The sequence below is a fragment of the Hydra vulgaris genome, chromosome 07 (assembly GCF_038396675.1).
Source record: "Hydra vulgaris chromosome 07, alternate assembly HydraT2T_AEP".
Taxonomy (NCBI): domain Eukaryota; kingdom Metazoa; phylum Cnidaria; class Hydrozoa; order Anthoathecata; family Hydridae; genus Hydra; species Hydra vulgaris.
Window position 1 is genome coordinate 10,420,038 of NC_088926.1, and position 72,089 is coordinate 10,492,126.

The following is a 72,089-nucleotide window of genomic DNA, read 5'->3' on the forward strand; positions in this document are numbered from 1 at the left end:
CTAATTGCTATTTTTGTTTTTTTATTAATGGTTTGACTTAATAATTTTTTTGTAACAATGTTTATGTGACATAAACTATGATAAATATTTCATGGCACTCATTAATACTATTATTTCCGAACAGACCTTTCCAATCAATTTCATTGAAAGTATTGTTTATGACTGTGTAAATACGAAGTTTATAGTTAAAAAAAGATTTCCCATATTTTGATATTGAGTTTATTGTTTTTGACAATTCCAGCTTAGCATTTGGTGTCCGCTTCTGGTATTGCCTAAAGACTGTTATTATGGATTTCATTTATGCGTTCTGGAGTTTCGGCTAAAATTAAATCTAAAACATTGCTAATTTTAAATAAATCTGTATTATATGTTGGTGATATAACTGTTCGATATAAGTAAATGTCATTTATATATTCAACAAGTTTAATTGAATGTTTATAACATTTTTGTTCGTGGTTTTTCAACATTATTTTTTGTATAATATTTGGGTAGTTAAAATTTCCTGAAATTAGAAAACCAAAATTTTGATCAATTTTATTAACTGCTTTAATTATTTTACAGATTTAGTTAGTTGTTTCTTTCGGTCCATCAAGTGGCTGATAAATACAGCCGAGTAAAATTTTTTCATCTTTTATACTTAATATACAAGTATGTTTTATGCAATGGTCTTCAGTAAAAATATCAGCAGGTGAATGTACTACAAAGCTTTCTTTTATATAGTTAGCAACATCACCTCCATGTGTTTTAAAAGTACTTAAAAATTAAATAAGCTTGGATGTTCGCTGCAACATTCGTTACATAATTTTTGTAATTGAAAAAAATATCAAATATTTTTTTATAACATAACTTCCCTTCACACAAAGAAAAAATGTATAAAAAAGTTTTTTTCTAACTCCGTCCAGTTAAAAAAAAAATTGTCAGCCGTAATACCATCACTGTTATGCCTTTGTTAAATAATTATACGTACCTATTTTACTTGTTATCATTTTTGAAATTTGTGATTTTTTTTTGATAAATAAAATTATTTTAGAGACAATGAAAACAATTACTTTTTAATCTGCAATCGTTAGATTGGGATCGACTTATAATATCGTTAAGGGCAATAATACACACACACACACACACACTAGATGTCTATCTTGCGTGATTTTATTGCACGAAAAGTGAAGCTTTTTTGTTTACAAATTTAATCCATGTCTAAAAAGGCAAAACACTATGTAGCTTTGTTTCGGAAGCCATTTCTAATTTCATAATTTCTAATTGATTTGACTTTTCGAATCGAAGTCAGACATCCAGTATAAATAAAATATCATTGGTTTAGGGTTTTAAATATTTAAATAAAAAAATAAAAACACATTAAGTTTTTCACAATTTTTTTATTTATTTTAATTTTAATTAAACAAAAAATGGTCATTTTAAAATTTACAAAAATGAAGAGAGTAAAAACATAATGCATACGCCATATCGAATAAAATATAAAAATGTTGAGTAAGTGGCTGGTAAATATTTTATGTAGTTGTTTCCCTATGGTATTTTTAAATTCTTACGATACATTTTTGGAGCTCAGAACTATAAAGAAATACATGAGCAAAACGGGAGAGATATATATAAAAAAATAAGTTAATGTCTAAAAACAAGGATTATAAAAATAGTTTATATTTACATCAAATCGAAATATACATAAATAAGTTACAGCAAACAAGAAGCTTTATTTAAGAAGCTTTATTTAACATATATAAGTTACAACACGCAGTTTTTTTTTCTAGCACAAAGTATATTCAGTTAAAAAGAAGTTCTAATATAAATAAATAAAGTTTAAAGCTATCTTTGTTTTAAAAATGTTAGATATAAAAAACAAAAACAATTTACATTTGAGACTCATTTAACAATCCTTTAGATTCCTCCTTATCATCTGGATTTTGTGCAGTTAGAAAAGAGCTTAGGCTATGTAAAGAAGCAGCAGCACTCATCATGCCTTTATTAAAAAACAGCTGTGACTTAGGTCGTGACAGTTGCTCTCTTGAGTCTTCTCTCAAAAGAGGTTGAGAAGGTGACTTTTTTATTCGTTCATCTTTGTAACTATTCATTTCTTTTGACGAATTACTTACAATAGTTACCGGAAACGTATCATAATCTAAATGATTAGTACTGGTTTGAGAGAAAGATCTACGTAAAGGAAATCCTTCTTTTAAATTGTTATAATCAGTAGCATCGAAGCAAGGCAAAGAAAACTTGCGAGGTTGAAATAGTTGATCACTAAATGTTACCGTACTATTTCCAGGAGAGCCTTCTAAAGGCTTGACGTCTTTCAAAAAGTTACGAATGACACTTTTTTCTGCAGCATTACGAAAACTTTGACGACTGTTCAAATTCGGATGAAATAAAATTATAATAACTTTGGTCCAGTACAAAATAAGCAGTGAGTTAAACGAAACAGCTAAATTTATGCAAACAAATGCAATGTGTCTCTCGTTGGGTCCAAGACTGACATAAAGCGGTATGTAAGTAAGCCACAAAATAAATACAGTAAACATTGCATAAGCAATACGTTGAGCTTCATTAAAATTTTCCGGAAGTTTGCGTGCTTGAAAAGCCATGTAACCATTTACAATAACAAAAATAAAGATATACATAAAAATTCCCCAAAATGCTTCGTGGCCACACGCACGACAAAACTTTAGTTCTTTAGGGTAAGTAGTAATGATAATTTTTTCTGGAAAATAGATATACCACAAAAACGAAGCTAAGCTTTGTAATAAAACTATCAAGAAGGAAAATATAATCTGATACTTGTTTTCTAAAAATCGAGATACCTTAGTAAACCTACCATTAAAAACACGAAGTAAGCGATAAGTTTTGAGACAAACTAAGGCCACAACTGTGGTAAAGAAAAAACCAAAATACATTGTTCTAATCATGCAGAGTCTAGGAGTTAGTTCAAAGTAAAAAAAGAAAGACAAACAAAACAATGCAATAATGGACATAAGTTGGATTGCAGACATTTCTCTGTTGGAAGATTTTACAAGAGGGGTATCCCAATAAACAATAAATAAAATCAACACAAATATCGAACAAATTACACCAAAGGCTGATCCAATCGAAATTAGTAAACCTAAAGAATTTTTGATATGCAATCGTATTTCCAAAAGATCAATACATCTGGTTCGATTTTTATTCATAATGGATGTTGCAGAGCATTGTACACATGAATACTGATTTACACCACTAGAGACAGTATTTATTGGACATATTTCGCATATCCAACAACATCTTGAGGAATTAATTCTGTATTTACCGGGCTGGCAGTCAATTCCACAAACAGCTTGTGGGATACGATTGTAAGACCAGTCAATCAGATGATTGTCAATACTTGTCAAATTAACATTCCAGCTTCCGAATTTCTTAAAAGAATTGTTTACGACTTTCGCAAACTCATAGACTGGTGATACAATTTCACCAAATTCATTAAATTCTATAGAAAAATTGCTTTTTGGCACATTAAACTTTGTTTTTAAAACTTGGTTGTATAAAGCTTCATAATCTAATTTAGCAGGCTTTTCTAAACATTCAGTATTCGTGCAATTCAAATAAAAATGAAGGCCATGAGCTACTGCGTACACTGCTGCAACAACTTGAGCCTGCTTTTTATTAGGTAATTTCTTAACAACACTACCTGAATATTGACAGTCAATTATTGAATTTGAAGACAAAAATTCATGATACCATGGATTTTGACAGTTAATATCACTTGATTTTTTTTCATTCCATATATCTTCCTCTAGATTATATATAGTTTCGTGTTGGAGTCGAAGCAAAAATATGCTATGAGATAACTTGTTATTTGACAATTGAATAATTTCAGAACTTGATGCCCACTGTTCAGTACCTAAAATTTAAAAATAATAACATGCATGTATAATATCGGAACTTGATGCCCACTGCTCAGTACCTAAAATTTTAAAAATAGCAACATGGATGTATGAGTGTATGCAATTTTAATGTATGTGTATGTATATCATTTTAAAAAATAAACATTTTATTGAAGTTAGTTCTGCATCCGAATCAAATGAATTATTTGTTTCCAAAAACCAGTCTTAAAATATTCATCATCATCCAAATTTAGTCCTGCGTGAGCAAGTTTTTTGGTGTTATATTTCTTCTTGGGATTATAAGATTTCTTAATCTTTGGGATTATAAGATTTCTTAATCTTTGAGATTATAAGATTTCTTAATCTTTGATTTATTCAACTTTAAAATCTTAATCTTTTTATACTTTAAAATTTGAGACAAAACTTTAGCATTCAGCAAATATTTCCTTGATAAAATTTTTTGTGGTTTGATATACCAGAATTATTTTATTTTTTTGTCATGAGTCCGCTTTTAGTGTTGTAAAAATTGAGCAGACATTTAAAAACTTACAGTTTGTAATTTTTTTCAGATTTTCTGCAACTATACGTTAGTTTATGGATACCTGGTTTGCTGAAACTCGGCACAATGAATTTATTTTTACTTGCTTATACTATTTTTAAATTACAATTAGATTTAAAATCAAAATTAGACTCTGACATAGAAAATAGTTTATCTGAAAGAAAAATTACTTAATTCCAGGTAATTTAAAAACCAAAAAATGCATGTTTGTTTAAAATTTACAACAAAAATGTACCAAAACATATTTAAATGTTTGCGGGTATTCCCTATAAAAAAAGAATTCATTTGACAACATACCGTTTAAGTAATCAAATTATTATTATGATTATTATTCAAAAAAAATCTGGAAACCACATTCACTAAAATGTCATCAAAACACTTGCCAATCAAAAAAAATGCTTTGATTGTACAAAAAAAACTTTTTACAATCAGTGCCAGGTCCCATTATACAAACACTGTTTCTCACTATATTATTTGTAACTTTTTTTTATATAAATTTTTGAGAAAAAGTACAAAAAAACAACATAATACTTCAAAATTATTTTTTTTTTTTTTGGTTTTAACTTATTTTTATATCAGACAGCATTATTGGTACACATATGTACCACCTTGTAATACAAATGGTACAAGAGGGTACTGACTTTTATATAAATACGAAACTTCCATTGGAAAATGGATAATTTAGATTCGTTAAAGAGCATGATGCAATAAGACATCCTCTCCGGCCCCTTATTGCCAAGCGAGATCCTAAAACTTCTAAATATTTTCTTAACAATTAAGAAACACTTATCATTAATAAAAAAAAGATATATTGAGATCTCTGTTGGCAATATTCCTAAATGACAATCTGTAAATCACCCCTCTTTATTATTATAATTTATACGTTTTTGTCAATGTATACTTACATTAAAGAGTAAAAACAACAATAAGTTAAGAATTATGCTGAATTTTTTTTACAATTCTTTATTTGAAAAATATCTAAAAAGTTATGAAAAATGATATCTTTTTTGATACTTCAAAACCAATTCAATTCAATGTAATTCTCTACATTTTTAATTACTCAAAAAGTAAAAGCTTTTGTTTACCGAGTGGTGAGGTATAGCCAAGTCATGTTGAGTTGGATTAAGACCATCGATTATGTATTGATTATGTATTGACCACGATTAAGACCATGATTATGTATAACATATATATTGAGTTTAGCTGGAAAATTGATCAAAAGTGATTATAGTTACAAAATGTACCGCACAATAAACTATAGGTTGTTCTGTTTTCTAGAAATAGCTCGTCAGGGAGGTCATCAACTGTAAAAGTTGATTGCTGGGCTGTTTCTACGAATAAAAAAAGAGGTTTCTCAAAAAAGCAATTTTTAATAGTCATAATGCTGCCACAATCCGAGCATTGTCTTTTCTTTTGCATGTTCAGAACAACACTGCTAATATCCCATTCAAAAAAAATGTCCTTTATTAGTCTCTTCTCAGTAGTTTTACAGTCTTTGCATTCAGTCGTGGCTTCATAAGATTGTAAATCAGCTAAATACTTAATGAAAAACTCATATTCAGATCCAAAATAATCTATTAGATAGCTTCCATCCATATATAGTTAGAAAAATTCTACAGATTTTACCTACCCAATTAGTTTTTGTTTCACCCCATTCAGCTTTATCTATCAGCTGAACTATATCATATAAAGATTTTTTAAAAGGACTACTTTGCAAAAAGTTCATCAAGTTTGGTGTGAGTTGAACTGACATCCAAAGAGATAAAAGAAAATAATCTGTTGTACAAATATCATTAATAACCGGAGCTGTTGAATTAGACTTTATTGTACACTTAGATCCCTATTTAGGGATCTAAGTGTACTTGAGAAGTGTATTTTGATTAGGTGATTGAAATCTAAGTGTATTTGAGAAGAACCATTTTTATTAGGTGATTGAGTGGTTTTTAATTTTTTTGGTGATGACAGTATTTTTGTTTACTTGTTCATCATCATTCTCATCATCACTTGTCTCCAATACAGTCAACTCTGAAAAAATAGACAACATGGAACCAGCTGGACTTTTGAATTCTTTGATTCTTTTTTTGTTGCTTGAAAGAAATAAAATAACCCTTGTGATGTGACTACATCAACCAACGGTACGCATTCCTGTTTTACAGGTACAATACCAAGAACCGATGCCAAATTGATCATTGATGTTGGGTAAATACTTAATGCATACCATGTATTTAGTGATTTTGCTGTGCCTAGACTAAACATCTATGTTTATTATTTTAGAACATTGGGTTGAATTGATTACTTCATTAAATCTTAACTCATATTTTCCATTGTTAAAATGCTCCGATACATAACTCAAGCTTTGCCTAACCTGATAGGAACATATAGTTATAGGTTCTTATCAGCTTTAGGTTATAAGGTTTGCATTGTGCTTTGATCAAGTACCGAAAAATTTTTAATATCTTGGGATTTCAATTTAGTATAGGCACTTTTAACGTAAAGCTTCTTTTCTTTAACTAATTTTCCGAGTAAGTTTTTTTAAAGCTTTTTTTGTTTTTATTAGTTAAAGCTCTCTTTCATAATTCTTATGATTTCCACTTTGTTATCAAAGAATAATCTTCTAAAATATTTATTAATCAATGTGGTAGCAATCCGGTAATCATCTAGCATATGAACGAGGCTTATGTTGCAAATCTTATCCTAGACTCGAAAAGATTGCTTAGTATAGCTATTAATAACTTCGATAACCCATTGAGTCTTTGTAACAAAGTGTGATTGATTCACTTCAAAAGTTGTTAACTGTTTCTGGTCTATTCTAAGACAAGCTGGCATTTTTGGATCAAGTTTATAATCTTACTTAAGCTCTTCAATACAATCAGGGAATCCTCAATCCAATATGTTGTTTGGTTAAAAATTAAAAATTAAAGAAAATAAGCTTGATTAGTCCTTGATTAGAATCTCACTTAATATAGTTGTGTCATTTTTGTTTCAAAAAGCCCACAAGCATCTAAGATATCCGTTAGAAGTATATATCACTAATGGTTTTACCGAGTGTTTCTTTTTTTTGGACACTGCTTTTGCTGAAAAATGTTATTGCTACTTATTTGATAATAGGATTAACTTCAGTTGATAATCACTTGTTTAAAAAATCTCTTTGGCAATTAGGTGATTGTTTTTTAGTAATTCAGTTCTTTGAATGTGGTTCTCACTTAGATTATTTGGAACAAAATCAATAGTTAGTGATTCTCTAACTTGTTGAAGTAACCAATTTATATCAAATTGAGAATTTAAATTAAAAAACATTGATATAGTCAATAAAAATCTACAAATATTGATTCATCATCAGGATTGCAATTTTTGTCAGTTGCTTCTTTTAAAACAACTTGTGAATTTTAAACTCTAGAATTATATTTGTTGTCTATTACACTTTCAGCTGAAAATACTGATAAATCGCTTACTGAAAATAAAAATGAGTTATCAGGATTCCCGGTATTAATTGAATTATCGTTTGTAGATTCTTCATTATTATCTTTTTATTTATTTTTTTATAAATATGTCAAGCAAGATACCTAAGGCAACAAAAAGAAAAGTTGGCAAAATACTGCTATATTGTTTTAGGTGATTTTGCAGAAAACTACACATTTATGATTCAAGATAAAATCTAAAGTTAGCATTGGTGCCAAAGTCAATGCAAGTTACACCGATTGCCCTCTATTTATTAAACAAAAATAACTGGCTTAAAGAAAAATCATTTTGCTTTATGTCAAAAGATAATGAGCATGACATTTTGTATATGAAGTTCAGACACAAATAGTTAATTATGTAAAAGAAAATTATCCTAATATTTCAAAGACTTTATTTTTCAGATGGCTGTACTGCACAGAATAAAAACCACAAGAACTTTTACAGTATCTGTTTCCATAAAGATAATTTTGACATTGAAATTTTGCTCATGGTAAGTCACTATGTGATGGTATTGGTGGCACTGTAAAACTATTAATTGCAACTATTATCTACAAAGGCCCATAAATGATCAGATATTAAATTGAAGAGATGATTAAAAAGTAATTCCACAGGTTTGGTTGGGAATGGCTTGTGATTGTATGCTATTCCTGACCACGCATATAATGCTTTGTTGCGACAACTTAACCATAGCTTTTTTAGATTTTTGAGATCATTTAAAAAATGAGCAAAAAAAGTTTAATTTGAGAATTACAAAAAAAACTTTACTAAAAGTAGAAATAAATGTTAAAGAAAAAAAAAATTAAAAAAATTAAACTCAATTCTAAATGTAATGATAAATTATGCTTAGAATTAATAACTTTAAAACTTCAATCTTTAGTAATGCTTTGATAAAATTAAGCGACACTTTTTTATATAAAGTAACAACTTTTAATGATTGTTTAATAAGGAAACAAATGTTATTCAATTTATTAAATGCGTGTGCAGATTTCCAGATCCCTGATCAGTGGTCTATAATGATCCATTTCCAAACTATAGACTAAGTATACATTTATTAAATTTAAATTTTAATAAATTCTATTGGCTTAATACACTATAATATATGAGAACTGAACTTTCAAAAGGTGATAAGTCTGAGTAAATTGATTTTGAAAAATTTTTGACTGAAAATTGATTTTGAAAAATTGTTGATTTTGAAAAATTGAAAACTGGACTACTTAAAGGCGCACAACAACAAAAACTAATATTTTCTTTGCCTATACCAAGAATCTATTATTAGATCTAATATTTAAATAAACAATAGATTTCAGAATTTAAAATTTATTTTTGAAACTTAAAACTTTTGAAAACCCGCTCAGCATATATTATAAATTAATATATAAGCAGCATATTACATTTTAAGTGAATTATAATTCTATTTTTTATTTTGCAAACTAAAAGCAAGTTTAATTGCATCAAAATATTTAAAAGCGAATTTTTATGGTTAAACAAAGAAAGTAAAAATAAAGAGGAAGCAGAACGGCTTCATAATACTGCTGATATTGCTTAGTGAGTGGGTTTTTTAATCTTAATTCTGTCCTAGCTAACCTCTGGCATGGTGCTAGTTTACCCATAAGTCAGTATGTACTTGTGTATGTTTGCATTCAGTTTGAAACTCTGGTATGGTACTCAATCGCCCGTAAGTTCCTATGTGTATTTAATAAAATTTATTATATATAATAAACTTTACAAAACTTTGATAACTTAAAAAAAAAATTTATTTTTATTTTTGTAAACAATTTTTATTTTTGTAAACAAACAATTTTTATTTTTCCTAACAAAGTAAATTATTGCTTTGTTTAAAAGCTCTTCCCTAATATTTAAATATTAAATTTTATTATAAAAGCGTTTGATTAGGAAAGTTTACAAAATCCTTTCAGGATATATTTGAAAATAATTTTTATTGGGACATACATGGTAACATACATAAACTTGATTATCATCTTAACATCTAATATAAGTGTGATTAGGCTTAGAGTGCAATCGCACGCCATTTCTGACCAAGCTTGAAATTCCATCAGCTCATTTGTCTACTGTAGAGCAAATGCTACAACATTTACGTGTAAGCTAGAACTTCTACTATTAAGGTGTTACAGGGTTTCATGTTAAAACTAGAAACCTCATAACACCTTAATAGAAGAAAGTTATTAATTATAATTAGGGATGTATCGCAAGGGGCAAATTAACTTAAATTTGCTAGACCGCAAAACTTTTTGCAGAAAAATTAACAAATTTATTGAAAACAAAAATAGCAAAGTTCTTACATAAGACTCTCACAACTATTATGCTTTAAATATTATTTGTATAAAACAGATATTTATCCAGATAATACAAATACAAGATAAAAATACCTATTGTTATATGCCAAAATTTAAAAAAATTGAAATCAGGTAAATAAAAGCTTGTTACTACTTTAATCAACTTCAAAAACGTATACAATTGAATGAACTAAAATGGCAAGCATTTCTTGGTGATATTTGAGATCCAAAAAGTACAAGCACTAATTTTAAAATCAGTTTCGTCCAATTTGATGAATAAATAACTGAAAGAAATATTCTTCTGACCAGGTTAATTTGAATCAGAGGTTTAAAATAAGATTTCCAACTCACATGCTGTGAACAACTTTTAATAAATGTTTTAGTTTTTTTAACTTTTTTTTATATATTTCAATAGAATGTTATAACTATTGATTTGAAATTATTGATGGAGAAAATCAATAGAAATTTTTGACCTTTTGGAGCAGGAGTTAGAGCTCTGTAATATCTTTAGTATATATGTTCTTTGCCAGATAATGATTCTTTTGTTAAAACCTAAACTTTAAATCTGTTACACCTCTGATACACTTCGGCTACATCTCTAATTATAATAAGAAGGCTAGAGAAGCATTAAAAAATACAATGCTGATGCCCTATCATCAATATTGTATTTTTTTAACTCAATCATGTTCGAAATGGCAAACTCAATAATGTTCAGTTTTGTTTGAAACTTATTGAGCTTCTGATTGAGGAATAAGGCCAGAGCAATAAGTTTGTATTGGTCACCCGACATCTTTCATAGGTGATCCTTTGTGAATTACTGCCAGACACTTTCCAAGTTATATAGGATTATGTCTTCCCCTACCGAGAGGAAGCTTTCTTCCCTTTTTCTTAGCAGGGGAAGACATGATCAAAAAGGTTTTTGAAAAAATAAGTAAATTTAAAAAAATATATATATATATTTATATATATTTTTATTGTTTTATACAAAACTAACTAATTTTAGTAATGATATATTTTTAAAAAGACTTATTTTTATAGTTTTGAGATGTTTTTTATCCGCGAATGAATTTTTGTTGCTTTCTTAATAAAATCTTTTACAGTCAAAAAAAGTAAATCTATTTTTTTTATGACTAAAAATTAATTTTTTTTTGCTAAAAGCGTAAAATAGTTGTAAAAGCATTGAATATTTTAAATTTTATCAAAAATAGTAGTAATTTTTGTACAACATTGTTTGATCCTTGACACGGTAGGTGATTACAAAAATTATATTAGTTAGCACTCACGGTTTATGGAAACATTTTTTTGGACGTGTTTTATTTTGTTTATTTTTTCTCTGAAAAACCATTTAGGTTAATCAAAGTTAAGAAGTAAAAGTAACTTAACCCAAGGGAACATTCATTTGATATGCTTTTTATAATTTATTTATGATATGAAATGAATTATAATAATATGATTTAAGATTTGAAAAAAAAAAAAAAAAAATATTTGGAAAAAGTTATAAAAGTTAAGCTAATATATTCTGATGAACAAATGCAGGAGCAATTAGAGCTATAAATTACGGAGAATTAAATGACAAAAATTTTTGCAGAGAATTTTAATAAAACTAAAAAACCAATGTTTCTTTTATTTGGTAATCAAATTAAATTTATGCATTTTTTTTCTGAAGGTAAATAAATAAAATTAAAATCAAAATATACAATTTTTTCATTTATGGTAGGTGAAGGTGAATCAATTACAGTAGGTGGTTCATCATCACATTACGATAGGTGAAGAAACGTACTAGATCTTACAAAAAATTAAAAATAACATTGAAAAAAATAATTTCACTCAATTTTGAATAATATGAATTAGTTAATAATTGAGTATAAATTATTAATACGAAAACCCTAAATTTAAATCTGTTACGGTTTTGGAGTTACGAAGTTTTAAATTTAAAAGTTTACTTAAAGTCACATGACCTTACCTGCCACAGAAAGAAAGTAAATGCTTAATGAGTTTGTGTTGTTTCTTATGCACATAAAATTTGCAAAGATGTATATATTCAGTGTGCTGACTGTGATGTTGGTTTGTGTGCAGTACCTTGCTTTCAAATCTACCACACTACTTGAAATTTCAAATGTAAAAATGTAAAACTGAAGTTGCACTATGCCTCAGACAAGTGATAAGATGGCAAAAAATTCCTTAAGTGAAAAATTTTTTTTTAATTTTTTTTACACTTTCAGATTTTAGTCTATATATTACAATTTTATTATAATTCTAAGTTTTAAATTACGGTTTAAATAAGTTTTAAATACATAAAGGGTTAAATAAATTAAGAGTTAAATAAAGCTTTTTTTGAGTATAATAGTAGAAATGATAGAAAGGGCGCAAAATGAGTTAAATTTTAAAAAACTTGACCAAAACACAAAAAATCAGTGAAAGATAAGAGTTCAATAATGTCAAATCTAAAATGACGGCAATTTAAAAAAATTTGAATTGAATATTTAAAAAATATCCTAATGGATTACTAAGAGTTTAAAATAATCCTCCAAAATTAATCAAAAACATTAAATTTGAAATACATTAAAATGTACAACAATCGCTATCAGAAACGAGCAATTCACATAATTAACTTTGCTGATCATTTTTCTCACTGTAAACCTTATTTTATTGAAATGAAATTTTAAACATATTTGAACTCATTTATGAAAAACTTAATTTCTATGCCTGAAAATTTATTTTTTAATCATGTTCTTTAAACAAACAAAAAAATTACTAATGTTTAAAAAAAAAAAAAGGGTTAATAAATAGTAGGGTGTCCCAAAAAACAACATTTTTGAAAAATATATACTGCCTACCCCGTAATCTGTTCTATATGATTAAAAAAAAATGAATTTAAAAAATTTTTTAAATGACAATTATTAAATATATATATATATATATATATATATATATATATATATATATATATATATATATATATATATATATATATATATATATATGTATAAATATATATATGTATAAATATATATATATAAATATATATATATATACATACATATATATACATACATATATATATATATATATATATATATATATATATATATATATATATATATATATATATATATATATATATATATATATATATATATATATATATATATATATATATATAATTATGTTGAGCTGAAATATGCAGTCTAGTAATAGAGATAGTCAAGAGTTTTAATAATTACTTTAACTGAGGTAAAGCAGTATCAACTTAAGAAGATGTATTTGAGCGAAAAAGAACATTAAAAAAAATTGAACTATTTTTAACCTTTTTACATATATTTTTTCAGTAATTCACCCGACCCCCCGAACCTCAACAAACAAGGCCGCTGCGCGGAGAAACAAGTTGAGCGTGGTGCTACCAGGGATGTGGTGGGAATCAAACTCGGAACCTCTCACTTATGAAGTGAGCGCTCTACCACTACACAACTACCGGATATTTCTTTTGTAAACTACTGTCTTAGTAACTAATGCCTCTACATTCAAAATAATTTTCTCAGTAACATAATACAAATTTTCACACAAAAATTTTTTCACGTTTCTGTATAAATTTCTAAATAATTTGACATACCTATCCAAGTAATATTTTCCAGCCCATGCTTCATTGTTTTGTTAATAATTTTTATAGCGTCGTCAACACTACACCACAAGATCACAACCTTGTCTACTTCATTTAGCTGCTTTAGTAGCTCCACAACTCTTTTAAGTTCAATTTTACCAATATCTTCTTCAAAAATTTCATCTACTGAAAAACATATATTTTTTTCTTTTGCAATTTTTTTAATCTCTTGTTTCCCAAAATAACCATATCCATCGCTAGATGCAAGCAATGATACATAAGTCCATCCAAAATGTTTTAACAAATCAACAATTGCTAATGCTTGAAACGCATCAGTTGGAGCAGTGCGTAAAAAATTACGGTATTTAAAACGTACAGATAAATCTGTGCTAGTTGATGAATAAGATACTACTGGAATAAAATCAGGAAGAAATATTGCACTCACTGCTGCACTAAGAGAACTTGATGCAGGACCAACCACACCTAATAGTGTTGAATTCCAGGATTTGTCCAACAAAAAATCTAATGAATGCGCTTCAGAACAGTGTACTATATTATTTGAGTCCCGTATGTCGTAGCCTAATTATAAACAATAAAGTAAAATATATATATATTTTTAGATACCAACAACAACAAAAATAGTAAAAACTGGTTATTATTAAATTCATAAAACTTGTGTACAGTATATTCATTGCAAGTTTGCTCAGATAACATTCTATATTTTTAGGCTTTAGAATTGAATTGTATTGAGAGCCTTAATACTTAAAAATATATGCCAATTTTGTTAACAACTAATTCCTAACTGTTTTTAATTAAATTGCAGCTATTAGCTGAACTTTAAAAATCTAGCTAAAGCTGCTAGAAGTATAGCTCTAATGTCTATTTCTATTATTATTATTTATTTATTACCAATATTTTGCATTTGTCATCACATAAAGGACTAACTGCATTCAAAAGAATCCTATTTTGTTTTCCAAGTACATTTCTTTTTGGGTATATAATATTTTATTATGATAAGATTAATAAAAGAATTATGTAGACATAGAAGCTGAAGATGGTCAAAATCTAGATGAAAATAACTGTTATTGCAATAACTGTTATTACTTAGAAAATTAAAGTCATTTTTAAATTTCTAAATATTAACATAAATTGAAATTAGATAATAAAAATATATATATATATATGTCAAAGACTCACTCAGTAAAACATTCAATGTCTAGTAAAAACATGAAAAACATTTTGTTTTTAGTACATTTTTAGTACAATGTCTAGTAAAAACATGAAAAACATTTGTTTTTAGTACATAAAATTATCACTAATAAAATCTCTAAAAAAAAAATGTTAAGATATTGGTGCAATATAAACAGTAGATATATTATAAATTTTAAATCAATTAGCCTGGGGTTCTAAATGATGAACTTTTGCCTATAAATCACAGAAATGACATTGATTTCACCATACCTTGAAAAAACTTCCCGCACCTAAGACAGTTTCATATTTAACCATACAACACATAGCGGCCCAAAGGCTATTAATTATAATATGTCAGCTTTATATACAATACACATGAGAAATACATGAGAATGAGTACCTACACTGTCCTACAGCATTTGTGATGTTAATAATCTTTCAGATTTGTGTATTAGTATTAATAAATTTACAGTTAAGATATTTGTTTGTTCTGCAAGAAGAACGAATGTCCTCCATCAACTTTACAGCTCTCTCGGCTACTAGTTGGATCGAGGCACATCAAGCACTGATGGTTCCTTCTTCCAGTGGGTAGAGAAGCATTTCACAGCTTTGGAACACTTAAGTTGGGATATTGCTGACAGCAGGTCTTCATAAGCCGCCTCTGCATAGTGTAGTTGCAACGAAATCGCAAGTTATCCTCAGCTGTTCTCGCCAGTTTGGAAGAATGAAAAATGCAATAAGCGCAAAAATCCCTCTTGAGTTCCACCTGGCACTGTGTAGTGATGGCAGCTTGTGCCATTTGATACGAGGCCATTTTTCCTCATTTTTGTAAAACTTGTATGCTTCACAAAGCTGAAAAAGAAATTTAAAGTCATCTCTCTCATACTCTGCTATCACTGCTGTGCCCTTGTAGGCATTTCTTAAATCATCATAATGCTCCATAATCTCATCAATAAATTTGTAGTTAATGTTAGGCGACTGTGACTGTATAGGAAAAAAGAAATCCAACACATATCGTAGAACAAGATCAAGAATGTGGTGTTGGCAGCCGATGTATTGAGGTTCATCGAATCCCTTGTCTCAAAATGTTTTCTGAAATTTGGTTACAACTCCATTCTTACCACCAGTATTTACAGCTGTTGTGTCGGAAATGATCATCCGAATACTGTTCCATGCATTGTAATCATCAAGTAGGTCCTGTAGGGCTTTATATTCGTTTGCAGAGGATCCACTGTCACAAACCAAAATGCCAAGTTTTAATGTTCTTTTGTCATTTTTCAAGCACACAACTTGGTACTCAGTCTTGTCAATTTTCTTACCATCAAAATGCAAAGAAAATTTCTCTTCAGAGATCAGTTCCATGAGGCGGTTCTTAACTTGTTCTGCATCTCTGATTGTTCGACGCCAGACTCCAGACTGTGATGGTGTTGGGACACAAACTCCATCCTCAGCCAGACTTTGAAGCTCCCGTGATGTTTTTCTGGTTGACAAAGAGTGACTAGACACTAGTTTGGCAGCAGACTTAATTGACTGGCGTGTTGCACGCTTTGTGGGAGATTCTCCTGGAACTGCCTTCAAGTCACCACTGCTGCTTTCTTCCTCAGAATCCTCACTATCGCAGGAAAGTGGTACAGAGATAACTGCTTGGTTTGTCGAGGGTTCTGATGTGCTTTTGGCCCTTTTTGATGGATGGATTGTTGACATAGGAGCCACTTTCTGTATATCCCACCCTGCCATCTGATTGAATTTGTACTTTGTACAGTTGTTTGTCCTCACTACAAAGCCAATTTCCATCTGGTTTTGTTATATCGAACAGATGAGCAAGATTTTCTTTAAATACTGCATTTGGTCGCTTTCTGTGTTTCTCAAATGATGTGATAAGTTTGTCAACATTAGTAGACACTTGTTGTTAGGAAAACACAGGAAAATTAAACTTCTGCCAAAGATTCAACAATTCCTCGGATATTTTTGTTAGTCAATCGTGTCATCCTTTCAATTCATCAAAGAGTCCCAAGAATCTTCCAACGATATCTCTGTTGGAAGGCATTTTACACAATTTGTTGCTCATATCCTGTTTTACCTGTGGTATATTAGGACGACGCTTCGTGCTTGATTTCAAATTTTGTGTCCACATTTCACCAGCTGCTTCCACTGCTAATTTTTACTTTTTACTTTTAAAGGACATATTTTCAAAAAGAAGCACTAAACAGCAGATCTTGCAAATTAATGCTACAAATAAACAAAAATTGTTTGAATGATATAAACAACTATACAATATACAATATTATATATTTACAGCTTTAAAAATCAAAGTCAAGCATAAGGAAGTAAGAACTGGGACCACTTTTAAATTTTTCACTTTTTTCACTTGATTTTGTAATCAAGTGAAAAATGGAAAAATTTAAAAGTGGTGAGGTGCTAGGTGCGGGAGGATTTTTTGTGATCCAATGAAATAAACCTCAAAACAGTGATCTATAAGTTAAAGTTCATCAAATGCAACATCAGGAAAATTAAAATTTTGAAAAAAGTTTCTTTGTCATATACCTAATAAACAGGTCTGTATCCATGGTGAAAATTGATATTGCTTGTAACATTATATACTAGCTCACACTGATTAGCTGTTGCTGAACCTTGTTCAAGCTTTCCCAGGAAACACGTGCGGTTTTTCGTCTTGTATAACCACACATGAGTATTTTATTTTAGACAACTTGGTCACAGCCATTTGCAAGTTTTATTATATGATTTATTTATAAAAAACTAAGTTTAAAAAAAAAAAAAAAAAAACGCAAAACTAACAAAATAGGAAATTAAAATGAATTTAAATATAAACAAATAAAAAGAAATTAACAATTTAAATAATTTGTGTACTTCTTTTTATTTTCAGCAACAAATTTAGATAAGACAGTGTGTACTTTAGTACAAATTTAGATAAGACAGACTGGTACTTATTTTCAGCAACAAATTTAGATAAGACAAAGCAAAAAAAAACAAAAACAAACAAAAAAAAAAACAGTTTTAAGTCGGCATTAAAAAGAATGATATTCCTATATTTTATCTATTATTCATAAAGAGGAAAGCGAAAACATAAATTACCATCTGTTTGTAAAATACATTTGTATAATTTTAATGTAACAAGTATATTGTCCCTGTATAAAAACGCCTATGTAATACATGTGTATACTTTTATGTTAGTAAGTGGCTTAAAATGAGACTTTTTGCAAACCTGGCCCTGGCAAATTATAAGATTTAGCAGGGGTTAATAGCCAAGGCTAGAAAAAAATTTATAATATTTAATATATTATAATTTTATGCTTACATTTAATATTTATTAAATACTGGCATACATTTTTATATTTTTAAACTCTAATTTACTTCAAACAAGATTGCAAGCAACCACTATTAAGTTATGAGTTACTGTAAAATAGAGAATCAGTTACAATACTAGGAAATGTATAACTGAAGATTTAAAGAGATTGTAAGTTGTATAAAAAAGGAAAAACATGCAGATGGGTAAGAGTCATAAGGTTTTTTTGATGTTCAAGGAAAAAAACTGGATTAATTATCATGCTATAAAAAGTTTTTATAGCATGATAGGACAACTACAGTAAAAGGATGCAAAAAAATAGCCAAGCAAGAATGAGTTTTGGTTTAATCATTATAGAGATGATAACTCGTTTGAGCGTTGACCATGATTGTATTTGTAGAAAAAAGAAAGAAATGCAACCTTACACCAGTGGGAGAGTGGCTCAAGCTTGGCAGACAAAGCAGGTCTAATTACATTTACAATTTGCTTCTAGACTTTGTCTAAGAGTAAGAGGGTTGTTATTCGTCAATAAAGGAATGCCAACAATATTGCAATATTTTTTTACAGTAAATAAATCAGTTTTGTTGTCTAATAAAAATTGCGGATTATAAGTCCAGAATTCAAATCCATAAGCCACTGCAAGCCTTAGGCTGACTTTAAATTGAAGAGAAGTAATAAAAGCTTCCAAACTTTTATTCCAGAAGAAATAAAAGCTTTCAAGCTTTCATTGTTATATAAACTTTTGTATTTACATGGTGTAGTATTTGCCGAAAGTGAAGGTGATGTTTGGTGTTTTTTGACGGATGTTTGGTATGATTCTAGCAAGACAAGAAAAGGAGTCATAATTTTAGACAGATTAGAAAAAATGTTGTATCGAACAGCGTTTGTTAGAAAAGATTAAAGTAATTTAGGTACCAGCATGTAGAGAGATAGCAGTTTCAGTTGAAAATGGTAGCAGTAGAAGTAAGAAAATTTGAAAAGAGTGCCATACATATTGTATGAATAAGCTTTAGTTAGGAAAAAAATGCTCTAAATTGTTTATATTAGAAAAACAACTTAAAAGAGTAAGGCTAAAGCCTATTGATGATGATGATGATGATGATGATGATGATGATAATGATGATGATGATGATGATGATGATCATCATCAGGCTTTAGTCTTCCTCTTTTATGCTGTTGATGATGATCATAATCATGATCATGATAATGATGATCATGTTGATCATAATGATGTTTATATATGCATATATATACAAAATATAACATGAATTTTGAATAAAAAATATACTTTTGGATGTATAAATGTTTATGCAGCCCAGGTCACAAACCTGGCCAAGGCCCTGGCTATATTTTATCAAACCTGGCCCCGGTCAAATATCAACCCCAGTCACTTACTATTTTATGTATAACTTTTGTATTATATAATTATATTTATCTTTTTGTATGTATATGAATGCTTAGCTTATTTGGATAAGGCGTTTACTTCATAAACAGAATGTCCGTGGTTAGAAAACCACCACATACATTTTCACATGCACAGAGCCGGCAATAAAATTTTTGCATGTTATTTTGAAAAACTTGCAAATGGTCATGACAAAGTTGTCTTAAGTAAAATACTCATGTGTGGTCATACAAGACGAAAAACCCTATGCATTTCCTGGGAAGGCCTGTTGTTGGGAGACTGGTTTTGTAAAGAATTTTTTTTTTAAACTTTGGTTTAGTTCATCTTCAACATGTTCCAAGTAGTTAAGAGTGTAAAGGATTTTTGAATTACTCTGAGATTTTGATTACTATTTGATGGACAGACAAAAAAAAAAAAAAAAACTATAATGTTGTAAAGAAATCAGTAATAACTAATGGTTTGAATCAAAAAATCTTCATACTGCTTGTTTAACAAATAGTATTAAGAGTAAGGTTTGCATAGGAAATGTTAGAATATTGCTTGAAGTATCAAAATATTTTAATATATTTGGGCTTCAAATGTTCTTTTAAACAAATTTTTGTGTACAAATGATGATGTAGATGTAGATCAATGTTTATAATAAATATAATTTACTGAAAAATGATTCCCTTGTAATATCAAATAAAAACCAAGCAAGCCCAAATGACATCTTATTTTTCAAGAAGATGAAGATATATGGGAAGATTATGTTTGAGAAAACAAATTATTTGCATAAATTTAAAATACAAATCTAAAAAACATTAAAAAAAAATTTTTCATTAAGAGGCATAAATATCAGTTGTAAAAAAGTGTGAAATAAAAAAAATTTGACATGATAAAACTGTCTTGGTGAATTTGATCTATGATTAACATTGTACATTGTGAAAGTTACTACTTACATTCTGCCACGAAAAAAAACACGAAAAGAATATTATCATTTTTTAAATTGCAGAATCTAATAATTTAAATAAACTTGAAAAAAAAAAGAATAATTGACTCAATATTTGAGAATATCGGTAAAGGCAATTAAAAGCCAATTAAAATAATATGATTAGAGAAAAAAAGACTTAAAAACTCCTCCACCCATTATTGCTGTACTTCTTGAAAAATGCAAAATGATTTACTTGCAGCAAGGAAATTATACAACAACAACTATAAAAATATTTTCAGAAACCCATGTATGACACCAAAAGGTCGATTGAATCTAAACTTAAAAAAGAAAAACTGACAACATCAGGAAAGTGAAATAAATACACACTTTCAATGGTGCATAAGGTGAAATAAAGTCATCAAACTTAATTATAAAAAAGTGGATTAACTTACAAACTATTGAAAAAATACCAAAATTAAATCAGTAAAAGCTATCAACACAAACATCGACTTCCTATTAAATAAAGGCTATGAGCTCAAACAAGTTGTAGAAAATTTAAAAACAGAAATTCTACCTGAAAATAATAAGTTGAATTTTACTATATACAAACCAATAACTCATGCAAGCATTAACTCATGCCATAAAGGTTTAGTAATATTTATATACAAACCACACCAATAACTCATGTCATAGAGGTTTAGTTATATTTATATACAAAACACAGCAATAACTCATGTCATAGAGGTTCAGTAATATTTATATATAACACTCTTAAATCATCTTTAATAAAGCTAAAAGGCAAATTAAGTGATTGGGAATCGCAATATCTGGAAATGCTTTTGGTCTTTAAATTACTATTTTTTTTAAAAACCGTAAACTCAAAACAAAACTCAACAGGTTTTATTCAATAAAAATCATTTATGCATTGATCTTGAAGTTATAAACCTCATTATAAACCATATTATTATTATTGTTATTATTTTTAAAAACTCTGATTTGAATCTTAATACCTTTATTCATTTGATGAATTGTCAGATAAAACTAGAAAATTAAACAATACGATGCATTATTAATGAAAAAACTGCAAATCACAACAGTCTCAACCAGTGATCAAAGATTTTTAAAAAAAGAAATGGAAATTACTTCTATATCCAATTTAAATCTTATTCAATATCTACTTTTGAATCAAATATAACCATCATTTAAATGCTTGTAATTGTGCACATATTGTATAAAATTAAACACAACGGTGTTTAACTACACCCAAAAATTTAAACCACTTATAGTTATTTTAAAATATAACAAAAGAATTTTAATAAGATTTTAAAAAATATATTTCTTTGATTGTTTTTATTATTAATAATTAACATCAAATTTAAAATATTTAAATTTTAAATAAAAAATTCTTCAAAATTTCTTTCAAATAAAATACAATAGAATCCCGAATAAACTCAGACCTGGATAAATCGGACTTTTACTAAGTCAGACAGATTTTTAATTCCCCTTGTACTTTCTCAATCAACTTAACATAAAATCATCCATTTAAGTCGTACCCTGGTTAAGTCAGACCATTCGCTAACTCATACTGTTTTTAGGGTCTCTTCGGTAAAAATTTTTGTTTAATTACAACGTTTATTTTGAATTGCAAAAAATTTTTCAAACCATTTTGAAAAAGATTTTTAAATATAATTTAAAACTGTGAAAAAAAATTTCACGTTAATCTATATGCATTGATTTATTTTAGATTTAAAAGTATTATTTTATATAATTAAAAATGTCAAAGAGAAATGGGAAAAAGAATGCTGGAGAACAGAAGGAAGTAACTGAAGTTTCAATTGAACTTCAAATTTAAACTTGAAATTCAAATGAACAAACTTATTTCTCCACGCAGCAACCTTGTTTATAAAGGTTCGTGTTAAGGAGATAATTTATTTCCAAATATTGATTCAAATATTAGTAAAGCTGCTCTGATAGCTGTTATTGTTGGTTATAATAGTTAATAATAATAGTTAATAATAATTTAGTTAAAAATAGTAGTTAATAATTTAGTTATTAATATTATAGTTATAATGTTAATGTTGGTTATAATAGTTCATAAAATTATTAAGTATCTTTAAAAAACCCAATAAAACCCAGGTTACCTGGGTTTTATTGGGTTTTTTTAGTTAACGATCTTCCTGACAATCTTATATCTTAAGTATCTATTTGATGACTCAACTTTAAAGACCTTTGAATCTCAATAAAAACTTTTCACTTTTTGATTGTTTACTGGAAGTTAATCTTGAATCTCTCTTCTGTAACAACTTGGGGCTTACTGTGGCTTGTAAATTTCAAAGTATCCAAACCTCATTTATTTACTGAAAATAACTATAGTAATATTGTTGACATTCATATATTGATAAATGGCAACGCTCTCACAGAGTCCTCTATTTTATATCTTCATGGATTATCATTCACAACTGAATGGAAACCATATATACATTTGATTGCGAAGTTAGCATTGGCTAAGATTTCTTCTCTTTATCTTGCTTGCCATTATCTTACCACTGATTCCATTCTCTACCTCTAAAAATCTCTTATTCATCCCTATATGGAATATTGTTGTCATATTTGGACCTTGTCTAGACAAGTCTTCTAGACAAGGTCCAAAAACGTATTGTAAACATAGTTGGACCTGCTCTATTTGCCAAGCTTGAGCCACTCTCCCATTGTTGTATGGTTACATCTCTTTCACTTTACTATCATGGTTGCTACTTAAACAAGCTACCATATTTATGCCAATCACATTAAAACTCATTCTTGCTTGACTAATCATTCAACAAAGTTGTATCCTTTTACTGTATCTATCCCTCATGTTCTAAAACCATGTTTTAATTTTATTTATCTAGCTTTTTTCATTGCCCATTAACCCTTAGGAAAAATGTTTTCCTAAATTGAACAACCTAAAACTTTTCTTGTCTAATGTTTCCTTGCTTTTTAACACCATTCTTTGTTTTCTAGTAACTCCCAACTTAATAGTGGTTGCTTGCAGGTTTGATGGTAGTGATTTAGTTAGAAAAAAAAGCTGTTGGTTCGATAACTTATTTAAAAATGGTATATTAGTTTTTATATAGAAAACTATTCCATTTTATAAAAACTACATGGTTTTATACATAAACACAGTACTTGTACTAACAAGAAACTATTATCTTTAGATTAATCAAGCTTATAACTTTCTGGTTATCTCAAATAAAAATATAAGCTACATATTAAATGAATAAATCTATAGCATATATTGTATCACAAATACACATAACTATTTTAAGAGTATCACATATTACTACCGTGAAAACTTTAAATGATAAAATAACAAAAAAACGTACCTAATTGAATATTGGGTAAAAGCTCTTTGTTCATATTTATTTCTTTAATAGTATGTGCAATAGCTGATGCCCAATATATACCTGGATAGTTAAGAATAGTTTGTCTATCCTTAGTTCTATGTGCAGGAACAATGCCCCCAATGAAATAAGTAGAGTTATTTAGATTATAAAATTCTTGTTTGTGAATACATCCAGCATAATCCATCACATATTTACAACAAATATATCGTGTATTTGTCAGAAAATAAAGAGCACTGATAAAGATATTCCAAAAGGGTAACATTTAATGTTATTCCTAAGTATATAACAAATTTTATCTAAAAAAATAAAAGTTATAACTTTATAACTTTTTATACTTTATAATTTTTGATACTTTATTATAAAGTATAGAAATATTTTAATTAAAAGTTAATTAAAAAATAAATTGTTACAAAAATTTTAAAAAAGACATAAAAATTATATACTTTGATAAAGTATATAAACTTTATAAACTTACTTTAATTTTATTTAGTCTTTATAAAATTTTTGTAACATAATTTAATTATGTTAAACTATAAATTAAAATAGTTCTATCTTAGAAAGCTAGTAGTATAATCTAAACTCTGTAATAAATAATTGATAGCTAATATATTTTCTTCGGATTATTTTAGGTTAAGGTCACCAAGGTCACATTATGTTGGTCAATTTTTCAAACTAAATTGAAAATGCTTCAAGAGATTACTACACGCACACTCAAAAAATTTTCGAGACACTCAAGATTTCGGCGCTTAAAACCTCACGCCAATCATCCCCAAATAATTGGATAACAACTTGTACATAAACTGAAGTTGCCTACTGATATAGGACAGTCAAACGTGTTAAGTTAATGTTATATTAAATAACCTAAAGTGCTCCTAAATTTATCAGCGTGTGAAAATCTCTATATTTTACTAGATTAAGTTCTTAAATTTAGCATACGCATATCAATTAAATAAATCAGATTCACGTTAATAAATAAACTTGGCTTACATGCTAACTAATTTATAAGTGTTACTGTATACTATTACTTTGGTTTGTGTTTTTTTAATAAGTTACACATAATAACTTACGCTTAACGGTTTATTCCGTAATTGGAAAAATGAGGCATTGAGGTATGTGTGTGTGTTTTAGCATTCGTAACTTTTATCACATACATCGATCTGCTAAAAGATTTCGTAAAAAAGTCTTTAAAATATTAATAAGATATTTTTTTGTTCCATTAAAAATAATACACCTCATACAAATAAAACTTGATAATAAAAGATTAAAAGTCTCATTAGTTATGTCGTTAATACTTTGATTTAAAATTTTGATATAATGTGTAGGTTATGATCAACCTACGCGTTACGTCGGCAATGATTTGGAAAAAACATTCGAAAATTCGAGTACTAATTATAATAAACATTAAATATATTAAAAAACTAAATAAAAAACTTCTTTTACAGATTTGACTTTTTTTTAGTAAATGTTTTGCTTTTTTTTTTTAAATATTTTGACGGAGTATGGTAGAAGCGGATCTGGACCATCTATTAAGGAATGGGGCGAGTTTAAGTTTTTTCGGCAACCCAAAATCATAAAACTTTTTTCGTTAATTTTTGTTTAAATATCAGTTTTATACTTACACACAGTCTTTCTCACTAAAAAGTTTACAAAATATGCTTTTTTACCACAATTTTTTTTTTCTTTTTGTGGTTATAAATGGGCTCCTGTGGTAAGACCGTAGGAAGTACCTATGGTCTTACCACAAAACACCAAGCAATAGCATTTAACGAAGTTCGCATATCCGTCATTGCAAATGTCGCTTATTGGGTTAGAGGCGGCGCCGAACCTTGAACCTCTTGGTTCTGAGCAAAAACTCTAACTACTGCGCCACGGCAGCACTTAAATAATTTTATTAGCGAAACAAAACTTAAGATCTCTTCTCCTATTTAACAACATTAGAAAAGTACATATGAAGAATAATATGAAAGTTCAGCTATAGCAGCATATTCAAAGAGTTGTCGTGGTATTGTTAAGGATTTCAACAGAAAAATAAAGAGACTTAGGAGAAACATAAATCGTCATAAATCATTGCCTCTAGATGGCACTCTGAATGATGATGACAAAATTTACGTCACCACACGACAAGGCAATGCTTGCCACTGCAAGTGTCACTAAAACTTTGTACAAAGAACTTTATTAGTTCAATGCAAATAATTTTTTAGCAAAAAAAAAATGTTTAAAAAATCTTTAATACCTAATGACAAAAACCCTAATGACAAATTTTAAAAAAGTATTTGGTTAATCACTCAAAAAAAGTTTTGTTTATAATCAAATTTAGTTTTTATCTTTTTCAAGCTGTTATTAGGATGCAGGAATATCTTATACCAAAATCCAGTGTTAGCCAACTGAGAAATAATCTCATCAAGTAGGTTTACTGAAGCACAGGCTACTGGGCCACACATAAACTTTTCAGTGAAAAGTACAATTTAATAAACGCAATATAGGGTTGGTACACGTTAGATATCTAGTTAAGTTTTAAAAAATTTTCTATTTGTTTAATTAATTTTGTAACAGTTTTTATCGCTGCATTTTTTAAACTTTGGACATGATACGCTCACTTAACAAGTTTATTAAATCTAAGTAAATCTATAGCCTCTATTAAACAAAGTATTTAAAAGTATATACAGAATTTTTGAAGGTTCCGATGATTTTGTGTTAAGTTATCCCAGGTTTGATGTGTTTAAACAACCAAACAAAATAGCTGATTCGATTTTTTGTTTGAAAGAACCAGGCGATTAGAAACACAAACCAGTACATCCGCAAATCAAAGTTCTCTCAAGAGCTAACCCTCGACTAGTAGAATTGTTTGTTTTTATTCTGATTCTAATTATTCAACAACAAACATGAATTCTCCTTTGCCTGTTGTAATTTTCAATTTAAAGAGGTTCATTATAAGTCCTGCCATGATCAACCTTTGGTGGTTTTCTTCGCTTAAAAAAACTTTTGGTGATTGTTAGATTAGCTAGCTCAAGTTGCTTCATTTTTGTGAAACGGTCGAAGGCATGCGGATTTCTAATTCTATTCAATATTTGTTGTGATGTCCAATCAAGTTGTATTCATGCTGGATGAAGTAAAATAGAAAAAAAAACACCATCAGCAAACAAAATTGGAGAAAATGAAGAAATGCTTTGCATCTGAGATGACGAGAAGTCAAAACCCCTAGTCAAAAAGAAAGTGGTGTATGCTAAGCTTGGTTCACACTAATATATGCACATGAAAAAGATGAAAGCAGTAGTTCATTATGCTAATAAAAATGTTAAAAAATGTATGTATATAAAACTTTGATCCCTTTACAATAAGTTAGACTTTAAGACCTATCTTTAGAAAACAAGTGTAAAAACCATTTAAAAATAAATTGAAGGTAGAAAGCACAAGCAAAATAAAAAATTCCCAGATAGCAAACACATGTTTCTTACTGGTGGTCGTCATTTAGCTATTTTAAAGCTTCCTTATTTATTATCGGAGGTCATTTATTCTAAAAACATTGTAAAAAAACCTAACTTTTGATTTAAATTGGACACTGGATTTTTTATCCTATGATATTTTTAGAGATTGCAAACCTGAAACTTAGGAATGTTCATGCTGGTATCAAATTGTTATCAAAATGTTTTACAATGTTAAGCTAAATTTAAATCCATTTTTGGGCTTTTTTTTAAACTTAATTTTTTCTTTTTTTATTTGATTTAACTTAACCCTTTGTTTACCGACGGTACTTTAAAGTGCCACATTAAAGAAATCTCTTTAACCTCTCATATTTATATTTTTCCGGGTAAAGAATGTAGATGCTTTTGCAAAAGCATTTTATCAAAGATGTTATTCTATAAAGCTGCTCTAAATTTGCATTTAGAGCAAAATTATAGAGAAGAATCTTGGTGAACTCATTCAGATATTAAACAACACTTTAAAAGATATAACCGTTTGTTATTAATATTGACTTTAATTTACAACCGCTCCTTTAATTTTTTTAATTAATTATTTTTATTATTTTTTTTTTTTTTTAACGTTCATGCCTCCACCCTCCTATAGGGTACACACTTTCTCATAAATCTATTTACTTCAATTTTTGCAAACAGAAATATCAAAGCTAATTATTTTTTATCGTGACACATTTTAAGTAATCACGATTTTTTTTATCGCACCAAAGTGAAGGTTCTATTCTTTTAGTGTTTAAACTATATGTTCATAAACTATATATTCATAAACTATATCTTCAAAATGAGTTTTATTACTGTGTACCTTGTATTGTGTCCTTTCTGTTTATGAAATGGACAACTAATTATTAAAAAGTTATTTTACTTAAGAGCTAACATAAATTTTTTAACTTTTTCTCAGGCTAAAATAAACCTTCAGTAGGAAGCATACAAAAAATGTTATTCAACTTTGCAATTATAATATTTTAATCTCTAAAAATCAAAAAAAAATTTACGATATATGAAAAACATCAAAAAATTACTCATAAATATTATTAATTATAGAGTGTACACAAAAATATGTCTATTTTTGTATCAGTTCTTCTTCTAAAAATGGCACCCATCATATTTAACTCAATTTTCGAAAAAATAAGTCATTTATAGTCAACACGTTTTTCAGTAAACAATTACATTCAACTTAAAACTTACTATTCTGCTACTATGCTTTCAATTGCAAACAGAGGTTCTAAACTATGGAACATGCTTTTGAACAATGAACTAAAAATCAATTTAAAAATAGACATAAGCAAAAACTTTTGATAAATAACAAGGAACGTAAAAATTGGTTTAAATTATTCTAATAAACAAATTTACATAATGGTACTTTACAAACACAATCAAAATAAGTTCACTGTGCACATTTTCTAAACCAGCATCATCAGTGTGGTAGTTTCTATATGGAGCTCGTGAGCCTCTTAGGCAGAATAGAGAGGCTCACGTAATCTCCATTGAGAGACGTGTCCTCAATCAGTTTATAACTGTTCCGTACCTTTCACCATTCTTTACGAACAGTTTATGTGCCAGTAGTGTTATTAAGCGTTTACATTTGTCTCCGTGTCTACCATTTGTTCCAAAAGTCAATGGGGTGAGTGTACCGTGCTCAACTGTTTTAAATACTCACGTTTTAACGCTTCTTCGTGTCAACAAAATATCTGCTTTGTTGGTTGTTTTTTGGAAGACTTGGAATTTACATGCTAACTGCATGCTTCGATGTTACTCTAACATCGAAGAATGCAGTTTCTTCCTTCCTTCAAAACCCTTTTACTTTCATATCCAGTCTAGCTTCGTCGCTTGCATTGGCAGTTTTTAGATGAAATTGTTCATTTGTCAAAGGAATTAAATGTGGCTCCGCTTCAACATCATTACAAACTTAAGTTAGGCAAACAGTTAAAAAGTCTCTTATATTATCATATCTATTGCACACAAAGCCACCTTTTTTGCATGACTTTGCGTGCAGCTCGTCAAATTTTTCTTCACAAGCACAGTAGGATTCAGTCATTTAAGTACGTCCCTAAACTATTCTTTATTCAAATCTAGATTTTGCTCTTTAATTGGTCAAGTGTTTAATCAGTTACTGGCGCCTTTGTCACAGGCCTGTTCAACCAGTAGTTAAAGATTTCCTGGAAGCCTTACATATATTACTTTAACCTACTTTTTTTTTTTTTTGATTTATCCATGTTTGTTTTCGTTTTTATTTCTGACACCGTTTTACCATAATCATCTTTTTCTTTCATAAATTCTAACTGTTCAAGTATGGATTCTACGCGTAACCTTCTAATTGTCTTGAAGGCAGTATGTTGTTCCTTGGCTTCAGTTATTAAATTACAAATTCCAAGCCCTCCCTCTGATGGATTCAGCGCCAATAACTCCCTATTCTCCTTGATTATGGAACATTCAGTACCAAACAACACAGGTAAAAACTTTTCTGATAATAATTTTTTAACTGGAGTTACAAATTGTTCGAAAGCTTCAATTGTGCGTAAGAAGTATGCGAATTTAGATTTATATCCTTTAACAAACGCTGCATGAGCTGCTTGTGGTTGTGTATTAGCGATTTCACAGAGAGGTTCGTTAGAATATTTATTCACTAAACCCTCGCAATACGCAATATTTTTATATGCTTCCAAACCAAGAGCGGCTCCTGAATCCTTTTTTCCTACGGTAGTTATATTTATAGAGTTTCCAAATATACGTTTAGCTTTTTCAGCTTGATTATCTGATTTTACAATTAACCAGCATTTTGACTGATTTACATAATACCCATGCAAAGCTCCAGCTTCCTCTGGGCATTTATACCACTTTTTTAACGACTAGAGTTTTCTTACAGCGGCGGCGTCGTTTACTAACCATACCTGTTTTGTACCGTATATTCTTCTGGGTGCTTACTTTTCAATTCTTTCAATACTTTTTCCGAGCACAGCAAAATGCCTAATGACTCCCTATTTAAAACCTTTAGTGCAGCAGCAACTTTAGCTTCCATCATTAGTTTTACAAATATCCTTGAGATATCCTCAAATGCCCTTTTCTTTTTTGAGGTGTTAATTTTGCTCTGAATATATCTAATTTCCCGCATCAGTTCACTAAAGTTCCCATTCCTCCATAAAGTAATTTAATTCATAAAGTATATTTAAAATACGCATCTACTGGCATCAAAATTTTTATTCCTCCTTTATCCCGTTTTTTTTCGTTCTAAAAATTGGCATTCTCATATTTTTTTGAGCTTTTATTGTCAAGGAGAAACTGACATTAAAAGCTCAAGCCAGATTTTACTAATATACTATATATATATATATATATATATATATATATATATATATATATATATATATATATATATATATATATATATATATATATATATATATATATATATATACATTTATATATTCTAATAATTAAGACTACTTAATTATTAGAAATAATAGAAACTACTCGCCATTTAAAGACACGAATAATCGAGCTCTATAAGAGGGATAAACACTCGGACATTTATAAACATATTCATTCAAATGAAAGCTGTTTTAATAGCTTTAATCGTGTTAGTTTTTCAATCTTGGATTCGAGTTCCATTAAATTTATACTAAAACTCAAAGAAAACATGTACATAGAGTAGGAAAAACCCACTGTTAATAAACAAGTGAACCATGTAAAAATGACACTTTTAATCTAGTTCTTTTTGACATTTTGCTTTGCTGCATTTTTTCTCTTCTAAATTTGAATTTTCTTTTATGTCATGATCAACTTTTTTATATTTTTTACTGTCAAGCGTCACTTTTCTTTGCTTTAATAGTTGATTTTGGTTTTTGGCTTGTTTTTTGCTTATGAATATTCTTTTGCTGCCAATATTTGTATAAAAAATAAATGATTCTGTGACGGATTTACCTTCGACTACAACTCTAGCACGTTATTTAGGCTTTTAATTTCGATTTGTTATTTGCATGTATCTTTTGAGATTCTCTTCAGTTATTTGTGAAGACGTTAATGAAGTTGCTGGTGCTGTTTGTCAAGACGTTGATGGTGTTGTAGATACATTTGCTTTGTAAACAAACAAAAAAAATGAGACAAATTATCACCGTTGGCATTGAAATAATTATTGACAGTGTAAAGAACTTTTTCATTACTGGCACTAGTAATAACCAGCCGTCTTGCTTCTCTTCTAATTAAGAGTATTTTTGGACCTTGATTACAATTGAACTCAGTTTTGTCAAAGTTGAAAGCATTTTTTGGCTTGTCTAATACGTCTGCATATTTGTAAGCTGTTTGAAGTATTTCAAAAAATTCATCAACCATCTGGTTAGTACAGGAAGCCGCTTTGCTGCTGAAATGTTTAGTATAGCCCCACTCACCTAGAACTTGAAACATTCAAACCACTAAGGATTCAATTACATAGCTAAGAGTTATTAAGGTACCAACGTCGGCTATACATTTTGGATAATTAATGTTATTTATCCAACCAAAGTGCATCTCCACTTAATATAAATAGGTAGCCAATTTCCCCCTTTAAGCATTTCCGGAATAACTTCGGAACAGATTAAAATTAAAAAATAAAAAAAAGTTTTGTTTCTATAAAATTTTTTACATTTTATTCTTTTAAATATTTGATGGAAATAAATAACAAGCAATTTAGATTGTTTTTTCGAAGATTACTTTTGTCAATTAATTTTTTTTTAACATTTTTCTTCGAATAGAAAATTAAATCTTAAAAAAATCTGATATAATATTTATATTAAATTACATCAATTGGTTGAGAAATTTCTAAAGTGGCGAAATTACCATATTTTAGTTAAGGTTAGTAGTCATACATCTTTTAACCGAACAACTATTACGTAATAGTGCCACCGAAATCTAAAGCAAAATGGAAAATAGTTTAACATTAATTTTTTAGGAGGATCAAGTCTTGAAAAACTAGGTTCAATACACAATGAACACTTTCCTGGATCAAGCTATTTTGACGGCTGATGTTTTAGCATTGATCATCTAAAACTAGTGGACAGGTCACGCAAGAGGGTAAAAACTTTGCAGATACATTAGTTGAAGAAGATCTTGATCAAGTAATATGAACTTATCTTTATAAATTTGTTGATTGTTTATCAGCCATTGTTGTAATTGTTTGTAGACCCAACTTTGCCGAAATTTTAAACTCTTTGGACAAAATTTCTCAGAATTTGTCAAAATTTTAAACTCTTTGGACAGAATTTCTATTCTCGAATTAAATATCTGAAACCTATTATATCCATAAGAAGGTTTTAAAAAAGTAATTCATTGAACGTTTTCATGTAAATTCAGGTACACACACAACATATTAAATACTTAGAATATTTTATAAACAATCTTTTTAATAAATATCTCTTTAACAGTAATAAACTTAATAATAAACTCTTTAATAAAAATCATGTAATAGATTATGATTATAATATGACTAAAAATCAAGATTATGTAAATAGATATTATGTAAATATATTTTTTGATTTTTAAACGTACAAAATTTGTGTCATTCATTTTATATGTCAGGAGAGCTTCTTTTAGATGTTTCTATTTTTCAAATAGAAAATCAGATATTGGCTTTTATTAAGAGATATTATCTCTGGAATCTAAAATGTTTTTACGTGTTTTAAAACCTAAACTGATTGCTTTATAACAAAGGCACTAAGTTTTTCATCAAACATCGTAATACTAGAAGTTATTAATTTTTTGCAAAATATGAAAAATGTAGAAGTATCAGAATCAAAGTGAAAATTAATGAAAAAAAAACTTTGTGTATGTATGTATTTCGCCATAAATTTTTTTTTTACAAATTTAGACTTTTATAAAATGTATATACACGGCTGGGGCAAGAAGAAGACAAATTCAGTTTTTTCGCCAAACCCTTTTAAAACAAGAATATAAACAACAAAAAAAAGTGTTACCGTTATCACAATGTAATATATGCATAAAATACATATATAAATACAAATATAAAAAATACTTTTTATATATATATAATTTTATTTTTTTTCAAATTTTTATTTATTAAGATTTCGAATTTAAAAATAAATAAAAATGAGATAAAACATGAATATCAAAGAAAGGTAAAGGTTCAGATTAAAATCAAAAATAAATATGATCAAAAATAAAGTAAATAACAAGTAAATAAAACGAGTGATTACTCCTATTTAAAAATTTCAGAAGAAGTCTAGTTCGATGTCAATTATCAAAAGTTTATTTTTAATTTTATTTTTAAATTGATCAAGAAAAGGAATTTTTTTAAACTCATTATCCAATAACGTGTTCCATAATTTAGGTCCTCTGATTGCAATCGAGAACTTAGTAGCAGAATAATATGCTTTTGGTTGAATATAATTGTTATTTGAAAATCTTGTTGTGTATAAATGATTTATTTTTTCAAAAAATGAGTTAAATAAGATGGGTGCCATTTTATTATCTAATTTGAACATAAAAATAAGAATATGATATAAATTAAGTTGAAATACGTTGAGTATTTTGAATTTATTAAAAAGAAATTTAGTGTGCGAGAAGCGATCCACATTTCCAATAATTCTTACAGCGTGTTTTTGTTTAATTAAAAGCTTTTTATTTTTAGATACATTAGTGCTGCACCAAGCAACGTTAGCGTAATTTTAGATACATTAGTGCTGCACCAAGCAACGTTAGCGTAATTTTAGATACATTAGTGCTGCACCAAGCAACGTTAGCGTAATTTAGATAGCAATGAAAAATAATAATAACAATAAATTTCAAACAAGTTTGGTTAAACAACTGTTTGGCTTTATATAAGAGGCCTATATTTTTTGAGATTTTATTATGGATTATACGTATGCGCTCTTTCCACGTTACAACGTGGAAACTACACCTAGAAACAACAAAGAACGCTCTCTTTTAACATTAGAGTTATGATTAAAAAGCTAAGAAAGTTTTAAGGGAACGTTGTCTTTATCATGAAGATGATGGAAGAAAGTATATTTTGTTTTTTTAAATATTTATGGACAATTTATTCGATAAAAACCATTCGCTTATTTTCGCAAGCTCTTCGTTCATTGTTGCAAATAAAATATTAATATCTTTATTAGAATAAAATACATTAGTATCGTCGGCAAATAAAATTGAGTTTAAGATTTACTCAAGTAATTTATATAAATGAGAAATAAAAGCGGTCCTAGAATTGATCCTTGGGGTACTCCGCAGTTAATTGTCATTAAATCTGTTTTTTCGCCATCATATAAAATGCATTGATTTCTATTCTTCAAATAACTCTTAAACCAATCTAAGTTAGAATTTATGATACAATAATTGTTAAGTTTATATAGAAGAATATTATGATCTACGGCATCAAACGCTTTGCTTAGATCAATAAAAACACCTAAAGTAAATTTTTGTTCATCAAAAGTTTTAAATATTTCTTGTGTTTTAAAATTATTTGTGGCAAAAGTTAAATTTTCTATTCCTAACAGAACAGTCAATAATGGGTAAGATTGAAGCATTAATTTAAAAAAAAAGATAGCTTTTTGAAATATCACTTGGAATGTGCTTAAGTTATATTTGCAAATGTTTTTGATATTACAAAAGTAAATGACAATGCAGTTTTTATCTAGATTGGGAAATGCATGTCAATATTATGAAGAACATGGTTTCCCTTTATTACTTTTAAAACATTACCGATTATAAGCAATTCTAGATGGAACCCTAGAGCAATACGCTTTACTTGCTTTTGTACTGCTTCCAGACGTGGACTTCTTCGCTAGAAATTGTGAGTTAATTTTTGAAACTTAATTTGACGAGTTTGTTTAGTGACGGTTTTTTTAAAGAAGACAATTATGAAAAATTGAACCATAGCTTAAGGAAACACAAGAAGGCACAAATAGTTTTTAAGAAATATTGGAGTAGAGACAATACAGCAATTCGAACACAAAGAAGTTTGTGTTCGATTTGTGCTACAGTTGTGCTAAACGGACAATTAAAATCATGCAAGATCAATAAGCTGCTTAAAAAATCAATTTAAATTTTTTTATTAAACAAGGAATTTTATTATATTATTCAATTGCAACATAATATTTGTGTTTTTTATTATTATATAGTTTTTTTTATATTTTTATATAAAAAAAAAGTGAATTTCTCTCGCAATTCAATCGGATGGCTTTTCCAATATTAGGTAATTTGTTTACCTTTTTGAAAGTTATCTGTGGTTTAATAAACTTTAAAAACTAAAAGAAAATATACAGTTTAATAATAGAACCATCAAAAAAAGTTCAAGTTTATTATAAAGTTTAAACGAATAAAAATATTTATTAATTTCTAAATAAAAATTGTTTACTATTCAAAAGACTTATATATTTAGAAAAGAGCCAATCATTCATGTGGTTGTTACAACCAGGATGTGAAGTCGGAGTCCGAAATCCGGAGTCCTGCCCGTCATGAAAATTGTTGGGGCTCCGGGACCCCGGGAATTTTTAAATTTTATATTAGCGTAGCTTCCTAACTAACCCTTATTAACTTTAATATGTTTACTTATATAAATTTGTTTAACCAACAGTTACATAACTTTGAACCAGTAAAAACACAAACGCATTGAATAACACTGCGTATCGCAAGCCATCCGGCATATAAATTATTCAAAAATGTGCAGCGTGTTTATGCCATAAATTGTTTACAGCAGACATTGCTTTTAAAGAATATAAGAAACAAATCCCATGCGGTACACAAAATCTTTGGTGTACACTGATAGCTAGATGTCAAGGCTAGAGCTGTTATTGTCCTAGTTTTTCTATAGGAGATTTTTAACTTTAATTAGTTTAACACTTCGCTTTTCTCCGTAAAAATCAGGACAACGTTAGATCAGGGACAAATATTTACACAATTATATCTACTGCAGCCGTAGCGCAGTTATTAGAGTTCTGGCTCCAATAGGTTCGAGGTTGATGCCAAAGTATAAAAAGTATTTTTCTAATGATATCTTTCAAACTGACAGATATGTTTTTACTAATAAAATAGTTTCAAATGCTGTCTTTTTAAACTTAGTTAGAAAGTATCATTTTACAAGTGTAGCAATTGATGTCTGTTAAATGGGTCTTAGCACTTCGTCACAAGAAAATTCTTAATACTTTTTGTGTCGATATAATTTATCATTTAAATTTAATAAAAACGCATAACGACATTTTGGTTTAAATATGCGTTTAGTTTACAAGTTATTATAATAAGGATTTAATTAACATTTATTTTTTGTGGTTATTTAATTAGTTATGTAATTTTGGGAAGAGTATATAAAAAAAAGAAGGCCAATGCGCGGAGAAACTAGTTAAACGCGGTAATCGAACTCAGAATTTTTCGCTTAACATGCAAGCGCTGTTCCACTTCACCACTAAAGCATGTACACTTGAAGTTTATAATGTAAAGTAAATTAGTAGACATAGCTTCAACCAAATAGAAGCAGTTATTTTTTGAGCATATTGACATAATTTGTAAAATTGATATTTTTTTGTAGAATAATTGAAACTTTATATGGTCTGCTCTATAGACTTCATCCCTAAAAACTCTGGTTAATTGACTCAAAAAAAAGGTTTCCGGAGTTCGAGGAGTCTCAATTTTTTGACCACAGAGTCTGGAGCCCCGAAGTGTCTAAAAATCGATAGGACTTCGCATCCCTGGTAACAACATCTGAAACTGCTCTCTACAGAAGTATTTGCCCTGGTACCCAGGTGTTAATATAGCAGAGCTTATTATCAATTGTTTAGAGAAGATAAAGCCGTATAGATTTTTAGGAGGAGATACAGACATTGATACATTTACAATGTTACTTTCCAGATGAATCATTGTGAAAAAGTGTCCTCACTTAGTTTTCTATGGATGTGCGGCACACATATTGAATTTTTTAATAACTGATATATGTAAAACATCATTATTAGAAAATATTACGAAAATATCTATTTATTTAGTCAAAGAAATAATAAATTCATTGTTAAAATCTTGGTTTGATACCATTCAAAAACAAAAAGGAGTTAATGTTTCATTAAAACAGGCGTCAGACTCAGTTTAGTAGTAATGCTATAACACCTAGAACTGTGTTATCTAACAAACAAAGTATGTTAGAAACGTATGTTAGATAAAGTATATTAAGGCTATAGATATTTATCTTGGTAACCTGCAATTAAAACATGAGTCAAAAGAAATATTATTAAAAAATGCATTTTGGCAAGGTATTGAGCAGACTTGTAAATTTTAAAAAAAGATTTTGCATTGGATTTCAGTTTTAGAAACAGAGGAAGCAGTGTTGAGTATAGTTTGCTTCGCTATGTCAGATATAAAATTAGCTCTTGATCAGGCCCGTAGCAACCGGATTGCAGCAGGGGAACTTGCCCCCCCCCCCTCTCCAATAATTTTTTAAATAAATAGTTTTGAATTTAGTTTTTAGAAAAAAGCAAACGATTACAAATCAAGATATAAAAGAAAAAAAAAGGATAGGAAAGACCTAATTTGTTGTCCGTTTTTTCGGCGTAAGTGCCTTTGAAAATTTTTTTGACCTACTGCTATTTGATCTACCCAACAGTATTACCCCCACAGTAGCGAATTAAGACTTTTAGGGGCCCGGGGCTATTTTCTTTAGAGAAAAAATGACAAAAAAAATAAAATAAAAGTTTTTAAAACTATTTCGGGGCCTCTTTTCCAGAACTGCGATACAATTTTTGTTCCTACTGCTTGATAACTTAATATCCGAAATATTCAAATGCATAATTAATTTACGTTAAGAAAAAACTTGCATGGTGCGCAAATAAAAGGGTCCATATAGTATACAGAAATTTTAGCAAAAAATTTATTTATATAAAAATATTTATAAAGCTATCGCAAAAGATATGACCCAGTTTGTAAATTCTACTGGACAATGGTCAAATAGCTATGTTGAGCAGCTTGCTAGATATCAAGATTTTATAACATATTGTCAAAATCTAAAAAATGTAGTCTGCTTGCTGATTTAGCTATTAAAGTTTTATTAATTTTATCTTCTTCAGCTGCTACTGAAGAACTTTTAGTACTCGAGGTTTTAACGACAGGAAGTTGGGAAATTCTCTAACTAATGAAAGAAAATTGACTTATATAAAATAAAACTATACGCTGATAAATTTAAACCTAAAAGGCCAGTTGCACGATTTTAAAAGTTCATTTAGCAAACCAAAGAATAAAAAAGTAAGTTTGTCATCGCTATATCAAAGCATGGATAAAAAATACAAATAAAGTAATTGATTCTGTAATATCCATGCAAAGTTTTCATTTATGAAAATTTCTCTCAAAGTATTGATGGCAATGATTACGAGGATATAGCACAATCAGAAAGGAGAAATCAATGAAAGTGAGTCTGAGTTATATATTGATTTCATAGAGTTTGTGTCAGACTCCTCATTGAGGTAAAACTAAAAATATTTATTTAATTTATTTTAGTGTGCTATAAACTAGTTATTCAAATGTGTTAATTTAAAATGAGTTAGTTTGAATGTGAACTAGCGAATTGACAATAGGAAAATTCATACTTGTTTACATATTTATTACATGTTGTTATCAAGTGTAGTAGTTATCAAGTTTTATGTAAATATTAAAATTCTTTCACTTAATTAACATCGAAAGATGAATTGAACCTAGTAAACTCTCAATAGTCAGAGATGAAAGAGCATGTGGTTGAAAAAATGGAACATGAAACTGGAAAATGTTGTTTCATTTTTTAAAGTTTTATTTTAAAAGATTTTTTATTTTTAATAAAAAAGAAAAAGTAATATAAACAAGAGGAATTCCTGGGAGGAATTATGTATGTTCTTATTTAGCCTATTTTCCTTTAGAAGATTAATCTTCTAGAGATTAATCTTCTAAAGATTAATCTTCTAAAGGAAAATTAAGAGATTGTCCGGGCAATAATGTTCTCTCAATTCATAACTCAGGTCTATGCTTCTATACAGGATTATATTAGTAAAAAGCCAATTCATTTGTCGGCCTTTTTCTCAATTATTAAACGAAAGCCTTCATTTTGCGAATCATATTTTTATTTAAAATAAATAACATCCTTGCGATACTTGTGAATCCCGCAATCAATTAATGAATTAATAAATTGGTTTAAGATTATAATCGCTCGAAATCATATTATATTAGCGTTTTATTTGAAGATAATATGCAATTTCAAACATTAAAACAGAACAATGGAGATTATTTTGGTTAGCTTATGTGTTATGTGTTTCGCTTTACTTAATATTGCTTGGAAAGCAATATTTATTGCTCGATAAGCAATATTTACTGCTTGATATGCAAAGTTTGAATATTGCATACTAAAAATGCATCATAGCAACAGGTTTTAATAAAATACTAAAAATATTTTGTATTTTTAACATATTCGTATGAAATGAAGTAGTTATAGTTCGCTGAACCGCAGTGCTTCTTTTAAATGCCGATTTTTAAATTTAGCGTGAAACTCTGTTTGACATTTAAAATCGTTAAGATATGATATTCATAAAAGCTTAGTCTAGTTGATGAAATGTAAGGTTTAAAATTAATTTTTCTTTCGCTTTAACACACCTTGAAATAATGTTTTTGTGTGGTTGTGAAATGATGGGGAAAACGGCTAACGACCAGAATAATTGCAGAAGCCATCCCTGTCACCACCTCATTAACACAAAAATTTATTTAAAGACGGATAAGGTATTTTCATAACCCAATCATCATCATCTAACTATTATATTCTAATATTGAACTTAATGCCGTTACCCAGTTGTGCGTGTTTTATACGGAACTCACGGCAGCCATTACAACCAAAGTTAATGACTAGAAAGAATCGCAGCACTTTATAAGTATTTATAAGTTATTATTATAGTAAGTAATTATTTATAAGTTATTATATAAGTAAATGTGAAAGAAAGTGTATATCTAACTTATGCAAACATCAAACTATGTAATCAAATATGTAGAAAACTTTAATTAAGTTTCATACTGGTTTACTACCAACAAGGCTGCAAGCAATCATTATTAAGTTGGGAGTTACTAGAAAAAAATAGGGTTGTAAAAGAAGGAAACGGTTGACAGAAGATTTAAAAAGTTGAAGGTTGTATGAGTCAGGAAAACATGAAGATAGGAAAGAGTTTCAAAGGGTTAAAGTATAGACGAAAAACTAGACGAATGAAAGTTTTTAGAGCATGAAAGGATAGATACAGTAAGAAAATGAGACATTGCTGAATGACGAGTCAAGCGAAAATAAGTTTTAGTTGATGGAACTAGAGATGATAGTTCTTTTGAGCAGCGTCCATGATAGTATTTGTATAAAAGAAAAAGAAATTCAATCTTACAACGACGGAAAAGAGGCTCAAGCTTAGCAGATAGAGTGGATCTAACTACGTTTACAACGCGGTTTTGGGTCTATACAAGAAGAGAAAGAGCATTATTAGATTAACCAACCCAAATATAACAACAATATTCCATAAAAGGGACGAATAAAAGATTTGCAGAGGTAGAGAATGGAATTGGGAGAGATAAAAATGGCAACCAAAATAAAAAGAAGCAACCTTAGCGGATGCTAATTTAGTAATCGGTTGTATATATATATATATATGGTTTCCATGAAAGACCAGTAGGAAACGATAATCCAAGAAGCCGTCAAAAAGAGAACTTAGTAGTAGGGTTGCCATTCATTAATATAAAAATATCGACAGTACTGCGATAGTTGTTTGCAATAAATAACTGAGTTTTGTAGAAACTAATATTTACAAGCCACTGAAAGCCCCAAACTGTTACAGAAGTAAGATCAGATTCAAGATCGGCTGCCTGTTCTAAGCGATCAAAAAGATAAAGCTTTTTGTTAAGACAGGCGTATAAAGTTGAATCATCAACAAATAGAGCTTCTTTAGATGTAAGATTGTCAGGAAGATAATGTAGAAAGAAGCAAAATAGGGCCAAGGATAAAGTCTCGAGGTACCCCAGAAGTTACTGAAAATGAAAAAGAGTGTTGGCCTTCGATGATGACTATAATAAAGCAATTTGAAAGAAACGGGTTAATAATCTCAAAAAACTTTTCCAGATACACCATATAAAACAAGCTTATGGAGAAGGCAAGCATGACAAACTTTGTCGAAAGTTTTAGATATTTAAAGAGCAATAGCTCTAGCCTTTCCACCCCCATCTAAAGTACAATAAAATCAAAATTAGTAAGACGAGCAACATGCTTTTAATGAAGATAAAGAGACCTAAGTTTTGATTTATTAGCACTACACCAAGCAATATTTGCATAGTTTAACCCTATGGGCATTTGTTTTTAAAAGTTACTTTCTAAATGTCTTTTAAACGTTTTTTAAACGTCTTTACGTGAGAATGTTTAGAAGACGTTTAAAAGACATTTAAAATAGAACTTTTAGCAACTTTATTACACAAGAATTCTATGTGATATTTCCAATTAAGATTTTCATTAGTATAGATTCCCAAAAAGTTTGGTAAATTACTCTTTTTATTAGAATTTTGTCAATAAAAAGTAATGATAAATCACAAAAGAGAAGTTTTTTTAAGAAACTGGATGAAAAAGTATCGAATTAGTTTTTTCAACCATTCAGAAATTTTTGTTAATTCGATATTCATATTTTGAAATAATGATGTAATGTTGTTATCAGATAAAAGGAGATTAGTATCATCTGCAAACATGAAAGCGATTAAGTTCGAAGCTTCATGTAAATCATTGATGTTAATGATAAATAGAAGGGGCCCAAGTATAGAACCTTGGGGAACACCACAGGTTATATTCAACAGATTGGATGAATCAGTTAAATTACTATAAACAAACTATTTACGGTTTTTTAAAAATTTTTAAGTAACAGTAAAACATTTGCTTTAATTCTATAACATTCAGGTTTTTCTGGGAATTTTGTGATCAATTGTATCAAAAGGTTTTGATAAATCTATGAAAACTCTCAACGTAAATTGAGAATTTTCAAAAGATTCAAAAATATTGTAAATGAATCGGATTATTGTGTGTTCTGTTGAGTTATTCTTTTTGAATTCGTATTTATTAACATATAGTATATTATTTAAAGAAAGATGATTATAAATTACGTTATATAAAATTCTCTCTAAAACTTTAGAAAAAACAGACGAAACAGAAATTGGGCTTTCGATAGAGGGGAGAGGAGATGTTGTCCGCCGCGCGAAGACGGCAAGTAAATTGGGGTGGAAATATTATTTCACATGATGCAATCTTGTAATTGTAAATTTTTATTAAGAATTTTTGTAAATAAAACGTTTCTTTTTATGATGTATGTCAATTAAACAGTTTATTGCAATACATTGTTTCTGAATTTAATTTCTTATTATTTTCCATCTAATTTACCAGCAAATTTATAAAATTGTTTGGGGTGGCCGGAGAAATTTCGCACGAGGGCAGCACTGCTTATAACTACTATCTATTTTTTCTTCTGCCCTAAGATTGTGCTTCTTTTATTAGATTACTAGTTTTATAGCTTATATATTATTTATTTTCACTTATATGGGAAATCCAGGCTTGCTTATATTTAACCAAAATTTTAATTTACAGCGATAAACCGTTGAAATATCAAATACACTATTGCTTTTTTTAATCCTCGCGTTTGTACAACTCCAATAATTTATGCAAACAATATTTCTAAAAATAATTTAAAACTCGCATATACCAAAAGCAGTTTAAGCATTTTCAAGGAACAATTTTGCATCAGATAGCAGTAAATGTGTCCAGAAACTGTTCTCCTCCTGAGATTTTTAAAATGTTTAAAATGTTTTATGTCTTTGTTTCACTTTTAAAAATTTAAGATACATTTGTCAAAAGTTTTGTTAAATGGTTGTTAAGTTTTTGAGACAAATATTTGAAATAGAGCTAAAAATAAACAACGACAACATTATTATAATATATGTATTAGTAAAATTAAAAAAGTGGTGTTATTTGAGTTGTTTTGTTTACAAATCGAACATAAACAAAAAGATTTGATAGTTTAAACTGCGGCGTTATCGAATTAACGTTGATGGGTGTCGATTTTATTTTTGGAACCTAATGAATAGCAGTAATTGTAATTGTAGTATTTACAGTCCATTATATTCAATTAAAATATATTATATTTTATGCAATTATACAACATTAAATATTATTATTACAATTATTATTGTTGTTATTATTGTTATTATCATTATTAATAATATTAATATATGTATATATATTAATACTGTATACATATTAACCCATATCAACATATATTAATAATATGCAACTACACACGCACACACACACACACACACACACACACACACACACACACACACACACACACACACACACACACACACACACATAAATTAGTATAATTACTTATCTAAATTTCTTCTACATGAAGAAGAAATTAAGATAAGTGTTTTTAAAAATATTTTATTGCTCTGTTCTTTAAGAACATTTAGCACTCTATTTGTATAATACATTAACTTATATATATATATATATATATATATATATATATATATATATATATATATATATATATATATATATATATATATATATATATATATATATATATATATATATATATATATATATATATATATATATATGTATATATATATGTATATATATATATGTATATATATATATATATATATATATATATATGTATATATATATGTGTGTATATATATATATATATATATATATATATATATACATATATATATATATATATATATATATATATATATATATATATATATATATATATATATACACATATATATACATACTTATATGTATATATATTTATTTATAAATAAAATTGTTAGTACTTTATATGATTAAATTGATTAATAAATTGTGACATGTTGGAAAAATGCATATATAGGATTTTTGAAGATAAGTTGCCAACAAATTGTTACAAATAATTTAAAATGAACACCCAGTGGAAAAATTTAGATAAATTACATCTCAATAAAGAACAGCTAATTATTCTGCAGCAGACATTGAATAAAATATTAGACACAAATTTATTAAATGAACCTAAATCAAAAAATATTGATAGTTCTACTACTTCTGATAAAGAGCATAGTATGAAACATGATTATGCATGCAGCAGGCAAAATACATATTTTAATGAAGGTGATTTTTGTTTATATTTTTTACTGTTTTAATTATATGTTCTTTGCTTGCATAATGTGTATACTACTTTTGTATATAAAAAAAAGCAAAGAAATTTTAAAGAAATTTAGACATGCACATATAACACAGCTATGTGGAAAATTATATATATACTTTATGTAAATACTTATAAGTGTACTTTGTGTACATACATTGTATATAGTTTGTTTACTCATTGTGTTTGTGCTTATATTGTGATAAATAATAATAACAATATAATTTATTATTACTTATAACTTTATTTAATTGCTTTACTTTTAGTTAATGTGGATGTTGAAGCTACAAAAAAACAGTATCAATATAAAGAAAATATTTCATCTAAATTATCTAGTGACATTAATTTTGAGTCTTCTAATTCAAAGAAAAATTTAAGTGCACAAAATAGTTTAAAAAAAGAAAATGCAAGTGTAGAAAAGCATATTAAAAAAAGAAATGCAAAAAAACAAGGCAATACTGGTGGTAAACTAATAAGATTTATGGAAAAACTGAAAATTAAAGACCTAAATGCCAAAGAATATAAAATTCTTTCTGAATTTAGTCATTATTTTAATCTAGCAATATTGTTTTCAAAACAAACATTTATAGTTTCGAAGAATGTAGTTTTCTTTTTTGGATGTTTGATATTAATGATTACTATTCTAGCACTGAAAGTATTGTGGTTTTTGGTAATCAATTTGCTTAGATTTATGATCATTTTTTTTATTCTTGCGTTAGCTTGGAGCAGTATAAAGTAAGTATAAATTTTACTATATATATGTGCCTATTATATATTTATTTATATAAGTAAATATATAAATAATGATTATATAGAACAGAGTTATTAAAACTACCAATGTGTGTATATATATATATATATATATATATATATATATATATATATATATATATATATATATATATATATATATATATATATCACCTTGACCCTTGATATATATATATATATCAACCTGACCCTTGGACTTAGGGTCAGGTAACTGCAGAACTCAAAGTGTTTGAGGTCAGCAAAAAATTGTCGACCTTGTTTCTATGTTTTATAGTAACCCCTTTATGTTAAATATTTTTTGCTGACCTGAAACCGACCTTTATCAGTTTGAGGTTGGCAATTTATTGCTGACCTCATTTTTCCTAATTCCCAGGGCTGATATATATATATATATATATATATATATATATATATATATATATATATATATATATATATATATATATATATATATATATATTTATATATATATATATATGTATTAATATTTATATATATTTATGTTAATAAACAAGATAAACTTTTAAAAATCATTTTATTAGTAAAAACAATACATGTTGCTACTATCACAAATCATCTTTAGTTAAATACAAATATTAAAAATTTGGCTTGAATACCTTAAAGGTGATAAATAAAACCAATACAAGGTTTAATTATCTCTGTACAAACTATTAATAATATAGTTACAATATACAATAAAATCTATAAAAATTTTAAGTCTTACTAAACAAATTATAGGAAATAATAAAATAATAGGTTAAAAAAGATATAACATATATATAGAAAGTAATAGTTAAACAGAAAGGGTCATTTAAACAAGTTTAATCTGTTTGTTCATTTTGTTTGTTTGGTTTTAATTATTCTATGAACATACTTTTTTAAGTTTCAACTCGAAATTATTAAATGCCAAATCTAAAATGGAGAAAAGTTTATAATTTAATTACATGAAACGATTTTTATTAGCATGATGATGTTTATAGATATGAGACTTTTTCTCACTCTTGTTACATTCAAATATCCGCATCTGGAGGTGACGATTAGTTTCTCCTATATAACAGGAGTTACATACTTCAAATATAAGTTTGTAGATGAACGATTTGAACTCTAGAAGAATATTATCTTAAGAAGAAAAGAATTTCAAAATTTCAAGTGAGGTAAACACTAATTTAACAGTTACCAAACAGCAATATCTTTTAGCAATTGAATTCAGTCTATCTTTAGTTGAATCTGATCTTTTTTCAAAATGGTGGCTTAAAATAAGACAAAGATTCTTTGATTTTTGGTTGTGGCATTATATATTATGGTATTATATATTGGTATTAATTTAACATAAATAAAGGTTATATATTTTTGAAATTAGCCAAGATATATACATGTTTCTTTGAAATACTTTGAGGAGGTTGTTGATGTTGGAATGAAACCTAAATTTAGTACTATTTATTTTAAATGTTGTATCGATTAAGCATTTGATAAGACTAACTTTGTATGAAAATGGAGTAAAATTATAAAAGTTAGTGTGAAGACCAGATAAGTTCTTTTGTAAAAAAATGAAGAATAAAGAATTTAATTTGTGTAGGATTATGTCTAAGAATTATATTTTTAAACTTACTTCTTGTTCCATAGTAAAATAAATAGAATTTTGTCTATTATTTATATAATTAAGAAAAAGATGCTCTCATTTTCTGACTGGAAAGCAGTGCAAATGTCATCAACATATTGTTTATAGAAATCTGGCTTTGCACCATTGTAATTTTTAATCCATTCATTATCAAAATGACCCATGAACAAATTAACAAGAACAGGTGCTAGTTGAAATGGTTATAACATCCATTTAATCATAAATTTGTCCTTTTTTAAAAAATAAATGCATGTTGAAATTATTTTATAAAGTCATTTTTACTAATTTTTTTTATTATAATAAGATTAATAATATTTATAATTAACTTTAATTATACTGAGTTATATAGTTAAAGTTAATTAAATATAATAAATAAATATTTAATTATATATATTTAAATTAACTGTGATTTCAATGGAAGGTTGGTAATATATTAGTTTGTCACATCATATGGTACTAAAAAATGTTTGCGGAGGTTGACTTGACTTATTTCTTTAACAAAGAATAAATCTTTTGTTCAAAATTCAGTGAGAATTAAAGGAGATAACAGATCTCTAGGAAATTTAACTAGTTGATAATTATAGATACTAATAGATGATATATATATATATAGGTATAAAGTTTATGGTAGTATATATTCATATATATATATATATATATATATATATATATATATATATATATATATATATATATATATATATATATATTAGGGAATCCAATTACGATTATCGATTACCCGAGTACCCGAGTAATTGATACTTTATAAGCAAGTTCCGAGTAGTCGACTACTCAAAATATTTTTTTCGAGTAACGAGTATAATATTTAAACAAAAAAATGTAAATATTGCACATTCATTTAACTATTAATCAATCGAGTATCGGTATTCTACCGTTTTTTCTTCTTTTACTTCTATAATAAAGTTGCTTAGCAACCGTTGATTTTTACCTAAGTTTCAAAAGTTTTTTTTTAACTAAGTTACATAAAATAAATAACATTTGTAATTTGAAGTTGTACGACGTAAAATTTGCAAGAAAGTGAAATATTTAAAAAAAAATTGTGAAATAAATAAAATAAATACTTAATTTTCTAATATATATAGCTGCATTTAGTAAGTGAAGTGTTTTGAGTAAAATGTACTAAATTTCAAGTAATAAATGCATATTTAAATATGTATAAATTTCAATTTTCAATTTTTATGCTGTGATTTTTTATTTTAGTGATTTATTTACATATACCCAGAAATGTCTTTGAAAAAATCAGAGGTATGGAAATACTTTACAAAAAAAGAGAAATCGGAGTCAGTTTGTAACATATGCAAATCTATAATTCAACGTCCGGGATCTAATACTACTGGAATGAATAATCATTTAAAATTACATAGCATATCTTTACAAAAAAGAAATTTGGGCGACACAAATGAAACTGATGCGTCTTCTTCGAAAAACACAAAATCAGTTGGAAATGGAATAATAAATTTCATAAGTCGAGAATCATTGAATGAAATATTGGCGAAATGTGCGACAAAAGATGGATTTAGCATCAAAGGAATTACTTCATCTGAAGCCATTAGGGGTTTCGTAGCAAGTCGTAGTTATAAAATGCCAAAAAGTGAAACAACGGTAATGAAATATATAATGGATTTTTATAAAGAAAAAAAAAGAAGAATTAATGGCATCGTTATTAGAGCAAAAAAAATCTGGAGAGAGATTCAGTATTACTGTCGATGAATGGAGTGATATAAACGTTAGAAGGTTCGTGAATATCACTCTTCATTCAGCAACAAAGCTACCTGTAGTCTTGGGTCTATCTGCAATAATAGGTTCTTGTGATTCAAATGCCACTGTCGATTTGGTAAAAGCAAAACTTAAAGATTATGGAATTGAAATGGATAATGATATCGTCGGATCCACACATGATGGAGCATCAGTCATGGTAAAATATAGGAAAAATATTTTACCATTTTCTCAGTTATGCTACAACCATGCTATACATCTTGCTGTACTTGATGTATTTTATAAAAAAAGTGGGAGTTTAATTACGAATGATGATGCGGTAATTGATACAAATTTCCAAGATGATGAGAATTTAGAATATGATGAAAATTTAGCAGATGATGATTGTGCTGAAACTACCGAACAAAATGATGAGGTAGCTGATGCATTTGCTTTTGATGGTAACTTTAATTTCCAAAATGATTTAGTTAGACAATTACCAATCTTTCGTGAAGACATTGGCAAAATTCTTGATGAAACACGAAAAATTATTAAATTTTTCAAATATTCTTCAGTTCGAAGCAGTGTTCTTGAAAAGCATATAATAGATCAAGAAGGCAAAAAGTTACGATTGCTACTCGATTGCAAAACAAGATGGAACTCAATAATACCAATGGTAAATCGTTTCATAAAAATATACGATTGTATACAAAAGGCTCTAATGGAATTAGGTCAGCAAAAATGTTCACAAAAAAATATCAAAGTTTTAGAAGAAATATCACATGTTTTACAACCGGTTGAGCTTGCTGTTAAAGAGCTCAGTAAAGATAATAATAATCTTTTAAAAGCTGAAGGAGTATGCATTTTTTTGCTAAACAAACTAAAAGAAACAAATACGCAGTTAGCCATGGAAATGTTCACTGCTTTGAAGAAAAGAATCGAAGAAAGACGAAATGAGGATGTTGTATCACTCTTGCGTTTTTTACAATCTGGAAATTATCCTAAACCAGAGATTACCTGCCATTTTACTTATTTAAAAAAAAGCTCTATTCATTTATTGGCTAAAGAAACCTTCAAAAGGCTGTTCAATGAAGATCCTGCAAACACACAGATGGATACAGAGTTAATAATTGAAAATGAAGAAATAATTTCAAATAATGGTTTGGTTTCAAATTATGATGAACTCCAAAAAACAATTGAATTATGACTGTTCCGAAAGAAAATAATGAGAGAAAGTCCACATTGGAAAAAGAAATGAAGTTGTGGGAGAAAGATTGTTCAGAACGAGGTGACTCTATTGGAAAACTTTTTACAGCATTATTGACAATACAACCAACGTCAACAGTAAGTGAAAGAGTGTTTTCGGTAGCTTCAGCTTTTGTCACAAAAACCCGAAATCAGTTAAAAATGGAAATGGTTGACAAACTTGTATTTTTAAAGTATTATTTTTTAAATAAAAAATAGATTTAAAACTAAAATTGTTGCATTTTATTTTAAATTTAATTAACACAACATGGTGTGGGTAAATTTTTTTTCCTTTACCCGGATACCCGGGTACCAGGGTAATTAAAAAAATAAATACTATAAAAAGAGTACAAGCCTGAGTAGAAGGTTTTCTAAAAATATAAGTCAGTCCATAATTTAAATCTGAAGACTTTTTAATATAGTTTTCTACTATAATCTCTTGATTAGCAGTAAACACTTGTTTTGCTGTATATTTACTTAAATACTTTAGTAATTCATCCTCATAGTCAATATTCTTTTGAGAGACTAAATTCCTTGAAAATCTTTTTAAATAATTTTGTTTAGTAAATGTTTTCAAAATATTTTTTATTTTACTCCTCAGTGTAGATCTTTTCACATTAAATATCAAAGTGGGTTATCATTCAGACAGTGAATTATTGAATACTAATAAATGCATTTGTTAAATATAAACAAATGCTGTTAAAAGATGAAATCTATTTTTTAAAGTAAACTAAACACGAAGGTTTTTAAATCAAGATATCATTAAACAATAAACAACACAAAAGTTTATGATTTTAAAATTGGAAAAGATTTTTTTATCATAAAAAAGTTACCTTTTATAAAAATAATTGGATTTTCTTCTATATAAGTACTAATGCTCATGAAGATGAATCAATATTTTTTTCCCACAATAACTTATCAACAGACAAAACATGCATAACAAATTCTAGTGGTAATTTTAAACATGCTGGGAAATATTTGCAAAGGTTGAATGTTCCCCATGGTCGAATGTTTGCCGTCTTCCCCTACACGGAAACTTACATCCTTGTTTGTTAAATCAGTGGATTGCTACAATATATCTCTCAGCTCTTAAATATCAGAGTGTTAACAGTGCCATGTTGTGCATGGATGGTGTTCCTGTTAATGATTTTGGTGTGCATATTTGAGGCCACATAAGGAGCCCTAAGTTATGACTTTAGGTTAATTAGCAGGGTTAAAATAGGATAGCTCATTGCTGTACTTTATCTATGAGTCAAATTCTCTTTAAATTTAAATCATATCAAAGTAACCCAATATTATATTAATGGGTTATGTTAATATATTAAACATAAAAAAACATCCCCACTACCTATCTGTTTTAGTATATTTTTTTCAAATATTCGTGGTCTGCGAAGCAACCTTCCATCCGTTGAATCTCATCTTTGCAAAATTCATCAGATTTGCTTGCTCTTTGTGAAAATAGTTTAAATTCCATGGTTCCTTCTTCAGATCTCAGTGTTGATGGGTAATATCCTTTGGTTTGCAAAGACTCCAATAGTCACATGCTTGGGGTATACATATGCAGACACAAATAAAAAAAAATCATAAAATGTTGGGTAGGTTAAAAGCTGAGGTACTTTTAGGGAGGTGGAGGGTACTCAAAAAGTGAAGGTGTGCGGGGAGGGTCAAAATAAAAGCGTGCGTACCTTATGGATAATCCTTTATTGGAGATAAAGGATTATCCATAAAGTAGCTCGTCACACTAAATTACTTGCCTCTAATACCACTGCACTAAAGCTTATAACTTCTGTATTTCTCAATCACTTACTCAGATAGTTAAGTGACTTGTTTTCCAAACCTAATCTCTTACATTTACTCCTTAATTTTTTGTCTTGTATCTGACCCTAGCTTGTGTTTAATTTTTTCTTTTTCTTCTTTAGGTGGTTCTGACCATGTAATGGCCTCTATAAATCTTTTATCTCATCCTATCATTGCACTTCTTACTACTTACTACTACCCTAAAGAGCTGACTAGGATTCTTTTCATAATTTTTTTTGTGACAGTCCTTGAGCTAATGTCTTTTCTCTCTCTGCTGATTAATCCTAGATAACCTTCTCAATCCAGGCAGGAATGGAAGCATTTATTCCTTCTCATCGGTTCCAAGTCAAGTCTTATTCTACTTCGTGGATTTCACCTTCTTGTGCAGCTGCTATATCTCATTGTAATTATTTTTTTATCTTTTTAAAAAAAAACAACTTTCTTAAGAACAAATGCCTGTTTTTTATTGCAAGAAATCAATGTAAAAAGGTGCTGTCTGATGCTAAGCTCCCTTATTCTCAGTTCACTAAATCTTGTATCTCAGAAGTTAAGCTGTTAAGCTCTAGAGACTTTTGGAAAATCTTCAACAGCGTCATTAAAAAAGGTAGGTCTAATATTCCATCTCTCATTCATGGGTTTGATCTAATTACCTGTTACAAGGATAAGACTGAAATATATGCAAAAAACTTTTCTTCTAATTCAAATCTTGAATCTTCCTTCCATTCCAGTTAAACAGAATAACTCATTGTTAGACATTTAAATTACTCCAGCTTCTGTTGCTAAAGTGATATCTCAATTAAACTCTTCTGCGGCTTGTGGTCCAGACAACATTCCTGCCATATTCCTACAAAAGTGTTATTCAGAACTCTCATCAGTTCTCTCTAAACTATTTAATAAGTCCTTGACTAATTCTTGTTTTCTTGCCTTCTAGAAAATGGCATCAGTGGTTCCAATTTTTAAAAACTCTAGTTAGCATTCTGACCACTCTAATTATTCTCTGATCAGTCTTCTATAATATCTTTTGTTAAGTGTAGTTATCTATATAATATATTATGATAAATTAACTTATTTTATAACAAAAGTGTTTCTTTGCATTAGTTTGTTTTTCTTCTGATCTATATTTTTTATTTTTTACTTGGTATAAAGTAACTGACCAATAACTAAAATTATTTGATGAACAATATAAATATTACCTAAAAACATTTTTTTTTGTTATTTCATTCTTTAAACTAAAGAAAAGAGTAATTTAAAAAAAAAAAAAATCAAAGCCGAAGGTTTTTTGGCCAAAATACATTTTTTTTACAAAAAGAAACAAAAACCAACAAGGTACGACTCAAATCTCTCTCGAAATATGTTTATTTATTAAAAAAAGTTTTTATGCTGTCCTTTTTTATTGATATAAAAATTTATTGATTATTAATATGATTATTATTATTTCAAAGTCGTCTGGGTGTTAGCCAGGAATATATTTTTTACAGTGTTTTTGCAATATTGGGAATATTTGTTATTGTTCACAAAGTATTACAAACTTGTATAAAAATTGCTCTATTACTTAAAAAAAGCAGTGTATGCAGAATACGCTGTGCCATGGGGCTGGCTAATATATATATATAATATATATATATATATATATATATATATATATATATATATATTATATATATATTACTGTTTATACTATATATATATTACTATTTATACTATATATATATATATATATATTACTATTTATAGTATATATATATTACTATTTGTCAGTCAATGTATGTACTGAAGCCCCCGGCAGCAGGCTATTTCAGTATGATGCCACATTGCTCACCTAAATCAGCAGTATAAGATATATATATATATATATATATATATATATATATATATATATATATATATATATATATATATATATATATATATATATATATATATTTATATATATATATATATACAGGGTGGTTATGCCTCCTAATAAATCCTAAAATATCCTAATATTTAAAGAACCTCCTAAAAAGACCTAATTCCCCAAAATTATATTTGAATTTTAAAAATGCTTTTAAAATCTCCTAATCTAAATTTTATTTTTTAAATTTGAAGTTTTCTTTTGAACATTTAACTTAAACTTTTAAATTTTTTATTCAAATTTTTGAATAATATTTAAATTTCATAAAAAATTTTTCAGAATTCTCCTAAATAATCCTAATTTTTTTATTCGTTTTTCCAAGTTTACTGGTAAAATCTCCTAAAAAATCTTTAAAAATCTCCTAAAATCTCCATATATCTCATTAATTCTTATATTTTTTTAACACAAAATATTTATGGGCGCTCTTTATATATATATATATTTATATATATATATATATATATATATATATATATATATATATATATATATATATATATATATATATATATATATATATATACTATAGCATATTTATGTGAGCATTTGCTTACTTTTTTTGCTTATCTAAATTGATATAGCTTTCTTAGAAAAAAAAGAAGAAAACTAAGAATAATGAATGAAAAAATTCCTGCCCCATCCCGAACCCTCAGTCGATGTAGCAGTACTCCACTGCGAGTCAGGCTATTTGTCAGGTGATGTATGATATATATATATATATATATATATATATATATATATATATATATTATATATATATATATATATATATATATATATATATATATATATATATATATATATATATATGTATATATATATGGGCAATTCCACGTAAAAGGAAAGAAAAAATTAAATTTATTTTCCAACTATTTAAGAACTTTTAAGAAAAATGTTTATTAAAAAAATCATTTTATCATACTACAACATACTTTTAAAGTTGTAATGGTTATATGAGCATTTTTTGATGTTTATATATAGTCATGTTATGAAGTATTGAAAAAAGTTTCAGTGCTGTTTTTTTAAATAACTTTTACTTCTAAGTTTGACTAAAAGGCAAAATTAAACATGTCTATAAGAAAAACATAGGTCTATAAGAAGAGCATATTAATGAAAACAAGACATTATGACCTTCACAAAAAAAATTCCAAAAGCTTTTTCTATGCTTCGTATCAAACTTTTTAAAACTACAACCATGGTAACCATGGTAAAAGTAAAGATACTCATACATATTTTATCATTGTTTCAAAAAAAACAACATTAAAGTGCTTTAGATCATCATTTCAACATATACTAACTAACTAAGTATGTTATGACAATCACAATATGTTTGTTTTTCCATAACGGCTTCTTGACTTTAAAAAAAGTTTAATCATGAATGATTTAATTCATTTCAAACAATTTGCATCATTTAAATCAAGTTATAATATAAATCAATTTTGTTTATTGTTTAATATGCTGTTTGTTTATTCATTTTATTACTAAACTTGTTAAAGCTTTTTTTGAAACTATGAGTAACTAATTTCAAAAAATTGATGTAAAGAATTTTTTTTTTTTAAATAAAAACTTTTAACAAAAAAGCATTTTTTTTTTTTTGATTAACAAAAAGGCTAAGAATGAAAAAAAACTTGATTTCAATACTAACGTCAGTCTAAATTCTACGCAAGACAATTCTTATAACTGCAAATTGTCAATGAGAAAGGCATTAAACAAGTATTTATTATATTAACATATATTTTTTAGTATAATTGCTTACACATAGTTAGGGTTCTTTTATATCAAATAACATTTTTAGGACAAAACAGGCTCTTCCAAAGTCTCCAAATAAAAGATGAATTATTTTAGAGCAGTTTGGTGCTGAATATGGCCTATAAAAACACATCAAGTTCATTTCACACCAGAAGAAATTGAAAAAGTAAAAGTATCTTATGAAAGAGAAGATATATCAGTTATGTCTCCTGGAAGAAAAGATTGAATGAAAATCGACAGAGGAAAAGTTCAAAAGCGCTACTTAGTTATGAGTTTAAAGGAGCTGCATCAACTGTATTGTGAGGAGAGTGCTAGCAAAGCAATTAAATTGAGTAAGTTTGGTGAATTAAGGCCTACATACATTCTTATGTGCAAAGATACACCACTTGAAACATGCGGTTGTATTTATCACAGTAATTTTACTTATTTGTGTGCTGCTTTGGCAAGTAAAATACCTTTTCAATTGTATTGCAATAAATGGTTAGAAAATTATGTATTGTGCAAGCCCCCAAGATACCAATGTTGGATAATGAAATTGTGCTGTGATAGTAAACTATTGAAAGTTTCTTTGCCTGAAAACGGAGACATGGATACCTTAATCACCTATAGTTGGTGGATTAAAGAAGATCATCCCTGTATACTCAGTCAACATAAAAAAACATAAAAGGTATTTTTAAATATTTCCTCGACTATTTACCAGAGTTTACTGAGCATCATCTTGCTAAGCAATCTAAGCAATACCGCAGTCAAAAAGAAAATCTCAAACCAGACCAAATTTCGATACACTTTGATTATTCACAAAACTATACATGTGATTATCAGGATGCTGTCTAAGCTGCTTATTGGTCACAATCAACTATTACCTTGTTTACAATTGTAATCTATCGTTACCAACTAGAGCCAAAATCAGTTATAATAATATCTGACGATAATGATAAAACAAAACGCGTCACTACTAAATACTTAAGTGAAATACTTGACCTCTATTGCATTGATTGTATAAAAAAAGTTATATTATGGAGTGATGGTCCATGCACTCGGGTTAAAAATAGATACATGGCCAAATTCATACAACATGGTTCTGTGAAATATCATTTTCAAAGAGTAGAGTGGAATTTTTTTTGCTACCTCTGATGGTAAAGGAGCAGTTAATGGAGTAGGAGGGTCATTAAAGCGATTTGTTTGGAACAGCGTAAAATCTCGTGAAGTGGTTGTCTTAAACGCTAAAGACTTTCTCTTAGCATCAAATGGGTGAAAAACTTATGTTAGACTTATCAACACAGATAATATTAATCTAAGGTGGGCCTTAATAGCTGATAAAATAGAAGAAGCGACAGCTGTTACAAATATTACCAAAATGCATTTCTGGCAAGTAAAAAATAGAAAGTTTTTGGTTTCAAAACTCTCTAATATTTTGTAATGGGGTTGCAGAACAGTTTTAAAATTTAAATATTAGTAAAAAAAATTTACTTGTCTAAGATAATTTTTTGCTATATTAGCTTCCCGGCTCCGCAAAACATTTGCAAGGTGTATGAAAGTACATACTTCTAGATATTGAGTTGTACTAAATAGAGTTAATAAAACAAAAAAAACAGGGAGCATAAATAGCATTAAGCATTTGTTGCCTACTCCAAATTAAATGATCCCAGTAATGAAGAACCATCATGGATAACCTTAATAATGTTAAAATTCATATTTTTTAACATAATTTAATCGGTTTTTATAATCATTCATCTTTTTTTATGTCATTCATTGCGTTATTTGTTGTTTTTCTTTTTTGGCTTTTTCGTTACCACCGTCACAGTCACGACTTTCATGACATAAAACTTAATAAAATTCTTGGAAAACTTCAAGCAAGTAAGTTCAATGTGTAGTTAAAGAACACAGCAAAGGATTTTTTTTTTCACTGTGGAGATGGCTGCATAAAGATTGATAAAGTTTATTTTTGATGATAAAGTTTAGATTTGTCAAAAAGTAAGCGTTACGACCGTCACACTATGTTTAGTTGATTTTTCAAATAAATTGAACACTTGAATGATTTGATTTTTGCATACTAAATTATATAATAGTATTTAACATTTCTGGAAATTTTCATGGAAATACCATTCTTGGTTAATTTTTAATGGCTAAAAAAGTGTCAAATGTTATGACCGTCAGTTGCGTGGAATTGCCCATATATATATTAAATTTTTTACACAAGTGTTTAGCTTGACTTGTGATTGTTAATAATGATGTCTATTTGACTGTTTTAAAAGAACAGTCTACATAATGTTATATAAAAATTAATGTTTTAGTAACAGTAAAATTTGATATAACAGGTAATTGCTATATTTTTATTAAAAATATTGATAGTTGATAAGTTTTAAATTTAAAAGTTCTAAGTTTGTTTTTCTCAATAAATCTTTAGAATTAACCATCTTTGGTGTGTTATAAATAACAAGTTTGATATATGGAGTAAAATGAAAAAGTTTTTTTCAGCATCTTTAAACTTTACAGAGTTATTAATTGGCATTGATTTGCGTAAGTTTGTAAAGACAAAAGTGGCTGATAATGAAGATGCTTTTACTGGTGTACTTCCGAGTACATCGAAAGAAGCTATTCAATATCTACTGAAGCAAAAAGAAAATCGACCTTTTAAGTGAGATTTTTCATATATAGTTTTATGTTTTTAGTGGTGTGAATATTTTAACACTGCTGTGAAACTTTTATAGTGGTGTGAAACTTTTATAGTGGTGTGAAACTTTTATAGTGGTGTGAAACTTTTATACTGCTGTTATAGTTCAAGTTTTTTGTTTAATACTTTTGTGCTACTGTTATTGTTTAAAGTTATTCTTTTGTGCTACTGTTTTTATTTAAAGTTATACTTTTGTGCTACTGTTTTTATTTAAAGTTATACTTTTGTGCTACTGTTTTTATTTAAAGTTATACTTTTGTGCTACTGTTATTGTTTAAAGTTGTACTTTTGTGCTACTGTTATTGTTTAAAGTTATACTCTTGTGCTAATGTATTATTTAAAGTTTTTACTTTTGTGTATAATAGTCACGTTAGGTACAGCATACCACCTTTTAGTGGCCATGCACCACAAGTCTATGTGTGTATTGTGCTCACTTTATGCTCATGTGGGAGTATGCCATTATTAGTAATGACACATCAATACTAATATAACTTATAATAACTTGTTAAGACTTGTTTAAACAAAAGCTGGTTTAAAGAAATAAATATTTTGGATCACCAAGCTTAAGTATTTTGCTTGCCTACCAGCAAATGGTTGTTATAAAAATCAAATGTAGTTAAAATCATATCTATTTCAATCATTATCCCACAAAATCACTTACTAATTGTGCACAAGTACAACTTTTAATAGATGATAGCAAGTCTGAATGAATGATTGCTGCACATTTTAAGATCTATAAAACAACTGTTCATGATATCATTCAGCTGATTAAGTAAACAGGTGGCATCAATCTAGGAAAATGCTGCGGTTAATTGATGCCATGCAAAGGAAAGGAGAAAATATTTGATCATATCATGGTGCAAAGCCATGCTTTTTTTTTTTTTTTAATATTTCTGTTGTTTTAAGTTTTGTAAAGATCATATAGATTGGACTGTTTAAATATTGGCAACATGTCATGAACAATGTTTCAAATTAGAAAGTTTAAGATTTTCATACAAAACATGACAACTTGACAAGCAAAAATTATAAAGACACTGGATTAAAAAAATCCAGTTAATGTTCTTGTAAGTGGCTGGGCAATTCGCCTGATTTAAATGCGATCAAAAACTGTTGGGTAAAATTAAAAGCAGCAGTTTCTAAACCTCATTAATAAATATTATAAAAGTATAAAAATGTGGTGTTATAAATTTATGCATAACACTGTGAATTGAACTGGACCTAGCTTAAAGGATTAAGTTTCTTTCGATGTCAAAAGAGTCATCATCCATCCCTCCATCCAGCTTGCAAAGGAAAACTCTGAAGAGAAAAAGCATGTGTGACTCAGTATTTAAAAGTTGATGACTGAAAGAATATTTTGCTCTTTCAAAATGCTTTTATGTTAGTTAAAACGATACAATGACTATTACATTTTCATATTTTGTGATTGTTATTTCTCATTTTATTAGGACAAATATTTTTTTAAAATTTAATGCAAGCAGGAATTGTTTTTGAAAAACCAAGTCAAAATTAAAATTACAATATCTCAGAAAGCAGTCAACATTTTTGGCTGAAATTTTGAATTTGTTTTTTCTTAAATAATAACCTCAATAAACTGAGTGATTTGATCTGGAATTACTTGTGTTTTTCAAATACAGTATTAAATTAAAGAAATTTTATTCATTATTAAATTAAAGAAAATTATCAAAAGTTGTTGAGACCATTTTTGTAAGCAAAAACTCTACCCGCTATTATCTCAAAACTATGAATATTAAGTTGGATTATTTTGGTTATATAATATTTTTTTAATTTTTTGAAACATTTTTAAAAATCTAGCGTTCTGGGTTGTGTTCAAGAAAATGAAATATACAGTTTAAGTATTTGCTGCTTGAAGGCAAATCGTATTATAAGAATTATAAGAAGCGGTTTGTTTTAAAGTTATTTGACGTGTTTTGTTTTTGTGCAAGATAAGTTTTTTCTTCAAATACCGATTATTGCTGTGCTAAAAGTATAAAGTTTTATGTTTATTCTGATAAATTATAGAGATATATATCATTATAACAGAATATTAGTGGAGCATATAGATATAACCTCAGTTTTTTTATGTGGCATTATATTTGAATATGGCTATTGTTGTGTGTGTGTGTGTGTGTGTGTGTGTGTGTGTGTGTGTGTGTGTGTGTGTGTGTGTGTGTGTGTGTGTGTGTGTATATATATGTATGTATATGTATATATATATATATATATATATATATATATATATATATATATATATATGTGTATATGTATGTGTGTGTGTATATGTATGTGTGTGTGTATATGTGTGTATATATGTATATATATATATATATATATATATATATATATATATATATATATATATATATATATATATATATATATATATATATATATAATAAATGTTTTTAGGACTCTTTGCGTTAGTACAACAGCTTCAGGTGAAATGATTCGCTCAAATTACAGAGCAATTGCTCGTTTGGTGCACCCTGATAAATGTGATGACCCTTCAGCAGCAGAAGCTTTTAAAAGTATTTTTTTTGATTTATCAATTTTGCATCTTTAGAATAAATTGTCTAAAATTATATTCGTTGTTTTTTTCTCATTTGTTTGTAATTTTTAGTTCTAGATGCAGCTTTCAAAAAAATATATGATGAAGACTCTCGTTGCAAACAAAGCGAAAAAGAAGAAATGGAACGACAACATGAAGAATTAAATCGCCAGTTTGAAAACTCTGAATTAAAAAGTTTTATTGATAAACTTATGAATACAATACCTTGTACCAGTTGTGGCGGACAACACCGGAAAACATTGCAAGAAAATAGAAAACATACTCAAGGTAGGTACTGTGGTGAGTGCAAGGACCATCATTTAGCAAGCGATGGTGATGTATGGGCTGAATCAAATTCATTTGGTGTTTCATGGATTTGCTATGCGTGTTTTAATAACCAAGTGAGTTGATCAATGCTTTAATGTTGCATTATTTATGTAATGAATCATGTATTTATTACATAAAATTGAATTATTGTAACCTATATTTTATTTCCACCTACTGTATGCATTTATACTACATATAAATGTTTATAGTAATGAGACCAAGGTGTCACTGGATTGCTTTTTGTGGTATTTTAAGTGTTTATTTAAAAATCTTTTAAGATTGTTAAATAAACACTTATTCATCTGATAGTCGTTAGGTTTATATTTTTTCTTCCAGTAACTTCAAACTCTAATAGTGGTTGCTTGCAGCATTGTTGGAAGCATAGATGTTAAAATAAAAAAAGTAACTCAAAATTAATTTGTAATAATTAATTTAGTACTTTGAAATAAATTAGTAAATATAAATATTTGTAAGTTATTTCTTACATATCGTTGATCATTATAAGCTGTGAATCCCTATAGATGCAGAGAAGTTATTAAAATCTAAATAGTACACAAGAATGTTCTCGCAAAGTAAAAAATTGAATATGAATTAAATTTCTTGATAACCTAAATAAAGATATACAGTTACCAAATATAAATATTTGGTAACTGTGTATCTTTTCACTGTAGGCTAGCTAAAGTTATTAAAAATGTTTGCAAAGTGAAGAACTTTTCAGCAGCTAGTTAAAGATATTTCAAAAAACTATTTTTACTTTACAATATATGTTTTGATTTGTGTGTTTGAATTAGATTTATGTAAATTGGAATTAATTTGAACACATTCTGAAATATAAATTTATAACAAAATTTATATATCAGTGTCATGCTTTACAATTAGGCTGCCAATAAAATACATGTTTGTGCAAAATTGCAATTAATAATGTTTTTATAATGGTTTTGAAAAATCAGCTTAAGTGAAATTTTGTTTCTTAAATGTTTTAACTGTTTCTAATGAACTTTTGTATTTGAACTTTATTATTTCATATATTTAGATTATTTCTAACAATTATATCACCGTACCGTGCTCAACGGTACCGTGTTCAACTTGTTTCTCCGCGCAGCGGCCTTGTTTGTCAAGGTTCGTGTTTCGGAGTTATAGAGTTGAGAGAGGGTTTTAACTACAATTAAGTAGCCTCCTCGTCTGTAGTGGCCTTCTGAGCCTTGGGGAGGTGAATTAACGAAGAAAGAAGAAGAAGAATTTAATCTGAAAAATTAGTTTTTAGAACTGGAAAAAATAATTTTTTTTAGTTGAATTTTTCTTTGTAAATTTTTTACTCAACTAATAAATCAAAGTTTTTGTTTAACAGATTTATGAACTAACGGAATGGGCTAAATGTAACAGATTGCATCAATCGCTTCAAGTCAATACGCACCAAGTATATTGCAGACTTGGCAGTGTGAATTTGAAACAACAAAATAGAAAAAAGTTTCGTGAAACTGAAAGGTAACTCATGTTTGTAAACCTATTTAATAGGGGAGAGTGGGGTTACACTGACTTTTTTTAAAAGCATAGGATTTTTTAAAAAAGCATAGGATTTGAAAGAAAAATTAAAATAAATTAATATAAATAAAGTTATATTTTTTTATCCCACTCTCACCAAAAGTTACTTTTATTAACTTGATACATTTATATCACTTTTTATTAATTAATAATAAACATGAATACATATAATACATATAAGTATATATGGATATACTTTTAAAAAATACTCTTTTGGAAAATGATAAACTTCTGCATATCTGTCATTTGAATATAAACCTTATAATCATGTTACATTTACATATATGTTATTCATATACATAAATTACATATATTCAGATTATATATATACCTGGATTTTCATATTTACGATGAAAATTTTTGTTAAATAATAATGGGTTATATTTAATCGGGACAATAAAAATTAATTTTGCTATTTTTTCAGTTCTAAAATGTTTAAAGTGAATACTGAAATGATATATGTGGTTTCAAATATAATTTTTTGAATATATGTAAAATATATATGTAAAATAAATCACGTAGATATTAATTATTTCAAGTTACCATTATAATCGTTTTTAATTGCTATATTAATTATTTTTGTTGACCGGATTAATTATTTTTATTGGCCAAAAAGTATCCACTTATTTAATATCCTAATAAAATTGAATTGTCATCAAATTTATGTCATTAAATTAATGTCATTTTTTTATCTAAAAAACAAAAACATCTTTATTGTCCAAAATATTTGTCCTATCATTGTGATAATGCAAACAGAGTTCAAATTAAAATTTTAGATATCTTCTTCATTGTTTTCAAACATTAATGCTGAACCAAACAATTAACAGTTAAAACTGTTCAAGGATAATTAAATCTTATTTAAATAGAAATTCCAAATATTCTTGAACTTAAATGAACTACAATCTATTCAATTATTAAGAAATATCCTACTGAAAATAGGTTTTCTGAATGGAAACAATTTATCACAAGATGTTCGTCTTGTGATAAATTGTTACTTGAAAACTTTCGAACGGAATATATTTAAACGTAAAGCAAAACTATTTGAAAATATTCAAAATGGTGCATTAAATATTACTAGCATAAATTCCAATAGTTATTTTGGGCACATGTTTAGGTATAGGATTCCATGTTCAAGAAAAGTATCAATTATTGATGAATAAACTTACATTTGGATTGTTATTTTTTAATAAGTGATTATTTTCAATTACAATATTTTTATCTTGATAATTTTATTGTTTAAAATTTAGTTTGCATGCAAACTAAAAATTTGTATTATTGAAAATAATTTAAAAAGAATTTAACTGTTTTATTTTATATTAATTAAAATATTCTTAGTACTGTTGAAATTGAATGCAATATTGTCAAAATTAAATGTGACATAGTAGAAATCAAATGCAATTGTGTGGAAATTGATTGCAGCAATTTCAAAATGTATTGATACAATGTCAAAATTGAATGATACAATGTTGAAATTAAGTGGGAAACTCTGTAATGTTATAAACTTTCATTTGGTCATGGAAAAAAATGTGGAATTCCTAAATTTTCATTAAAAGTCATGGAAGGTTCATGGAACTTTTTAAAAAAGATCTTTATTTTTTCTACTATTGATATTTTTAAGGTATTTGTACAGAAAAGTAATATTATGTCTAGCCTTAGACCTTTTTAAAAAAGTTATTATTGCAGTTTTAATTTTGATATCATTTTATTGCAACCAGTCAGATCACAAAATGCAGTTGCAATATGTGGGTTTTTAAAAATCAAAATGGTAAGAGAAGAGAATATAGAAATTTGTCATCCAATACAATGTTTGTGTATTTTTTGATTGTTTAAAAGTATAATGAACTCTCTTCATATTTATCTTTATATTACACCCATATATGATTTATGATGGGTATCATATATACTGTATATATGTATGATATATGATGGGTATTTATCACGTATGTATGATTTATGGTACTCATAATAAGATTATTCCATAAACTTGGTTTTCAAATTTTTAAAATAAGTTTAATTGAATGCTGAAAAAGCACATTTACTCTATATGGTTCAAAATTTATTCTTAAGAATAAAATACCTAAGTTCTTATAAAGAGTAATATTCTTTAAGGGGCGTATGGAGAAAAACCATCATGCCTAAATGATTATATTCGGACAGGGGGGATGAATTTGAGCTCGTGTTCATATAGAAAATAACATCTCACTCAAGTATTCTTGAACTTAAATGAACTTAAAAGACATTTTTAAGGTCACATGGTGTTTGTTTACAAAAAATCATTTTTAAATTTAAAGACTAAAAATAAGTTTAATAAAAAATTTGATATACAAAAAATTATTTAATAACTTTGAACTTTTACTATATGCATATTAAAAGTTTGATAATATTGTGTGTTTTGCAATTTAAATATTACAAATAATTTATAACTGACTAACAAAAAAAAAGACAAATATTAAAAATTTATAACCATGAGTTTTAAAGGAGAGGCGAGATCTCCGTAGTTTTTTTATCTTGGTTAGGCAAGGTGATTTTTACCCATATGAATACCCACTAAGTTCAGAGACTTTTTTTAGAAAACTTTAATTTTCAATGTTTATACTTTTTATTTTTTAGTTCTGATTCATTAAAAGCAAAACATAAAAAAGGAAGAAAAAATAGATAAAAATCTGAAGTTTCAATTACTTTGTGGAGTTATCCAACAAAGGACTAATAGCTAACCACGAACAAACAAGAAGCCGACCAGTTGATCTCATTAGAAAATGTACAATTCTGTATATATCAAATTGAGAACTTCAGCATCATCTTATTTCACTTTCAGAACTAGTCTTGTTTACTGTATTTGATTGCTACATTGCTACAGCTGCCTAAATTGTGTATAAAAAACACTACCATTAAATTGATAAAGTGAAATGAAATTTTTTATCAAGATTTTAGAATATGTTTTTCTTTTTATCTTTTTTATGGATTTAGAAATAGGTGGTTGAGATGGATCCAAATATAAAATATCTATAAACAAAATATTTGTTGTTTGAAAAATGGAGTGCTCTTATAGATTTTCAAATCAAATTTTAACGATGCTTGATTCAATTCTAATTGTCTGCTTAAATGATTGTTTGAATAACATATTATAAAGATGTTTTGGGTTACTTTGTATATAGAAAGATATTTCATCAATGAATACATTAATAATATAAATATATTTAACATCAACTATTATTTTTTATTACAAGCTTAATAGCTATTTTTATTGATAAGTAATTTGTATGAAAAATATTATTTTTTTGTGTCTTTTTATATCTAAATCTTGTTGTGCTCTCTTTTCATTCTTTTTATTCAATTTTAAATTTTAAAGTAATTCTGAAGATTTTTCGATTTGTTAAAATGTTTTTTTAAAATATGTATTTGTCAATATTTTCAGTTTTTTTTTTTGAAACAACAATTGAAAGTTTTTTTTGTATTTTTTATCGCTATTTTAACTATAAAATATATCTTAATATGGAAGCAAATAACACCATGAATAAATGACATTGAATAAGAGGCCAATATCGAAATTAAAATAGTTCATTAAATGATGATGAAAAATAGATTTTCTTTTTCATTCTTTTGGTAACAGAGGCTATTTTAGTTTTTGTATTTGTTTAATTTTTAAACTCTTAGTAGTTTTGATTTTTTTTTATATATTTTTAAATTTAAATAGTTTATTTATTTAAAAACTCACTAGTGTTAACAGAGAAAAAAAAATTATTTATGTTTGAAAATAAGTTTCATGAAGTTTAACTTTTGTTACATTGGAAATGGGAGAAAGAGATTTTGTGGTTTTTATTGTCAATCACGATTATCTCCCAAAAGAAGGTGAGATTGAACTTAAAGTTGGGGATGAATGCTATGTTAAAAAGCCAGTAGAAAATCCTTATGGTTTGTTGGAAGGAGTGAATATACGAACAAAAGCAAGTGGTCGATTTCCCGGAAAATATTGCTCTATTGTTAATGAAAACACACCACCACCACGACCATCTAAACCAAAACCAGGTTTTTGTATTTACCTTTTTTTATATTATTTATTTAATTTTTTTAAAACTGAACTATTGAGTAACTAATAGTTAGGGAATAATAATAAAAATAAAAATAAAATAAAACAATAAAAAGTAATTAAAAATCAATATCACTACTACTTTTATTACCAAATTAAGAGGTGATTGCAGCGGTGATTACTTGCAAATGCAAAAACCTTTAAAAAAAACCAAATAAAGTAGCTAATAATATTATTAGGGCCTATATTATATGAAACAGATAGTTTCATGCCTAAATGCAATCATCAGACATGATACAACTCAAGGTATAAAAAACCATCTAAAAATACCAAGTTGTGGTGGAACAAGTTTTGTTATCAAAACAAAACAAACAAAGAAAGAAATGAACAAACAAAAAAGTAAAGAATAAATGAAATAGTCTCTCATATTAGTTTTAGAAGTAGGAATTTACTAAATTTGCTAAATTATATAGTTTAATTTTTCGGATTGTCAAGGTTTTTTTTCTATTTTTTTTCTTCAATTTTCTAATTAAATGTAGGGTTTATCCCACCTTTAAATTCTAAACTTTTTTATTTTTTTTTATTTTAAAAGATTTAGCATAGTTAATATATATAAGTTTTACTAATTCCAAAGTTAATTTTTTCTGCTAAATTTATATTTTTAATTTATTACAAAAATCTTTTTTTAAACTTTGAAATGTAACTAATGTTACTCTAATAACTAGGAAAACATCATTTAGTCATTGTTTAAAATGTTTAATCAATAATACCCCTACTATGGGATAACATTTGTCAATTTTATTAATTTTATTGTTGGTATTTGTGTATGTTACATTTTAGAGGCTGATTCTAAAAGGTCTATTTATGCACTTTAATTGTGTAATTTATTACAATTTAACAATTCATCCATTAACACATTTTCCATCAGGAAATAATAAAAATTGATCTTTGCTGTCTAGCTTTGCTAGACAAAGGGAATAATGTCCCATTTTCTTCATGATTAACTAAAAGTTATAATGCTAATGTAACCAGTTTGAGTATGCTGGAATATCTTGCATGATCCATAACTTGGTTATGCAGTTATTTGTGATGCTAAAACAATATTTTTTGGCAATAGCTTATTGGATTGAACTTTGGCAGAAATCTCCATTTTTTACACTATCAAAACAAGCATCTTTTCTTTTTACAAATCTGCGTTCTCAAGCAATGCTTATAGATGAGATTATTGAATAAAGATATTTGTATGTAACTCACTTCACAACTTAAAGTGACTCTATAAAGCCTAGATTTTTCTCAGTATCATCAGATGAGTGGTGAGAGATTTCTAGTATACTTACTAGAAGCTCAGAAATAATTTTAGCTAGTCAGTCTTTAGTCAAGGAGAATGTAAATTTTTAGATTTAAAGAATGACCATAGTAACAACCATGGTAACCCAAAAGTAATGATTAACTGAAAATATATGGTTTAAATCAAAAATGATATAAATCAACCGAATCAACTTATAAGAATTAACAACAACAATTGCTAGTTATATAGCAAAGAAATTATTAAAAAAAAAGTAAATGATGTGGTTACAAATCCTTACTTGCTTTAGATAGAAGTAATATAATTATTTGTCCTTTTATTTATATCTTCAAATACTTTCAAAAGGTGGTATTTTTGTACCTTCACTTTCACTTAAGAATTTTATGATGCAAAAATGCATCAAGCTTTCTTTTATTAAAATACTATCCAGCTGTTTGCTTTACTTGCAATTTACAAAAAAGAATGAAAGATTAACTGTATTTGTATTATCTATTTAGTCCAGATGAGATATATGTTTTCTATAAAGTTGTGCAGCCATCTGGTTATTGAGATAAAGGGTTATGCTGAAGAAGTTTAGAACTTTTAAAGGGTTATGTTGAAGAAGTTCAGAACTGTATAGAGACAGGGCTCAATTCAATGGTCGGACATTGTCTGGCTAAAACCTCAGATTTCCGATCAATTTACAAAGTGATCAGACATTTTGATCAAGGAGAATTAAATTCTGGCATGTGATCAATTGCTATTGCCGACCACACAAATGATTTTTTTTGTTTACAACTTGACCACCACTGTTTAGATGTCTTGATAATTTAAATATTTCAGAAATGCATTGGAAAAAGAAACGTCAAGCTAAACTTAATTTAGTAAAAAAATTGAAAAAACTAAAGAATTAGCAAAACAAAAAAGAAAATAAATTAGTCTTAAAATAAAATTAAAAAAACTCGAAGTGAAAATTACTTTTTGTTACGTGTTTAGTTGCATTTGAAAAAAATTACTTTAAAACTTATATTTTAAAATTTTAATTAAAGTTACTCAAAACCCTTTTACAAATTACCTCTATTTATTATTTAATAAATAAACAAATTTTATTAAATTGTTGAAAAGTGAAATTAAATTATTAAAAAGACAAAAGTATAATATTTTTAAGTTGTATAAACATTTTTCAAAAAGTTGCAAAATTGTTTAAAAAAATAACATAATCAGGACTCGAATTAACGTAAAAAAATCTAATCGCGATTTTTGTTGTTGCTCATAACCCCTCCTCCACTTCCACCAGAGGGGAGGGGGCATTATTTATTTTAACTTATTTATAATAACACATTAAATAAGTCTCATTTTTGCATAAGATGTCATGACATTTACGTTCAGCAGTTGTAAAGTAGCTTCAGTTATAATTTACATTATTACTATTATTATATTACATTAAATCTAACGGCTGTATTTTTTTAAAATTATTGAACTTGATATAATCTTCTTTTAATTAATTATTTCATTTTCTATTTTATTTACATATTTTAAACTGTTTAAAACAACTAGAATATTTAATTTTCTATAAATTTTTAACAGTAAAAAAATTATTTAAAACTCTAACAAAACAATCTATAAATTTGAAACAGTTATAAAAAACTATTAAAAATGACGAAAACATTGTCATGATAAAATGTTAAAACTTAACATTTTCACAAAAACCCGCACAATCACAAACAAGAATGATAATTAAATTCTTATTAAGTAAGTTTTCTTATCTAAGTAACCTTATCAAATTCCCATGATATTTTTATCTATTGCTTTTTCATTCAATGTATTTTTTAATAAAAGTTAGCGTTCACTTTTTTCATTCAATAAAATAAAGCAAAAGAAAAAAATGTGTCTAAATAATAAAATCTTTTACGATCTAATACTTTTTTTGATTTTTGATTTAAGTTTTGCCATGTAATATGTGATATTAAACTTTTTCCGCAACGAGTCAGCGTCTTTTATGGCCATTTTACATAAACCACGCCCGATTGGAGTATTATAAATAACATGGTTAGATAATGAAACTGAACCTAATGTTGTTTGTTGATGAATTCGCGGGGCCGCTTTATGTTGAGCACTGCTTAAGTGCGATGCCAGTGAATCTTTTTTTATTGATATTGTTCCTGGTTTGATCCAGGTCATGGAAAACAATTTTGTTTGACTTATCCGTTTTTCAAATTGTTTACATAAATTGCATCTTAATCTTATAATTTCATTTCCATTTAAATCTTATTCTAACTCGCAATTAAAATGTTTTCCCCACTTTTTAACTGTAGATAATCTGCATTTGTGGTCCTTATTTGCATCCATTTATTGCTATTAATTTAAAATTGGCAAGTGTACTAACAAACTTTAAAGTTTTTTTTTAATAACTATTTAGAGTCTATATTGCCTTCCACTATTTTTCGCAAAATAAACTTATAAAAATATCATTAAATTTGTTCATAATGAATGAGCTAAATTGGAATAAAGCCCTTGAAAATTCGAGTTAAGAAAGTGACTTTTCAATCAATTAACTTTTATTTCTTTTTTCAATCAAAATCTTTTATTTCTTGATTCGAATAGGTATTTAATCGTTTGTTTTTTATAAATTTTTCCTTCCTTAAACAATCGGTCTTTTTCCTGCATTTGAACATTTTTGCTAATTGATTTTCTAAATCTTTTATTTTTCTTTCTTTTACTTTATGCTCTGCTTTAAAAAAAAGATTGTCGTTACAGAAGTCACTGCAGTTTTATACTGTAAAAGAACACTAAATATTCGCGAATAGAGTATCAATCTTCTAAAATAAAAAAAGAATAATCTTGAAAAAAAGAAAGATTGCGAAAAAACAAATTTTAAGAAAAAACTAATCGCGAAGATGCAAAAAGTAATTGCGATTCGCGATTGCGATACATATAATTCGAGCCCTGATAATCTTTTTAAAATTGTAATTTTTAATCATTTCAAGCTTTAATTAATAAGTCAAGTTTAAAAAAAAAAATTTTATTAAACAATCCTTTGTAAAAATAAAAAAAATGTAGGAATTAATTCATGGGAAGATTTCATTTAACTTATTCATAATTTAAAGTAATTTAAAAAATAATATTTTGAAAGATTTTCAGAAAGACACAGAAAAATATTTCAAATGTTTAAATTTATCATAAAAAATACAAACCTACTAAAAAAAATTTCAATATAACATTTAATTTACACATAATACGTGTTTATTTTAAACGATCGTTATAATTAATTTTTGATTTTATTTAAGCCTTTTATTTAAGCCTCCTTGTAAAATAAAAACTTTAAAAAAGATCAATCATTAAAAGTTATTCATAATGTAATGATTTTTTTAATTGCATTTAAATTTTTAAAATGTCAAAATAGCCGTTGTCAAATTGTAAAGAAAAGAAGAAAAAAAAATGCGTTGTCAGCTACAGCGTGAATATTTATATCTATCTGAAGAAACATACAATATTAAATTGAAACTATTTTAGTAAATAACAAAAGCCTGAGATGAAATATTCTAAATAACAAGAAAAGAAACACAACTTCACTAGACTAACATTAAATAAACTGAATGACATGATAAAGATTTCAATTGCATAACTCCGTTCCGTCAAACCGTAAAAATTATATTTAAAAAATTTGATCGGACACTGTCTGATCCAAACAAATTTTGATCGAACATTTTCTCCAGGATTTTATAAAATATTTAATTGAGCCCTGTAGAGAATAATTTTTTTTAAATTATTTTCTTGGTCTAGCATTTATAAAACTGCTAAACTGTTGTGTTTTTATAGTCTGAATGCTCCCATTGCCTGACATTAAACAATTTACTTTTCTTGTTATGTCTTGTTAAACAATAAGATTGTTTGAGCTTGTTTAAATAATAACACTGTTTGGGCTTGTTTAAATAATAAAACTATTTTGGCTTTTTTGATAGAAAAGCAGATATCAATAATGTTAAAATTAAAATTTGTAATGATGATTGTTTTTAATACCTCTGAAGCAATCGTCAATGTTTTTTCAATACCTTTGAAGCAATTGTCAATGTTTTTTAATACCTCTGAACCAATCCTGAATGTTTTTTTCCATTTATTGAGTCAAAGTATAGTCTTTAGCTCTGAAATAGTTTTAGAAAAAGTGTGTTTACTTATTCTTCATTTTGTTTGAGCTGTATTTAAAAGACAGAATTTAGGCTTAGGGATCGTCCATAAAGTATGTGTACTCATAAGAGAGAAGGAATCTGAAAATA

At 27.4% G+C, this 72,089-nt stretch overlaps 3 protein-coding genes across 3 annotated transcripts in view; 2 read left to right on the forward strand and 1 right to left on the reverse strand.

Annotated features, from left to right (window-relative positions):
• Positions 1-1,361: 1,361 nt before the first annotated feature.
• LOC100211274 (extracellular calcium-sensing receptor) lies at positions 1,362-24,264 on the reverse strand. The gene is made up of 3 exons (XM_065801007.1): positions 23,949-24,264; positions 13,792-14,358; positions 1,362-3,886 (listed from the first exon to the last, which is right to left on the reverse strand). Exons 1-3 carry the CDS (start codon positions 24,229-24,231, stop codon positions 1,866-1,868), a joined length of 2,871 nt encoding a protein of 956 aa, XP_065657079.1. The 5' UTR covers positions 24,232-24,264; the 3' UTR covers positions 1,362-1,865.
• Positions 24,265-44,281: 20,017 nt separating this feature from the next.
• LOC101236616 (uncharacterized) lies at positions 44,282-65,948 on the forward strand. The gene is made up of 7 exons (XM_065801008.1): positions 44,282-44,591; positions 44,892-45,360; positions 57,823-58,053; positions 60,496-60,614; positions 60,707-61,035; positions 62,310-62,446; positions 65,114-65,948. Exons 1-7 carry the CDS (start codon positions 44,384-44,386, stop codon positions 65,160-65,162), a joined length of 1,542 nt encoding a protein of 513 aa, XP_065657080.1. The 5' UTR covers positions 44,282-44,383; the 3' UTR covers positions 65,163-65,948.
• A 250-nt stretch (positions 65,949-66,198) lies between these two features.
• LOC100210096 (phosphatidylinositol 3-kinase regulatory subunit alpha) overlaps positions 66,199-72,089 on the forward strand; it is a 124,910-nt gene continuing 119,019 nt past the window's right edge. Inside the window, exon 1 of the mRNA XM_065801009.1 lies at positions 66,199-66,529. Coding sequence (XP_065657081.1) covers positions 66,295-66,529 — 235 coding nt within the window. The 5' untranslated portion in view covers positions 66,199-66,294. The remainder of the gene's footprint in view (positions 66,530-72,089) is intronic.

What these genes read in the sequence shown, in the direction of transcription:
- LOC100211274 (XM_065801007.1), bottom strand. Translation starts at nt 24,231, where the DNA reads ATGTTACCCTTTTGGAATATCTTTATCAGTGCTCTTTATTTTCTGACA. An exon ending in TTTACCCAATATTCAATTAG is followed by an intron (nt 14,359 to 23,948) that starts GTACGTTTTTTT and finishes GTTTATAATTAG; the next exon opens with GCTACGACATACGGGACTCA. An exon ending in GGAAAATATTACTTGGATAG is followed by an intron (nt 3,887 to 13,791) that starts GTATGTCAAATT and finishes TTTAAATTTTAG; the next exon opens with GTACTGAACAGTGGGCATCA.
- LOC101236616 (XM_065801008.1), top strand. Translation starts at nt 44,384, where the DNA reads ATGAACACCCAGTGGAAAAATTTAGATAAATTACATCTCAATAAAGAA. An exon ending in AAATACATATTTTAATGAAG is followed by an intron (nt 44,592 to 44,891) that starts GTGATTTTTGTT and finishes CTTTACTTTTAG; the next exon opens with TTAATGTGGATGTTGAAGCT. An exon ending in ATGCGTGTTTTAATAACCAA is followed by an intron (nt 61,036 to 62,309) that starts GTGAGTTGATCA and finishes TTTGTTTAACAG; the next exon opens with ATTTATGAACTAACGGAATG.